The sequence below is a fragment of the Impatiens glandulifera genome, chromosome 3, assembly GCF_907164915.1.
Source record: "Impatiens glandulifera chromosome 3, dImpGla2.1, whole genome shotgun sequence".
Classification (NCBI taxonomy): Eukaryota; Viridiplantae; Streptophyta; class Magnoliopsida; order Ericales; family Balsaminaceae; genus Impatiens; species Impatiens glandulifera.
The window spans coordinates 59314836-59386924 of NC_061864.1; the positions used below are offsets into that span (position 1 = coordinate 59314836).

Here is a 72089-nt window from a genome sequence, read left to right on the forward strand (position 1 = left end):
TTATAAACAAACACACATTGTCAAATTTCCCAACTACTTCATTTATGATATCTCTTTGTTTGACATTGTAAATTATATATATATATATATATATATATATATATATATATATATATATATATTACTTAATTATAATCCTTCCTTTCTCTCATTATTATCCTAAATACCTACTTTGTTTAATATATTGATATATTTTTAATTTATTTATTGATATATATCCCTTTAAACTCATTTTGTTTTAATTTATACTCTTAAAGTCTAAAAAATAAGCAACTAATTAAAATCAACCATATTTATATTTACACATTGAAGTCATGAATAAGTTTGAGGTAATATATTCTAATCAAGGATAATTTAAGGGTATATATCAAGATAATTAAAACTTTTAAGGATTTTCATATATAATAATAAATTATATGAATTTAAGTACATATTTATCTATTATCTTAATAAATAATATATGCACATCAAAGTCACAATAGACATGTGATCCATTTCTAACCACACTTAAAAAAAAATCATTCATTTTCTCTAGTCCAAAATTTATCAACATCATATTCATATGCAAATGAACTAATATATATTTTTGACAGGGTTATTTGAATAATAACTTTGTTGACCTAAATAATTAAAAAAAAATAGTAAAAATATTTCTACTTCAAAATTTTATTAATTACATATTCATATTTATAGAGTTAATTTGGCATACAAAAATGTGACAATTTTGAAAAATATTATTTGTTTTATTTTACTTAATTATCTTCTTTTTAAATAGTTAAGATATTTATAATTGTATTCAATAAATAAAGACACATTTAATTTAGTTATATAAATATAATATTGAGGACTCATTCACATTGAAGAGTGACCTTTGTATATGATTACCCAATAATAAGTATATTATCTTAATAAAAAATTAAAATAATTATAAACCTACGTACACTCATAAATTAACCTATATAAACAACTTAACAACCCTATTTGGTAGGCAATTTTATCACTTCCCCTAAGAAGAAAAGTTTAAAAGGCAAACAAAATTTAATCAAAATACTTTTTTGTAGTGATCTAAATCTTTTAATAAAAACATTTTCTATGTGTATTTTTTTAATCATTTTTCAACTACTAAAATTTTATGAATTGAAATACTCCTACAGTTATGGTGGGTTCGGATTGGAGTTATTGTTATAATCTGGGTTATTTGAAAATAATGATAGGCAGTGATTTTGAAAAAATATAGAATATTTTTGATAAAAAAGAGTTAGAATGTATTAATATATAATGATAAAATAATAATAATTTAAAAATAAAAGATATTTTAGTATTTTATTTAATGAATTGAGTTATGTAATCGAGGAAAATGGAGTGAAAAATATTTTTTTAATTTGGGTTATTTAGTCGAAAATTTTGAGTTTGATAAAAAAATAATTATAAATTTATTTAAAAACATTTAATTTTATTAAGTTGATTTAAATATGATAAATTTCTCTAACTTAATTATTATTATTATTATTATATGTATATATACCAAACAAAGATTATTATTCTATAATGCACAAATAAAATTAATAGAAGAAATAAGAAAGGAATTTATAAAGGCAAAGCAAATCCAAAATGCTTTCATTTTGCCTTTATCAAGAACAGCGCCAAATGTGCGAACAAATAATGAGCCAACTCATTGCGGAAGCAATAATTCAGGGAATATTTGTATTATTTAATTGAAAAAACAAATTTGCTAATTTTGAAAAACTAAATAAATCTCATTTTTTCCTTCAACTATCATTACTTGTGCTCTCTTGACCCTCTTATTTTCTATATAACCGCATCAATGAAAATGGGTTTGTTGATGCTCTTAATTATGTATCTCATAATAATTATTTTTGACATTGAATACCATTAAAAACATTTAAGCTAAAATGAATGAAAAGAAAAATATAAGAAAAAATGAAAATAGAACTTTAAAAAAAAAAACACATTTATAAATCAATTTAAATACAAATATGGTGTGACAAGCACAATTTAAAAGTTTAATTTCAAATATTCCAAGAAAAAGTATCATAGTCAAGAATGTACAAATGGTGATAGTTTGAGGACCAAATAAACTTTATTACTAGAATAAAATATTAAATTAATTAAAATATGGGGACAGGAATTAACTAGTTATAAATAACCACGAAAAATGAGGGGAATAAAGAAACTGGAATGATACGCTTTGATCCTTTGAACCAAAGGTGTCCGTTGGATCGAATCAGGTCCGGTGGATATCCTTACTTTTTAGCTTGTTAAAAAATAAATTATTGTTTATTTATGAATTTAGAATGTATGGAACATATTTTATTTAGGGCACATGAACTTGCCTAAAATATAAGATTTCATAATTTTGAAATAATAAGTCATAAAATATTTTAATATTATGATTTTATTTTAAATTTTAATAATTTTCATATATAATCTGTTTATAATTATTAAAATTAATGATAATTTAGAATAAAATAATTTTACACAAAAGTTTTGTTTTTAAAAGAATATATAATATATTTTATTCAAAATAACTAATAAATAAATAAGATAATTACTTAAGTAACGACTTTAAAATAAAATATTTGTAACTTTTTTAATAAAATTAATATTTTTATTTTTTATATATAATTATATTTATTTAATATATATGAAATTTGTTTTTTCTTATTTAATAACATAAATTCATAAATTAAAAAACTTATTATATATTATAATAATATTTTGAATTTTTTTTAATATAATTAATAATTTTAATTTATTTTTAATAAGATTAATAATTTTAATCTATATATATAATACATTGTTATTTAAAATATATATAATTAGTTTTATTAGAATAAGTTCATAATATTAAAAAAAATTAAAATATAATTATTATCTTCAAATAATTTTTATTATTTAATGGTGTAGTTTAGTATTTATTTAATAAATATTTTAGTAACTATTCTAAATAAATTTGTTATATATATATATATATATATATATATATATATATATATATTAGAATTTTATTTTTTTAAATAAAATCTTTGTTTTGTTCCAAATTAATATTGATTTTAATAATTATAATTAGATTATATATATATATATTATTAACCTTCTTTAAAATGAAATTATAATTTTAAAATATTTTGTTACTTATTATTTTAAATAAAATTATTAAGTGAAAATATAAAATATATATTTTACACAAAAAAAAATTAAAAGATTTTGTGTGCAATGGTTTGTGAGTATTTATTTTGTATATTTATTATTTGGTGTATTCTTAAGTCCCTCTTTTTTATTTAGTAGTTTTTTTTTTTTTAATAAAATTATAATGATAATTAAAGATTTTATTTATAAATTTAATTTATTATGAAATTAATATTTAAATCATACTATTTAACTAAATATTTTATCTGTAGAGTTTTATAAATATTTTTAAATTTCTAAAATCATTTTCTTTCAAAATTCCCAACCAAAAATATAGAATAATAAAATCTTTAAATTGTCAATCTATTTGATTTTGTTGGTATATCGAAATTAAATTATCTTTACGTTATGATACCGAAATTATCGGTATAATATATATACCCAAATATCAAAATAATATTGTTAAATTATAAATATATATATTAATTATAATAAATAATAATGATTAATAAAATTATAAATAATTAAACCCTAATTTATTTATTTTTCTGAAATTAGACTCAAAACTTCCTTCATAGTTAATTTCTTAACAAAATCAAGTAATAGTAAAAAGATCAATCAATCTTAGTAGATTATTTATTGAAAAAAAAAATGTAGACTCAACTATCAAATACTTTTATTCTCTTTTTTTAATATCTTTTATGTTTTTAGTATAAATTTGATATTAATTTAATTATAAAAATTTTTATTTTTTCAAATCAAATGAAAAAATAAAGGATTTTTATTTCTTAAACAAATATGTTTTTTTATATGAACGATATACTGATATTATATTCAAAACTTGGTCAATATTCGTTATGAAATGTATGATATCTGAGATTTCAGTATGATATCTGTATAAGTTTTCTTATACCAATAATTTTGTTACAGTGTAGTTTTAAAAAATCGGTATATCATACTGATTCACGCCTTAGAATAATAATGTGACGATAACTCAACAAATTTAATTCAATTTAGTTATACTATTAAAACATTTCAAGATATATTTAAATAAATTTATAACCTTTAGATCCGATGAATTTATATAAATGTGTCCTAATTTATAATCCAACAATAATAGAGTGAGTCATAAGACTCATAACACATGATATCAACCATAAAACTAATACAAATGTGTTTGAATCAAAATCATTTTTCATTTCTTATATTTCACCCTGATTTTTAGTTATTTATTTAAACATGGTTGTAAGTTGTAACACTTATTTAATTAATAAAGAATGCAATGATAAAGTTAGTGAATATGTCAAATTAGGAATCAATTTGTAAAATTTTGAACTTTTAAAAAGAGAAAAAAAAATCCTTGTAAACTATTAATTTAATTAGAAAATATTTTCTTACTAATTAAGTCAATATTTTCTTACTAATTAAGTCAATTTCGATTTTCATTGAAATAGTTAGATTATAGTTTAGAGATTTTCATAGATAGATGTGATAAAATTGTTATTATAAAAGACAATTACAGAGATTAATGAATAAAAAAATTATGACTTTAGAGTCATACTAAATTACTAATCACCCACCCTACAATAAATTACTCATTTCAAAATAATAATAATAGTATAGTTTTTTTTTAAGAATTCTTGTTTTTATTTTCACAATCTTTGTGAACAAAGTTTTTCTTTCCAAAAATATATTATTTTATTTTAAAATTCTTAACCAAATTATCATAATATTTAAAGAATAGCTCACATTGGATGAATGTATGCTTTATTTTTCTAAACTCAGACTCTAATATAAACACATTAAAATAACCACATATTTTTAATAAAAATAATTGCTAAACAAGTTATCCAATTTTATTTACAAAAAAAGTTTATTTATTCTAAAATTAAATTGACAATAAACATAATATTTACAAATTTATTAAAATGTCAAATTCAAGTAGGGTCAATTTCATTATATGGATGTCTTCTACTTAAATGTTTTTTACAATTTATATCATTTCCCCCCTTAAGAATCAATGTTTAATCTGCACATTATTTGACCCCCAAAAAATCTGCTAATTTAAGTATTGTTTGATAATATTTAATATTAATCAATAAGACATATAAAACACCATCCAAGTTGAATGAATAAGAATAGCAACATTTGTCTACTTTAAGATAACACGTGAATAAAAAGGGAAATATTTTTAATATTTTTAAGTTCTACTATGACTCTTAGGATATTCATACAGGCTTTTTAAATTTAAGAAATATATATCTTACATTGTTAATGCATATGCGAGTGAATGTAGGTTACTCAAAAGAAAAAGAAAATCATTGTAAAATGAGGAAATGATAAAAATTGTTAGTCAAAATATTGAACAATAGAATACAAAAGTTTCATTAGTTGTGATGTTAAATATAGTATAATCCAAATGAAATGTATTTTATTATTTTAATAAATGATGCGATAGATAAGCAAACATAATAATTTGGTATTGAAAATATATAATGTATAAAAAAATTAAAATGAAAAAGATATTTTAGAATTTTAATAAATGATATAATAAATAAATAAAATTATAAAATAAATAATTTTATTTTTGAATATATAAAACTAGCCTAACCACTTCCATTACAACTTGTTTTAAAAATTATCTGAGTTTGATAAAAAAAAAAAAAATTATTAAATTTGTTAATATATAAATAATTAAAATATGTTTCAAAAAAAATATTTCATTTAAATCATTCGAATATTTAAAAAAAAAAATTAAGTAAATTAACTCAAAACCAAATTACAGTTCTGGAGTTTCGGTGTTTCTAAACCAAGGCAATTGTGTGCAATATAATTGAGGTTAGTACTTTATAAATTAAAGTAAAATTAGAAGATAGAGATAATACATCAATAATGGTAATGGAGAGAATTTAAGAGAAATAATATATTTCGAATGGCTGAAAATATAATAATCTTATTTTATTTTAATATTTATTTTACTATCATATCTATTTTATTGTGAAATTTATATAAAGTATTGTTTATACCCTACTCTTTCTAAAAAAAAGTAATAAAATAATTTTTTATATAATATATATAATAAAATATATTAAAATTTTACATTATTAACCTAAATAAATATTTTTTTTTTAAAGGTTCATATTTATTAAAATTGAAAAAATAAGTATAAGTAAAACCAAAATAATGACATAAAAAGAAAAAAAAAAAAAAGTAAAAAAGAAAAAAAATTGATACTCAATAAATTATTGAACTCGTAAATTCTCAAAAAAAAACGATTAACAGTCCTACAGAACTCTACTGACTTTTCTGAACTAATTTAAAAAATCGTCGTAATAATATTATTATGATTGATACGTATAGACGACTACGATCATTAAAAAATTGACGATTTTTCTCCAATCACATAATACACTAAAAATTAATTTGGATGGTAACCTAAATATGTAGCCCTACCATATCAGTTATAACAATCCAAACTTCCCAACAACTATTCAAAAACTCGAGCATCACACTGAATCATAGTAATATTTCATAAAAGACTTCAAATACTAGTCATCCTCAACCGTGTAAAAGTAAGTGAGTTGTCGATTCAGCCTCTTTATGACATATACGACTAGTCATACTATATTTTTTTTTATTCATATATAAAATAAATAAATATATTAGTCATGATATCCATTTAATTTTATTTATCAATGTATGTATGCTTGTACAGGACAATGCTACATTTATTATTCTAGTCACATTCAGGTTAAATATCATTCAAATTGAGTGAAAAACTACTTCAAATATGACAATTAGTATATGAACAGATTATAATTGAATCTTTATAAACATATTAGTTGTTATTTGAGGTTGAATTTAGATAGTTTTTATTAAATCAAGCTTGAATTTTGAATGTTATCATGTCAATTTTTAACTCATTACAACTCCAATTGACAAGAAGATTAGAGAAAATGTGGGAAAGGATAGGACAAATGGGTGAGAGTGATCAAAATAATTCAAAAGCAAACTAGGCCTAAAAATTAATTGGATGAATGTGAAATTGATTAATGATGAAAAAAACTTAATTAATTGAAACAAATGTGCGGATAAGAACAACCCCCTTCTTTCTCTCTCTTTCCATGGTCCCGCCTTCATCTACAAGAACCCTTCTTAATCTTTTCCCCTCACCGCCTCCACTTCAAACTACTTTTTCCTCTTTCTTTCTTTCTCCCCTACTTTGACTCAATTACTAGAACCACTTTCTCGCTCCACTCAAAAAACAACCATTTCTCTTCAAGCTGGCGTTTCCCAACCGTGAAATCAAGCCAAAAAACAGAAGAATCATGGTACTTTAATGGTGTAATTTTGCACTTTTATACCATTTCATTAAAAACAATCTTGTTCAATTGTATAGGGAGCTGGTGGCCCAGATGAAGAAGATCACGGTGGGAATTGGCCGCCGTGGCTAAAACCTCTCCTTCGTGAGAGCTTCTTTGTACAATGCAAACATCATGTCGATTCTCATAAGAGTGAATGTAATATGTATTGCTTAGATTGCACAAACGGACCTCTCTGTTCTCTTTGTCTTGCTTATCATAAGGACCACCGCGCAATTCAGGTTCGTTTTTCTTCTAAAAAGTTTGAAACCTTTTTTGGAATTTCCAACTTCTTTCCTCAAATGGAGATGAGAAAATTTAACAGGGTTTTCTCGTGTTGATATCTTTTAGGCTTTTTCGTTTTCTGGGTTTTGTAAATTTCAGCATTTGGTTGTTTTCAACTTCTTTCCTGAAAAAGTAGATGAGAAATTTGATCTGGGTTTTGTGAATTTCAGCAATTTAACTCTTTTTCAACTTCTTTCCTGAAACGGTGATGAGAAATTTGATCTGGGTTTTATGAATTTCAGCATTTTACCTATTTTCAACTTCTTTCCTGAAACGGAGATGAGAAATTTTTAACTCAATTGATCTCTTCTACATTAAGAATCATCTAGTTTTCTGGGTTTTGAAAAATTTGGCAGATTAGGAGATCATCGTATCATGATGTGATCAGAGTGGCTGAGATTCAGAAACATCTTGACATAACATCAGTTCAAACATATGTTATAAACAGTGCTAAGGTTGTTTTCTTGAACGAAAGGCCACAGCCAAGGCCCGGTAAAGGTGTCACAAATACCTGCCATGTCTGTGACCGCAGTCTTCTCGATTCCTTCCGTTTCTGCTCTCTTGGCTGCAAGGTTTTTTCAATTTCCGATCTGGGTTTTCCTCTTTTCACCAAAAAGATTGTGTTTCTGATCTGGGTTTTCTAATTACAGATTGTTGGTACAAGGAAGAGACATTTCCCAACAGAAGCAATCTCCGATGACTCATGCAGTAGCAGCAGTAGCCATGGGCGGCGGGATAATAAGATCCAGAGTTTTAGCCCGTCAACGCCGCCGCCCACGGCGGTTAACTACCGGACGGCGAAGAGGAGAAAGGGAATTCCCCATCGTGCCCCTATGGGTCTAGTCGTGGAATATTAAACCACTTAAAAAAAAATAAAAAAACAAGTCAAAGTTGGCCTCTTTTCTATAGTCTTCCCCACCACTACTAGCACTTGTGCTTTTACTAAAAGGCCAGTGTTTACTGTATATAGATGCAGATGATAAGGATAAAATAGAGAAATAAGTGGGAAAATGTAAAATGACTGTGTACTTTATCAAATGCTTAAAATAAAAATAATATATATATATATATATATATGGTCTAGGTCTTAGGGTATAATAGGAATAGAATAACAAGCTTTGTTTTTGTTTACGTCTTGTGTTTGTTTCATTTGGGGATAATGTAATGTATATAAATATAACTTCCTTAATGAAGTAATATAATATAATATAATTGTATTATTATTAGTTATTGTGATTTTATTTTCAAGTTTATTCAAAGGATTAAAAACATTAAGATGAAAAAAGAGAGGGTATAAAGATATATCTTTAATTACACTAGTCTTTTTTTATGTACTATTTTTTTAAAATCGTTAATGAATAAATAAATTAAGTATGCATAATTGTTTAGGCGAATAAGTTGAAAACATTTTATTTTGACTTGTATAAAATCAATCAATCTAGCCTAATAGTCAATTAAGTTATTTGAAGAAGATATGAATATATTTTTTATCCTATTTTGTTGGATACTATTCTTTTTGGTTGAATTTTGAAGTATTGTATTTTTATATAATTCTTTTTATTAAACAAGGAAATCATATGTCAAATTATAATAATCTTAATTTATTAATTATATTATATATATTGAAAATAATCCATTAATATTAAATAACTACACAAACATGACATTAAGAAAACAAATAATATAAAAAAGTCATAAAAATATTATAAAAAAAAAGAAAAAAAAACACAAACACATAAATAATACTTTTTTTATTTTTAATACAAAATAATGTATATTTTTTATTTTTAATTAAAAAATTGAGGCAGCCTATATAAATTTATATTGGAAGTTAAGCCGGTCTTCTATATAGGTTAAAAAAAAATGAATGAGGGAATGAGGGAACGAGGGAGAGAATAATGTGGCACAATTTGATTACCTAAAAAAATAACAAAAATTCTCTTTCTTCTCTCTCCTCACCTTTTATGGTTTTAAGACCAGAGATGAAGTGACACATAATTCCCTCCCTCTGTCACTTCTCTTAAAAAAAATCCAAACAAAATCAATTTTTTAATTAAAATTACTTCTCAACCATTATATTACTTATTTTATTAACAAAAATACTAAAATATTTTTTATTTTAAATTATTATTTTTTATTATATATATATATATATAACCTTTAAATTTTTTATCAAAAATAATTATTATATCCTCAAAATCATTAACAATTTTTTTTTCTCTTTATAAATTTTAAAAAAAAAAATCCTAAAACTAGGCCTAAAAGTTTCTTTCAAGACTTATTTTTATTAATTAAAATATTTTTTTATTGTAAATTATTAATTTTATATATTAAAACACTTCAATTTTTTTTATTAATTTATTTAAAATTATCGCAAATCAATATTTTTTTATAATAAAAAAATTTAAAAAAACATTGTTTTCGGTGGAATCGAGAAGGAGCAGATTACTACTCAGCAAGTGTGTCTTCTGGAGCCCACACCACACGAGTGCCAATGCTGTCGTTATTTGGGTGGGTCCTTACGTGTCACTGTATCATTGGATAAGTGATTGAAAAAAAAAATATAACAAAAATTAGGTCAGCCGCCTCTAGGGAATATGGAGAAGGTGGGGGCGGTTTCTCGGTGGAGGGATTCGCTGATGCCACGTAGGTAGAAGTTATTCTAAGCCGTTGGATTATTTTGGACGGCTTTGATGAGTTTGATGAGTCTTAATCTTGATGTAGTTCGTTTTATGTCATTGAATACGACCTTAACTCTTTGTTTTATTTTAAAGCGAATAAAAGTCAATTTGTTAGTATATTAATATTATAATTTTATTTTAAAAAATAGATTATATTACCAATAAGTTAATTCAAACAGACACCATAACAGTTAAATTATGTAATATTTTTAAACTCATTTTATTTTGATTAAAAGGGTAGTCATTTAAGTAGATCATGGTAAAGATATATAATTAAATTTAAAGAAATAATTTTGAAAAAGCCCACTCGATACAAGAGATCAAAAGTAATTATCATATTGATTTACATATTTAATTATCATGAAAAATAACAAGTTTATGCCTAAATCTTCTACTTAATTCTTCAAATAAATGTATTAATTTACAAAAGCTCAAACATTTTTATATTTAATGAAGTTAAATAATTTATTATTATTAATATTATTATTAATATATATATATATTAAAAATAATAAAAACCATTTAAACACAACTACAAAAGCATGAAATGAAAAAAATAATAATAATTTTTTTTATAAAAAAACGTTATTAAATAAGGTATCGAGCTCGTAAGTCAGGTGGATGAAAGCATATTGGGAGCAGAAAAATGATTAACTTATCGACGGACTCTACCGACTTTCCGGAATGAATATAAAAAACGTCATAGTAATAACATTATGAATGATACGCATCAAACGACTATGATCAGTGAAAGTTCGACAATTTCTCTCTAACCAGTTAGTTCACAAAAAAATAATTTGGATGGTAACCCAATTGTGTAGGCCTTCCATATTAGTCGCTTCAATTCAAATTTCCCAACAACTACCCAAAAACTCGGGCATCACCCAATGAATCCCAGTGATACTTCACAAAAGACTTTAGATATAAGTCACCCCTCGACAATGCAAAAGTAAGTGAGTTTCTAATTCAACCTCCTCATGACACATACGACTAACCATAATACAACCTTTTTTCATGCACATATCATCTTTAATAATTTCACCATGAATAACGCTCCATCCAAAGAACGAGATCTTGGATGAAATCTTTGACTTCCAAAGTTTATCCTAACAAAAGTTATATGAACTCATCTTAGCAAACAACTTGTAGCAATGCCACACATGAAAACTATCCATGTCTTGTCAATGCATAACATCTTGTTCAGATGAGGACACTTGTTTGCGTCCTACTAAAAGTAAAATTCTATTATGAGACGAACTCTCCATAATGTTTAATCTCATTCTATATCTAATTCGGCTAGCGAAATCACTAGATCGATGATCAAACATTTCCTTAACAATGGAATTTCTACATATGACAATAGAAGCAAGCTCTATATATGTCGTAGCTATACTTTTGACACTACACCAAATGTCGTCCCCAAAACTAATCGAAGAACCATCCCCACAATGAATATAAATTGCTCACGAAAACTTTTCCACATAAAATAAATTCCCTTCCAAATGCTACACCCCGCTTGATAATTATACATTTTTGTGAACCAACCAGGCCAATCGTAACCATACTTACATTTGATCATCGATGCCCAAAGACCATTCGATTCTGTTGTAAATCTATAACACCGTTTTGATATAAGAGCCTTATTAAAGGAAATAAGATCTCGAATATCCAAACCTCCTTAATATTTAAAACATTTAACTTTATCCCAACTAACTAAATGACAAAACGATGAGTTAGAGAATCCCATAGAAATTTGTACATTATTCTCTCTATTTTCACTATCACACTCTTGGAAAGAATAAATAAAGACATCATATATGTAGACATATATGACAACACACTTTTAATGAGGATTAACCGACCCCTTTCGAGATTATTTTACTTTTCCATCTAGATAGTTTTCATTCCATTTTAGTGATAATTGAGTCCTAAGAGACGATCATAATTTATGACATACTAAGGTATGTTGATGGAAGATCACCAATTCTGAACCCCAACACATTTTTCAACATCATCTTTCTTATATTAGAAACATGATCTGAAAAAAATATGTCTAACTTATTCAGATTCACTCAAAGATTGGAAACATGCACCGCTTACCTATAAAATATCCTTAAGGTGTTTAAAATTCTTATAGGTAGCCTGAACAATGTAGAGCATATCATCAGCGAAAAACAAATGTGATATAGAAAAATGATATCTTCTTGACCCACAAATTATTCCACGGATGAGTCTCAATTTTTTTACGAACAATATCATTTTTTAGAGAGCTTCCATAACAATAACGAACAAGAAATGAGAGAGTGGATCACATTGTCTAATCCCTCAAACTCTCAAAAAACTCTAAGAACTACCATTAACAATGACAAAAACTTAGCCATCAAGAAACAAAATATAATTCACCAAATCCATTTCGCACTCATTCCCATTCTTCCCATTACATCAAACAAAACTCCCAATTGACGTGATAATAAGCTTTTTCGACGTCTAACTTGACAAAAGTACATTTGTCACCTCTTGAATTAGCTAAGTCAATACACTCATTGGCTATTAATACAACATCATATATTTGACGACATTTGATGAGTGTCATCTAATTACTAGATAAGACCGTCTCTAACACCTTTCTTAATTTGTTTCTCAAACATTTTGCAACAATCTTAATAGAAAGATGAAACGAGACTAATAGGCCTAAAATTCTTCACATCAATATTCTCTGAAGCTTTACAAATAAGTTATATCAAAGTAGAGCTCTAACTCTTATCAAATGATGAAAAATGAAAAAAAAAAATGATCAATTGCTTCCATAATTTCCGTCTTAAGAAAAGGCCACGCCTTCTTAAAAAAAGCCAAAGTATACTCGTTGCATTCCGACACTTTATCACTTCCGCATCCCTTAATGGCCTCTTCAACCTCTTCCAACAAAAATCGAGCCTTCAACATATCTTTTTGCGCTAAACTAATTGAATAAAAAATAATACCATTCAATTTAGGTCTAACCTTAAATGGTTCCTTAAACAAATCCTTATAAAATTTGACAATACTCGTAGAAATTTCTGGTTCACTATCATGAACTTCCCCTCGATCGAGATTAAATTAATCACATCATTCCTTGCTTGCGCATTAGAGATCCCATGAAAAAAATTTGGTGTTTCTATCTTCAACTTTTAATCATGTAGCTCTACTTTGCTTGTGTGCCCCAATTTCTTCCTCCTTGCACATATCAAACAACTTACTAACAATGTGAATTCAAGAACTAACCTCCTTAGTGGAGAGTTCACGAATCTCCTTAGTCTCGTCAATGACATTAATTCATTACTAACTCATTGATTTTAGCACAAAATAAAACACGATCTCTCACAAACCAATTTTTGAGAAGCTTGCTTAGATTTTTTAAGTTCACAAAGAGTTTACTCGACAGAGAACCAACTAATGTCTAACTCACCCACCATGATTGCACACACGGTATAAAGTCTTCCTTGATCAACCATTTATTTTCGAATCTAAATGGTCGACATGTTCTCTCCATCATACAACGTTCCAACAAAATCAGTCGGTGATCTGAACAACTTCATGGAAGGACCTTTTGAAATATATTAGAAAATCCTCGAAAAATAGATTCAGTAATTAGAAATCTATAGTTATGAGAATGAACTTGACCCCATTGTTATTACCTCTCATAAAGGTGAATTTACCGCATTCTAAAGGCTAGTCGATAAGATCAAAATCTTCAATTGTCTTTAAGAACTCGTGCATTAGGCTAATAAGCTTATTGGCCCCTTTCCTTTCAGACGGGGATCTAACTTCGTTCATATTGCCCGCAAACACAATTGGTAAGTCCCAAAGACTCGCATGTTCTTCATTTTATTAAAGAATTCTGTTTTAAATTGTGATAGAACTGGTCCATAGACCGCATAAATTACTCATAGAAAATTATCCTCTCGATTTCTTAATTGAACGTTAATCGAGTGTCTACCTAAATTAACATCTATTTTTTCATACATGTCTTCATTCCATGCCACAAAAATTCCTCCCGATACTCCTATAGAATCAAGAGCCTCCCAACCACACAACTGTCAATTACATATATCCTTACTGATCTATTGATCCATCTTCCGAATTTTAGTCTCACTAAAATAATATATGTCACAACTAAGGGTTCCCATTAGTGACTTAATAATACATCTCTTCACACCACCATTTAACCCATAAACGTTCCAAGCAATAATATTTCCAATCATTGATAAAAACTAATCAAAATAACATTTTCTCGGCTTCGAGATACGCTTTCCTATTCTCATATAACCTTGCGATAGGTCATTAAGTTTCTTCAGCTGACAATGTTGATAATTTTTCGACCAAGTATACGGTAGGGGCAAAATCTTGTGTACAATGGGCCACACTTCATCCTCTAATTAAGTAACTCCTTCATGGAATTTTTTTCATCTATCGTATTATATTTTATCATTACTAAATTAGTTAATTAATGGATTGAATATAAAGTTATCATTTAAAAACACTTCATTCAAAAACATATATTTTATATAAAAAGTTTATTAAAATGGTTTCACTCACCCATCCCAATCCAAATGGGATCAAAACCAACTATTCTGATAAAAGCTTTTCACATTGTCCTAAACAAGCAAAAAAAAGCTTTTTACATTGTACTAAACAAGCATGAAAGAGTGGAGTATTTTTCCTTAAATCATTTTTATCGATTAACATCCTTATATAGACCTTGAACCTGCCCATCGGATATTCATGGATATCGAGATTACAGATACCCATTGTCATTCTTATTTGTCACAACAATGCATAAAATGTGAGACATTGATTTAATATTCAATAGACACATCCAACTAACGATACTACATCTTTTTTCCCTATATTTATCCATGGTCAAAATCTCACCACGAAAAGCACACCAATCAATCAAATAATGATTTTTTAAAAAGAATTTTAAACTCTCATGAGAATCTTCTAGGGTCTACAAATCAAGGCCTCGGTCCTAGAATAATTCCAACAACCTTTCTCGGCACCCGTCCTCGGTCCTAGTGTGCACATGGGCCAGATTTTTGTTTTGTTGTATTAATATTTTATTTTGTTTTCCTTTTGGTTGCGGTTCTGAAGATATGACTCGTACCACATTCTTGCTTCGCCAAAAAGTTAATGGGGGCGATATCTAATTTAGTGTCATCCTTTGTCTTGTCCACCCTAAAGAATTGCTCGGCGGATACCAGCCAACCCTCGACATCGGGTCCATCAAACCGAGGGAAGTCGACCTTGGTTAGCCGAGTGGGAGGAACATAATGTTGGTCGCGGTTCTGGCTAGGGTGATGGGGTCGATATGGAAGACCGTGGCAAGAAGGCTCATCATGATCATCGGGGCCGGCGCAGGGCTCTTGGCCCTTACCCGACGCGGCACTTTCGATTGCTACAAGTCTTTCTTCAGCGACATTGAATCTTCCGTCTATATTATTGCTTAGTTCGGCCATCTGCTGTTTAAAGGCAATATGCAAGGCAACCGATTCAGTCATGTGTTGGTGCAAAATGGCTTGCGTAGCGGCTGATTGTTGGGACAATCCTTCGATTAGGAACTTTAGTGCTTCCATTTCTGTTTGCTGGCGGGTTTCTACCATTTGGAGAATCGCCCAGCTCTGATACCAAATGTTATGCTTGAAGCTATAACTTAACTTTCCGAGTTCTTGATTCAAGAAACGTGTTCTTGATTGATGGGCCAAGTATAGAATTCCTTAATCAAGCGCAATGGATATTATGTGATAAGAGAATTCGAGGTTAAAGAGAGAATAAACCGGGGTGAGAAGAGAATACCACTAGAATACACCTAGTAGTCCAAGAAAGAGGGTCAAGACCGATAGAATAACTTAGAGCAACAAATTTGACAAGTTCAATTCATAAGCAAAAAAGTGGAGTGGGCATCAAGATTTAAAGCGACTAAATTATCCAAGAGTAATCGGTTACAAACTTGTTACAACAACTTGTAAGAATAACATAATTCGGTTGGAGAGAAATATAAAAAAAAGATAAACAAAACAGAATTATTAGACAACAAACAGAAAACTGGCCCATGTGCACCATAGGACCGAGACCGGGTGCCGGAAATATTCTAAGACCGAGGCCTTGATGCGTAGGCCTAACAGAATCGCAGTACAAAGATATATAATTTAACAAACATATTATAACATTGTTTCATACGAAAAATCATCAATGTCTTACCGCATCATAAGAATATGCCTATCTAGAGTGTCAACTCCTTACACCTCTGATGATGATCAATACCTTAGTGTGAGATCAATACCCTAATATGAAAATAGTGCTTCGTGGTGTTGAATTTAAATTTGTTATAATGTATTATTTTAAAATATTATCGATCTAAAATCTATTTTTTGTTTTCAATCCAGACCCAATTTCAAATTCAAATCTTTTCAATCAAAGAAAGAAAAAATCTAAAACAAAACCAGGAGGAACTAGCTAGATTTCACTTATTTGTATGAATGCATAAAGTACAAATAACAATTTTAACCAAAAGAATAATCAAAAGCTAGAGTATATATTTTGAGTAAAAGTGAAAAGTAAAAAAAAGGGTTAAAAACCCAAAAGCCAGTAATGACGGTTGAGGATGACAAATCGGTTGAGCGTGACGTGTAATGTGGAAAAGCAACTAGAAAGTAACACGTGGAGATTCCTTCCTTGAAGAGTTTTCCAGTCCAGATGTTAACCATCCCCTCAAAATTAGCCTCTCCATTAATTATTCCATTTTTTTCTTTGTTATCTTAATACGTGTCATGTAAATAACACTTTATGGGACCCATATAAAATTTAAAATTCTCCATAGAAAATTATCATTTCAGCCACGTGGCAATAATATGTGAATTGCCGGTTCGGTAAGAGATTTTTTAAAAGAATTTATTGATTATATAAAAGAATTAATTTGATGAGGATAATTTTGGAAAAGTAGGTTATTTTTATAAAATAATAAATATACTTTAATATTTTAATTACTAGATAAAGTAAATAATTTAAAAAAGAAAGGTAAGATAATATTTAAAAAATTTAATAATAGAAAATGAGTGTGAGAGTTATTTGAAAGTTTTTATGATTTTATCAACAACTTTATTTAGTAAAAAATTAATTTATTTGAGTTTTTAATGATTAAATTATTATAATATATATTTTATAAAATTAAAATAAAATTGTTTTAATTAATTAATTAAGTGATTTAATTATTTATTAAGACTGATAAGAGAGAAATTGAGGGAGAATAATATGTCATTTATTGACTTTTAAATAAAAAAAGTATGGAATAAAGAATAAAGATAAATTATTTTTTTATAACTTTTTAACTAATTAGATTGAATCACGTAATTATTTATTTTTTTCATTTAAATTCTCTCTCAAAATCTCTATTATTTTTATTATTTTTCTAATCTACATAAATACTGAAATTATATATATAGAGAAGTGATAGGGGAGAGATTGAGAGAAGGAATGACTTGACATCACTCATTGGTTAAAAAAATGGTAAAATAGAAGGAGAGAGAAGATAGAGAAATTATTTAATATTTTCAGCCAATCACTTTCCTCATCAAATCCCCTTCTCAATCATTTTATATATTATATATATATATATAGAAATGATTGAGAGAAGAAATTTAAGAGAGACCATTCCCCAAATCATTTCTTTTATATATATATATATATGATTGAGAGAGGGATTTTTTTTAGAGAGAATGGAAAAAGGATGATGTGTCACAATTTGATTAGCTAAAAAAAATAACAAAATTTCTCTCTCTTCTCTCTCCTCACCTTTTATCATTTTTACAACTAGTGATGTAGTGACATATCATTCCTTTCTCAAATTTCCTCTTTCTATCACTCCTATATATATATATATTTTTTAATCCAAAAAATACATACCTCAAACTATTTAGAAATTTATATTTTTTTTAATATAAACAAATATTTGAATTTCTATTTAATTAAATTCTTATAATATTTTTATTTAAATTTTATAAAAATGAAGTTAAAGTATTTTTATATTGTGATGATGAATTAAATGATTTAATATTAAAAAAAATAGACATAATAAATGAGTTTTTAATAAAAAAATATAAAAAAGCTATTAAAACACTTTTGATTATTTTAAACATAAAATGCAGTATTTTAGTTATATTTAAACTATTATATATTGAAATTTAATTTGTGATGGGTGTCTGAAAACGTTTACAATAAATTTGGTATTATCCAATTGAACTAAATAAGTAATCACTCAAAATTCACTTGGAGAAGAATTGTTCTTTCAAGATGATGCATTTATGGTTCCCAATTTGTTCTAAACTTTTTAAATTAACTTATTTTATTTATTTATTTTTCAAATTAAAATAATTTATTATTTAAACTTAATTACTTTTATTTCTTTTACATTTTAACTTTTATTTATTTATTTATTTATATTATAACTTATTATTAAATAAATTATAGATTTAGCTAGTTATATGTATATTTGTATATGTAAATTATTATTTTTATTTAATATAATATAATTATATCTAATTTCTCATTTTTATATTTTTATTAACTTGATATAACATTTGATTTTTAATATTTGTGAAATTTTAAACATATAATTTAAATTTTATATTAAGTTATATATATATTATAAAAATAAAAATAAAAATAGAAATTAAATATAATTATATTTATGATAATAATTATATTTATACTATATATTATTATACAAAAACAATAATTTCAATATATAAAAATACATATAAAATATAAAAATTTATTTGAGTCTAGTTTAAGAGATTACATATCTTAATTTTTTGCAACAAAAATAAAGTATTAATTTTTTTTTAAAGTTAAAAGTTAGCCAAAGTCCTCTACTTTAATTTAAGGTGTTGTTCTAAGTAAAAACAAATTTGTGACATTTAATCTCTTACCAATTATCTCGTTCACTTGACTACTTAGCGATTATATGTTAGATTTCCAAAAATAATAAAAAAATAAATAAAAATAAGATGAGATTCATAAGTGTGCATAAAAGTCCAAGAAGACATGAGTGGGATAAGATTGTCAACATCTATTGCTCAACCTTTATTTATGGGCGCAAATGCAATGCCCATTCCTTTGGAAACATTGAGGCCCATCCTCTTTCTCCCTTAATGCATGCATGGTTTCAGTTTTGGTTTTCTGTTTGTAAGGAAAAATATTATAAATATTCTACAATCTTATCATATTAGGGTTTGTCCGGGTTAACAATTAACTCAAATTATCACTGCCACATTTCATGATCAGATATGGTCAGCACATCTAAATTTAAGAACTCCATGGGTCAGCACTCAGCTCAGCAGCATCATAATTCATATTCGAGTCAACCAACGAAAAGATTATGACCATCTATCATGTTTGTGCTCGATTTGGGTCAACTCGCTCAATTATTACATACCCTTGTGTTAACTTTAAGAACACTATTTGTAAAAATATTTGAAAAGGGAAACATTATACCCGGTTCGGATAGACCCGATCATATAATTTGCCCGAGTTGACCATGTATATTTGGGCAGGTGTATAAAATAGATCGAGCAGTTCATATGGATTCGGGTTGAGGGTTGGAATTTTTGATAGTTTGTTCTCGAGTTTAATGTCCGGGCTCTGGTTGAAGAGTCACCGTGCCAATAAAAAATTGTCATTACAGATGTATAATGTTACATTTACTAAATAATTCATATGATTATAAGACAAGTCATGACATCAATATTAAAATTGTTATATAAAACAACTCATTGCTACCAAATTGAAATCCAAATTGTGCAATTCAAACAAAAACTATCGTCACATGATGATCTTGCTTTTATCAAATTAGGTACTCAAATCGATCCACATTAAGACAAATTTCCTCAACAATGCATGTATTGTCTCACCACTTCTAATCTTCTATCATTGTGTAAGTCAATATAAGTTGCATTTTTTTTGTTAAGACTAACGTTTATTATATGATATCTAATTCCTTATTCTCCCGATTCTAGTAGCACATGAAGAGAATTTTAGAATCTTTTAGATGTAGTCGTCCCTCGGTAAAACACTAAATGCATAAGTTGATTATAAAACCAAATGAGGCTATATCATATTGTGTTGAAGATATCACACATACAATTGGTTGTAGCAATGAAACACATCTTCAAATTTGTGTAAATTACATAATAATCGGGTGGTTGAATAATCAACGAAAATATTTAGTACCAAATATTTGAATTTGTATACAAACATTTATTTATTGACGATATTACGGTCAAATTTGAATCCATGTACAAATATGAAAGTTTAAATAAAATTGTACTGAGCTAGCTAGTAACTTGATAAGGATTTCTAGAAACACTTGTATGAACTTATATATTTTTTTGTTAAACTCTTTTCAAATACAGATTCAACTTAAATAACAAGCATAAGTTGGAAATCAAAGATTAAATATTCAATTAAATTTCACCAGCTCTCAACTCCCTAGCTAGTTTTAATATATAGTTGGGAAGCAATGTGTGCTTATTAAATAAGGAGCCTATATTTGACCTAAATTCAAGGTCAATGTTTCAAAAAAAAAATCAATTTAAAGTCCATTCAATAACTAATTATTGTAAATTAAATTGATGAAAACTATAAAGAATTCATTTCTTACCAGAGTATTTAAAAAAAGTACCATTCTGAATTTATGTTTCTAACTAAAAAAATTAACCACTATAAATTAAAAAATATTGTTATAACATTTATAACAGTGAATTAATTAACTCAATTTTATCAACTTAAATAGGTGATGATTTTTTTATTTAATAAAAGAGTGAATAATTTTATACCCATGTTGAAGATCTATAATGTATAGATGTAGATAATTTGAAAAGTATTTATTAATTAATTAGTTAAGGGTTTAATCGGTTGGGTGGGGAAGATGAACCATGCAACAACTAACAAAGAAAATTCACACTAAAAGCAGTTATGGACTAATTTGCATACTCAATTAATATATAATATAATTAATGTTATTATATATATTACACACACCTTTTTTACAAAGCTGACATTAGGGATGACTATTTTTAGTCAAAATAATAATAATAATAATAATAATAATATATATATATATATATATATATATATATATATATTAATTTGATACTTATAAAATGTATGCATGTCAATTAACAACATTAATATATATATATATATATATACCTAAATAAGTTTTGATTGATTATAAACATAATATATTAATAAAAAGGGCTTGAGAAAGCAGTCACATTTATGAGATTTAAATTTGCAATCATATAAAAAGTAGTTAATGTTGGACCCAATTATCCCAAAAACCACAAGTTGTTATATATAATACACAACTAATTAATATATTTCTCAATTAAGTTGTGACATATATACTTTCTTAACAGTTTTATTGAGGTTTCCACTTAATATCATATACAATAATTTCAACCATTTTTAATACTTCACTCTTATTTGAAGTCAAAACCAACAATTGTGAGCTTCACCACACGACCATTATCATATGCCTAGTCACAATATAAACTTGTATCATCGACATTAACTTGGTGATCATGAGAAATAACGACAATGCTTTGGCGTTCTTGTTTGGGAACTATTGTAACATTCTTGATAAATTTATTGGTGACTTTTACAAGGTGGAGGATCCCTAGGGAGTGATGCTGGAAAATGACATCGCAACAATAAGAAAGTGAATGAAGTTGATACAACTAGAACAATGAGTGTCATTGCCATTATCAACCGTGTGTGTCTTGGAGGATGACGAGGAATATGAGGATCAGTTAGAGAAATAATGATGAAAAGAAGTTCAAAAGGAAAGTGAAACCTAAGTAAGAAATAGAGATGTATAAGTTTCAGAGCGATGTCATCAAATATAACTATCAGGCCAAACCCTAAGGTGTTTGAAAAGGCGTGAGAGTCCAAGTGGACTTGAGTTTGATCGATAAGTTGTTTCTTTGTGATGATTTATCTTTGAGTTGACCGGTTTTGGATTTACTTATGGCAAAAAATTTATTGTGCCCCTATTTGGCACCGATGTCTAATGTAAAAGAGTTTCAATTTTTAAAAATATTTTTTATAATTTGCTATCCATATATACAAGTTGATCTAATTATTTTAATATGTATAGAGGATCCTTGTCTCCTAAAACCTGGATTTGAATGCGGATAACAAGATGCAATTTGGTGAACTATATTTTCAGATTTAGTGGTAGTATTATATTTATATATATAGTGTTGTGTCTGTTTTTGAGGAAAATTTTCAATTTGGTGCAATCTTCTTTAGGAAACATCCCTCAATTAACATATATGAATTTGTTCATTTGGTGATGACACTAGAATTACCTAACCATAAGTTTAATAGATTTGGTTGATATCTTCTTCTTCTTCTTCTATATGACTACTTACCATTGAATAATACCTCCATGGACATATCATCTCTTATTTAAACTAAACACTCACCTTTTTTTTCAAAGTAAATCCATCCATTTCATTCTATCTCTCCCGGAGAGAAAGATGGGGAGATCTCCATGTTGTGGTGAAAGTGATCATGATGTGAAGAAGGGACCCTGGTCAGAAGAAGAGGATACAAAGTTAGTAGATTATATCCGCGAACATGGGCATGGGAATTGGCGAGCGCTCCCCAAACGTGCTGGTCTGAACAGATGTGGAAAGAGTTGTCGGCTTCGATGGAACAATTATCTCCGACCCGAGATCAAGCGAGGGAATTTCTCCGATGAGGAGGAGCAAATTATCGTCAAACTCCACTCCATTCTTGGTAACAAGTAGGGCATGCATTACTTTTTAAGAACTTTCTATTTTAACCTTAATATCTTATCCATACATTAATCAAAATAGTAACATTAATTAATAATTGATTGACTTACAGGTGGTCTAAAATTGCTACAGAACTTTCGGGTCGTACTGATAATGAAATTAAGAATTATTGGAACACACATCTTAAAAAGAAGCTTCTGAAAATGGGCATCGATCCAAATACTCATAGACCTATTTCGGACCTCTACTCGTTAACTAATCTTACTCATCAATTGTTGTGTGCCCAATCATTAATGGGAATTAGTTTAATGAACCCTTGGAACAACAACAATATTCTCCTCCAAGGCATATTGAAGGGTATTGTGGGTAATTATACACATCCATTTATGAACAATAATATCTCCCCACTAGATGATTTAGTCTCATCTTCAAGTATGACTAATCCACATATTTCAACTGAATTTCCTGATTTATCCCCAATTAACCAAGCACAAATGATCAACAATGTGACATGTTCCAACCTATATTCTTGTGTTCATGGATTAATGGAGGATACATCTCTTCCTACATTAGTTATTACTTCCGAAGAGAAGTTTCCCACGGTAAATCATGATAATAACACATCGGAATGTGGGATTAGACGGTTGGAGGAAGTCGGTTACTCGATGGGCTCTAATAGTTTTGAAGACTTGGAAAAGTACTTGCTAAACGATGCCGATGATTTTTCCTGGAAAGATGTGATCAATTAAGAGTTTTTCTTAAGTATTTCTTGGTATTATCTTGTGTCGCTAAAATATGCATACCTGTAAAATGTAATGAATAATAATAGCTTGAAAATAAATATGTTTTATTATTATAAATGTGTGAAAAACTCCAACTCATGACCATTTAAGGAGATAGTTCTTAGTAATGTTAAATATATTTTAGACATTCTTGAATACATTTGTGCATTTTTGCACAAAGTTTTAACCTTTTTAACTTAATAAAAAAAAAATACATTTATGTAAACGTTTATGAATGTGTTATTTATTTATTTTTATTTTTTTTATGTTAAAGCAGTAACTAAATCTTGGATGCTTTTAGATGTTTATTTGTGAAAGTCTATTAATTAGCTGCACATACTTACCTAATACTATCCTTGTAATCCAAGTAATTGACTCCTCATACAATATTTGTTGGATTTTGGATTTAAATATATATGTAGAACATATTATTAGATAATGATTATGAAATGAATAATTGTAGATACCCGTTTAGTATTTGTTTATTTGGTGACGTGTAGATACCCGTTTATTATTTTTTTATTTGGTGACGTGACAAGACAAATATTAATAATATGGTGGGTCTTCTTATATTGTGGGCTTTAACAATATATGAGCTTCAACTAGGGTTAGGCCCCTAAGACAAGTATTATTTAAGAAACAAGAGGGGGAGATTCAAAGAAGAACTCTCACGCCTTCTCTCTCAACTCTCCTCCGTTTTCTTGTCCTTTGATTTCCCCCGTCAATATCAGAGGAGAACGGATAATACTTAGTCTTGGAAGACCTAATCGTTCCTTTCAAAAACAGATCAATTCAGATCTACAATGGAATCATCTTCAGATACGCTTCCGCTGCGTTATAATTATAGTCTATATTCATGATTATGATACTGATTAGTCTTTCTATCAGATGGTATCAGAGCTATTCTATTTATGAATCGATAATTTTTATAATGATCGTATTTGAATCTGGATTAGTTTATTTATTTATTTATTTTTTAATTAATAATAAATAAAATATATTATTTTATTTTTATTATCATTACTATTAAACTACAAGATAAATAAAGAAATAATATTCACTAAGAAAATAAAATAAATAAGAAATTGATAATATAATATTTTTTATTATTATTAAATAAATAAGGAATTGATAATACAATAATTTTTTATTATCATTAAATAATTAAGGAATTGATAATATAATATTTATTTTTTATCATAATTAATAAAGAATTTATATTATATTAAATAATATTAACGGCTAAGAAATGAATGATTAAAATCTGTTTTATTAAATTAGATAATAATATTAATAATCTAATATTTATTCCATTTAAATAAAATAATTTCATTTTCAGATGTCACCAAAGTGACCTCTATTTCGTAATTGTTTTATTTAAATTCTTAAGGATGATTGTATATATTTTTTTTATTTCATTCGTTTATTGATTAACCCAAATGTTGATCAATACTTGACAGAAATATAAACATACTCGTGGTAATAAATCTGTGACAGTTATAAAGTTTTCATGTGGATTATACTTTTATTTAAAGATAAATTTATTAGTTTTACAGAATTTATTGTCAAGATTTTATTATTGCAACAAGAGTACCGCTTACAATTAAAATTATTATCCAAATATTTGGTTTTAATGTTGTGTTTGGTATCTTGCGATGGGTTAACCATAATTTGTTTATTATTTAAATATTTGTAATAATGTGAGTGTTTATATTTTTTTGTTAACTTTAGGATCTGGTTCTTTGATATCTGCTAACTATCCAGTCCCCATTTTATCGGGGGACAACTTTAAGAACAGGAAAGAATCCATTTTGATTCATTTGGGCTATATGGATCTGGACTTAGCATTAAGGATAGACCAACCCGCTCCTCTTACGGATGTAAGCACTACTGATCAAAGGAAAATGTTTGAGAAGTGGGAAAGGTCTAATTGTTTAAGTTTGATGATCATAAAGAAAAGCATTCCAGAAATATTTCGGGGTACGATATCTGATGATATCACTAAGGCTGAAGAATTTCTCATCAAGATAGAAAAACGCTTTACTAAAAGCGATAAGGTAGAAATGAGTACTTTTCTTAAGTCACTCATTACCATGAGGTATCTCGGGAAGGGGAACATAAGGGAGTACATCCCTAATATGTCCAATGTCGCTTCAAAACTAAGAGCACTCAAGTTAGACCTTTCAGAGGACATGTTAGTCCTATTGGTCCTGCTCTCACTTCCTGCTCAATACGATTAGTTCAAAGTTAGTTATAACCGTCAAAAGAAGAAATGGACTCTTAATGAACTCATTTCTCACTGTGTTGAAGAGGAAGAAAGAATGAAGCACAAAAGGACTGAGGAGGTACATATGATTGGAACCTCGAAATATGTCAGCGACATTAAAAGAATGTTTAAGGCCGTGAAGATTGAGACTGCTAAGGCTCCAGTTCTAGCTCCTCAGGCTCGTCCTATGGAGAAATCTTGCTTCTTTTGCAAGAAGACTGGACATGAAAAGAAGGATTGTGCCAGCTATCACAATTGGTGTGTGAAGAAAGGTACTGTTCTTACTTTGGTTTGTTCTGAAGTTAATCTAGCTTCAGTGCCTCGAAACACTTGGTGGTTAGACTCTAGTTCAACTACTAACATCAGTGTTTCAATGCAGTGTTGCCTAAGCCACCGAAGCCCAATTGATGCTGAAAGACGCATTTACTTTGGAAATGGGGAATCGGTCGAAGTGGAAGCAGTTAGAAATTTTAAATTGTTGCTAAGTACTGGACATTTTCTTGAATTAAAAGATACTTTTATTATACCGTCATTTAGACGGAATTTGGTTTATGTTTCTTATTTGGACAAATTCGGTTATTATTGTTCGTTTGGAAACAATGAAGTTGCATTGTCTTTGAATTCAAATTTGGTTGGTTTTGGTACTTTTATGTTGAATGACATTTTATACATGCTTGACACTTTAACTTCATATCATGAAACCCTAAATGTGCAAACGAGAGGTACTAAGCGAAAATTAAATAATTCAAGTTTATTATGGCACAAACGTTTAGGTCATATTTTGAAAAATCGAGTTGAAAGACTCATTAAGGATGGAATCCTTGATTCCATAGTTTTTTCGGATATTGAGGTTTGTGTTAACTGCATTAAAGGTAAACAGACCAAAGTGAAGAGGACATGTGCTTATCGAGCTACATAAGTCTTAGAGTTGATACATACAGACATTTGTGGGCCATTTTCCACACCTTCGTGGAATGGTCAACAATACTTTGTATCATTCACAGATGATTATTCTCGATATAGCTATCTTTACCTCATAAGGGAAAATCTAAGGTATTGGACATGTTCAAAGCATTTAAGGTTGAAGTTGAAAATCAACTCAACAAACGCATTAAGATCATCAGATCTGACTGTGGAGGTGAATATTACGGTAGAAATGACGGATCGGGTGAACAACGTCCATGCCCTTTTGTTGACTTCCTTAAAGAGTGCGGAATAGTCCCTCAATACACCATGCCAGGTTCTCCTAGCATGAATGGTGTTGCAGAGAGACGTAATCGCACATTAAAAGATATGGTTCGAAGTATGATATGTCAAACTACTTTGCCAAAATCTTTTTGGGGGGAAGCATTAAAAACTGCAGTCTACATTCTTAATTGAGTACCGACTAAGGCGACAATCAAAATACCTTATGAACTCTGGACTGGGCGTAAACCCAGCTTACGTCATTTTAGGGTGTGGGGATGTCCAGCTGAGGCAATGCGTTATATGCCAAATGAACCAAAGTTAGCATCTCGTACGGTGAGTAGTCACTTTATTGGTTACTCGAAACGATCAAAGGGGTATAAGTTTTATGATCCCACATCAAGAAACATTTTTTAGACGGGTACTGCCACGTTTTTTGAGAATGTTGAGTTTAGGGGGAGAAATACAGTTTTAGACTTTTCTTTAGAGGATCAAGAAATCACCAAAGTGATTGACCTGACACCTCAAGAAGGATTAGTCATTCCGACTCCCATACAGTTTCAAGATACAATTGAGGAACCCATTCAAATTGAACGGGAACACCAAGTTGTAGCTGAAGAACAAAATCAAGAAACTCAAGAACATATTGTTCAAGAGCCAACGTTATTACGTAGATCCACTAAAGAACGGAGAAATGCCATTTCGAATGATTATGTGACATTTCTTCAAGAAAATGAGGACAATGGTGGCATGACTGAGGATGATCCTATCAACTTTTGTCATGCCATGAAGGGTCCTAATTCAGATAAATGGATCGAAGTAATGCGTGATGAGTATATATCAATGCAAGACAATAAGGTTTGGGAACTTGTCCTATTGCTAGAAGGTGCAAAACCCGTAGGTTGTAAATGGATTTTTAAAACCAAACGGGATGCTAATGGTAATGTGGAGAGGTATAAAGTACGTCTTGTAGCTAAAGGTTATACTCAGAAAAGGGAATTGACTATAAAGAGACTTTCTCTCCGGTTTCTTTGAAAGACTCTTTTAGGACAATCATGACTCTAGTGGCACATTTTGATTTGGAGCTTCATCAGATGGATGTAAAGACAGCGTTTCTGAATGGTGACATTGATGAAACAATCTATATGGTACAACCTGAAAGTTTTGAGGTCGATGACTCGAAACAAATGGTTTGTAAATTAAGAAAATTTATATATGGACTAAAACAAGCGTCTTGCGAGTGGTATCACAAATTTCATCAAATAATTCTTTCATACGGTTTTGAAATGAATGTAGTTGATGATTGTGTTTATCAAAAGTTTAATGGGAGTAAATTTATTTTTTTGGTTTTGTATGTGGATGACATTCTGCTTGCCACAAACGATATGAGCTTCTTGCACGAAACTAAGAAATTTATTTCGAATAACTTTGAAATGAAAGATCTTGGTGAAGCATCTTTTGTATTAGGGATTCAAATATACCGTGAAAGATCTCAGTATATTCTTGGGTTATCTCAAATGAGCTATATCGATAAAGTGCTTGAACGATTTGGCATGTAGAATTGCAAACCAGGAAATACCCCAGTTGCCAAAGGAGACAAATTCAGTTTAAATCAATGTCCAAAATCAAGTTTAGACATCCAGGAAATGTAAAAGATTTCATATGCTTCTGCAGTTGGAAGTCTTATGTATGCACAAGTATGTACGCGTCCGGATATTGCGTTCATAGTTGGTGTGTTAGGCAGATATCTCAATAATCCTGGAATTGATCACTGGAAAGCAGCTAAAAGGGTGATGAGATACCTAAAGAAAACAAAGGATTATATGCTCACATATAGGAGGTCAGACCATTTGGAGATCGTTGGGTATTCTGACTCCGATTTTGCGGGTTGCCTAGACAGTAGGAGATCTACATATGGCTGTGTTTATACATTGGCTGGAGGAGCCATTTCTTGGCGTAGTGCCAAACAGATACTTGTTACCAGCTCTACTATGGAGGCTGAATTTGTGGCATGTTTTGAAGCATCACATCAGGGAATTTGGTTAAAGAATTTTGTCACAAGGCTGCGCATTATTCTGGGGGTCGAAAGACCTATTAAGATTTTTTTGTGACAATAATTCAGCTGTTTTGTATTTCAATAACAATAGAAGCTCGTCGAAGTCAAAGAATATTGACATTAAGTTCCTACATGTGAAAGAAATGGTACAAAGTGGTCAGATTTGTATCAAGCATTTAGGAACAAAATCTATGTTAGCAGACCCCCTAACTAAAGGTGTAACACATATGCTATTTTACGGGCATATTGCACGTATGGGTGTGTTACAATTTAAGGAAGCTTCATTATAGTGGGAGAGTATGCTATAATTAATTTTTTGTCAATTGCGCGATGTTTTCTAAAGCACTTTTCTAATCATAAATAAAGTTTATTTTTAATACTTTTGTACATTATATTCAAAGATAGCGATCTCATTAAGTTTGGACCAGAGAAAATTGACATATTCAGGTCACATTAATGTGATTTTTTCTCTACATGTTTCATAATTGATCTATGTCGTTTGATTGCAGTAGTATTAGTGATTATTGTTAGTTTAACCATAAATATGATGAATGCTTCTTTAGTCCTATATTGCTATGATTGATGGACCAGATTGTTATAAGCCCTTTATTTTTTATTGACTGATAAATTGAGCTTTTGAAGAATAATGTGTTCATTCGGATACATATTAAATCCAGTGGGAGATTGTTGGATTTTGGGTTTAAATATATATGTAGAACATATTATTAGATTAAAGTCATGGGCTTAATGATTATGAAATGAAAAATTGTAGATACCCGTTTAGTATTTATTTATTTGGTGACGTGACAAAACAAGTATTAATAATATGGTGGTCTTCTTATATTGTGGGCTTTAACAATAAATAGGCTTCAACTAGGGTTAGGTCTCTGAGACAAGTATTATTTAAGAAACAGGAGAGGGTGATTCAAAGAAGAACTCTCACGCCTTCTCTCTCTCAACTGTCTTCCGTTTTCTTGTCCTTTGATTTCCCCGTCAATATTAGAGGAGAACGGATAATACTTAGTCTTATCTTCAGGTACGCTTCCACTGCGTTATAATTATAGTCTATATTCATGATTATGATACTGATTAGTCTTTCTATCAATATTATCTAAATTTATTTTCTCCCTTAAAGTTGACGGATTTATATATTGTTAATGAATCAAAATAAGGATGTAATAGTCTATTCAGGTCAATTCGGTAACTAAAACGTATTTTCAAATTGTTGACATCAATTTTTCTAATCTTAAATCTCACAATTCAGTTTCAATTTATTGATCGGATCGATTTATTCGTAGGTGAAAACATTGATCTCCCATCAGTTCATGACATTGAATCTAGACGAAGTCACTTAACATTAATAAATTGATTTAATTTGGTTAAGAGAAAACATTGATCACAAACATTTTAGGCTGTATATATATTAATGTTGTTCATGAAGAACTCAAAATATGGCAGTACATCAAATGGAAAAAATATAAATGGGGAGCATAAATGCTTATTAACTTCAAATTTGTAATTCATGATATGAAATGGTAGAATATCACATCCTTATTCACTTTGAAACTCAAAGTGTTCTTGTTTTCTTCTAGTGACCAAGTCCCGCCTTGAGTTTTTGAATGGTGGAAACATCAGTCTTGAAAGATGTGGCCAAAACCGCATCAGATATGCTAGTGTTGAAAACAGCATTTGGGATTGACACGGTTCCAGCATTTGCACTTCCAAATGCAGATACTGCGAATGCCGGTTTGTTGGCATCAACATTGTATTGGAAGTGAACTAATCCCTTGGGGAAAACAAAAATGTCACCTTCTTGTAGAGTTTGAGTATATAGCTTGTTGGTGGTGTCAACTATCCCTACTTGGAGGCTCCCATCGAGGAGGAACAAGAGCTCGGAAGCACGTGGGTGGGTGTGAGGAGGATTGACCGAGCCACCCGGGTATTGCAACACAGCCATGGACACACTTTGTCCATTAAGGATAGGAAACTCGGCCAAGCTGGCCTTAAGTACCTTGAATTTGTCGGGTGGTGGGGCACCAACTAGTTGTCGCATCCCCGTAAACGTGAAGAGGTTTCCATCGACGACGGGAGGAGAACCTAGTGGAACTATAAAATCCGAGAGGATGTCTGGATCGCCTGCCATGGCCATGTGAAAGATGGCTGCAAATGATAGTGTCATGGAAAATATTATAAACTCGAATCTTGAAGCCATGTTATATACGATGATTTGAGAAATTAGAAAAAATTAAGGGTTTATGTTGCTTTAGGTCTAAGCCAATGTCACACTCTATTTATAGAAGAGCAAATCACAAATGGTCATTTCTTGTGTTTCCTATATATGTAAATTAAGGTATATACTCATTGACTACAATGAGAAAAAAAAACTAATTAAAATATGTTTCATTCATGTATAAAACTCCCTTTTCTGCTTAATTAAGATGGAGCTAGCCATTAGCATAAAGACAATGGATATTAATGACATTGTGGGTTTCACCAACTACAGCTAGCAATTTTTCTTTGTTGAACTTGATTTGACATGGTCTAATTTGTTTTTGTTCATTGCATTATCCACCTAGCTTTGTATTTGCTTGCTATTTTTCAAATAAATAAGTTTTAAGACAAGTTCTAAGTTAAAAAAAAAAGGTTAGATTCATTATTTTTAGTTCACTTATGTGTATAACTCTTAGGTAGTGTTGGTTGGTAAATGTTCATTTATTACATGTATACCAACTATATTTTAAAAATTAAATATGTACTTCTATAATTAGTTCATTTACTCACTTAAAATGTGTTCAATTAAAGCTATGATTATGAGGTCATACTAAATTCCTAATTAATTAATTTTTTTTTTACTTATTTACACCTATAAACTATTAAAAGTGTATCTAGATATACTTCTATTTTAAAATTAGTTCATTTAGTTTAGAGTTATTAACAATGTTAATTGTTTTTCACTTTTTTAAATATATATCATATATGCCCTCTTTTCCTTAGAAGTTATATATATATATAATTAATTAATTAATTTATATATAATTATAATTTTAATAATTTATATAACTCACTAATTATTATAAAATTAATTAATAAAGAATAATTAAAACATTAACTAATAAGAAAATTTAATAAAATAAATTTCAATTTAATAATTTTTGTGTCAATATAATTTTTTATTGAACTGTAATGAGTTGTCAACTAATCAGACGTTATTTATAATTTATTAAAATAGTTTATAATATTAAATGAAATAATATTTCAAATTTAAATAATTTGTAAATATAAGGTTAAACATTTTTTTTTGTATGAATGATTAAACTTTGTTTATATTACAAATAAAATATATTATAAACATATTTTAGTACAAAAAAAAAGTGATCAAAATTTATAGCTTATATGATTATTCGATCACTTAACATCTTACAACAAATTTATAATATAAAAAGGAGAAAAAGAGCAAACAAAAATCGGTTTTGGGAGGATAACGTACCTAGTTTGATTCAATGCGATTTTTTTGACATGAATTGTAAAGATATTTATGATAGAAAAACCCGTTATTGTTATTATCTGATAATGTTATAATATAGGTAAATTTGAAAAACATGTTGAAGATCATATTCCATAACAACGATAACTATGCAACAAAAACAAGCAAGAAAAACACCCAAGAAGAAAATGAAACATAATCTTTAGGCTTTCGGTGTTCTAATCTTCTGAATTAATTACACAAGCGTTGGTTTTTTTTGCCTAAAATATTCTTTTTGGGTGTTTGTCCCACATAGGAAGTGAGCAAGAAAAATGTCTTGACCTAACCCTATAAATAAAGGGTTTGGGTGTTAGTTTTCTCTTAAACTATTTTGAGTATCTGTAATCCGTGTTAACGATTATAGTGGAATATTTTTCAATGGCTCTGCCCGTGGATTAGTCAGCACTTTTGCTGGATACCACGTTAAATCGGGTGTCGCTTTCATTTTGTCTTTTACTATTATTATTATTATCATTGTTCTCGCATCCGTTATAACAAATTGGTATCAGAGTGGGGTTGTTCAGATCTGCTCAGACAAAAACGATGGTTGGAGGTAAAAGTTTGAAAGCCGACAAGTTTACTGGGAGGAATAGTTTCAGTCTGTGGTAGATCAAGGTCCGGGCCTTGTTGAAACAACACGGCCTATGGGCTCCCTTGATGAAGCCTGCACTTGTCCGACCACCTGCTGATATGGAGTCTTTGGAAGAAAAGGCACACTCAACATTGCTCTTGGCTCTGGCAGACGATATCATTACTGAGGTGGCTGAGGAGGAAACCGCTGCTGGTTTGTGATCTAAGTTGGAGACTTTATACATGAAGAAGAGCTTAACCAACAAGTTGCTTTTGAAGCAACGTTTGTTCAGTCTGCGTATGCAGGAAGGTACACCTCTTAGAGACCATCTAGATCAATTAAATGTAATATTATTAGATCTGTGTAATATTGATATTAAGATAGATGATGAGGATGCTGCCTTGATTCTGTTAGTTTCTTTATCAATATCATATGAAAACTTTAGAGAGTCTTTCATTAGTGGTAAAGATTCATTGGCTCTAAAAGAAGTTAGATTTGCCCTTCACAATAGAGAATTGCGACATAGCTGCAGTGGCACTATTTCGGATAGTCAGACTGTTGGGCTAGTTGCAAACAACCATCAGGGATATGGTAAACCGAGGAAAAAGAAGTTCCCTAAGAAACCAGTCAGTAGGGGTTCGAAACCAACAGATGTGTGCAATTACTGTAAAGAAAAGGGACATTGGAAGAATGAATGTCCAAAGAAGAAACAAAGTCAACATGAGAAGGCACAGGTACTGTTGCAGTTGCTGAAGATGGTACAAACTCCGAAGAGGATATTGCCTTAATTGTTGATGGTCACACACATTACATTGATGTGTGAGTTCTGGATTCTGGAGCATCTTACCATATTTGTCCTAGGAGGGAATGGTTTTCAACCTATGAGCAGGTGGATGGTGGAAATATTTCTATGGCCAATAGCTCTACCTGCAAGGTGGTTGGGATGGGCTCGATCAATATTAGAACTCATGATGGAAAATTCCGTACACTGAACGATGTTAGACATGTTCCACACATGACGAAGAATTTGATATCTCTAAGTCCTTTGGACAAGAAGGGGTTTAGTTTCAAAGGTGAAAGTGGAGCCTTACATATTTACAAGGGTTTAAGTGTGATTCTGAAAGGTGTGAAGCGGGGCACTTTGTATTTTCTACAAGGTACTACGATATCTTATTCTGCTGTTGTTGCTTCCTCCGAGATTGACCAAGGAGACATGACGAAGTTGTGGCACATGAGGCTTGGGCATATGAGTGAGAGGGGGATGCAAATTCTAGCTAAAGATAATCTTCTGTGTGGGCATAAGATAAAGGATCTTAGGTTTTGTGAACATTGTGTTTTTGGGAAACTACATCGCATCAAGTTCCCCAAAGCGATTCATAGAACAAAAGGCACACTTGATTACATCCACTCTGATTGTTGGGGGCCGTCACGTGTAGAGTATTTGGGGGGTCACAAATATTTTCTGTCGTTGATTGATGATTATTCAAGGATGACCTGGATATTCATAATGAAGCATAAGAGTGATTCTTTCAAGAACTTCAAGCAGTGGAAGGCATTAGTGGAGAATCAAATTGGGAAGAAGGTCAAGAGGTTACGAACTGATAATGGTTTAGAATTCTGTTGGTCAGAGTTTAATGAGTTTTTCAAGACTGAGGGGATTTCCAGACATCATACGATTAGGAATACACCTCAGCAAAATGGTGTAGCAGAACGTATGAATTAGACACTACTAGAGAGAGCTCGGTGTATGCTCTCAAATGCTGGGTTAACAAGAATGTTTTGGGTTGAAGTAGTTAACACAACATGCTATCTGATTAATCGTGGACCTCACACAGGTATAAATCTGAAAACTCCTTATGAACTGTGGTCTGGAAAGCTTGTTGATTACTCTATTTTGAGAACTTTTGGTTGCACGGTCTACTATCATGTCAATGAGGGGAAGTTGGAGCCAAGAGCAAAGAAGGGAGTATTTGTAGGCTATGGGAATGGTGTGAAAGGAAATATAAGATCTGGTCCCCTTCTGAGAGGAGGGTTATTTTGAGTAGGAATGTTGTCTTTGATGAAAATTTCATGCTTAACCCAACTGTGAAGTTCACCATTCCGGTAGATTGTGGTGTCGAGAAACAGGTGGAGCAGGAAAAGACTGAGGCTAGTTGTGAAGCAGGGGAGAGTTTTTCTCAACCACTTTCAGCGGCAGATTTTTCAGTTGCTCCATCATCATCTATAGAACATCAAAATCTAGATCTTAATCGCCCTAGAAGAGCTAATTTTGGTGTACCTCCTATAATATATGGCTATGAGAACATGGTTGCCTATGCTTTATAGGTTGTAGAGGAAGTGAATCCTCATGAGTCATCCACCTACAAGGAAGCTGTTACGGGTACTGAGTCATTTCCTGCTCCACCTATTTATCGACACCACAATCTACCGGAATGGTGAACTTCACAGTTGGGTTAAGCATGGAATTTTCATCAAAGACAACATTCTTACTCAGAATAACCCTCCTAGGACAAATATGGTAAGATGCTCCAGAATCCAGAACCCACACATCAGTGTAATATGTGTGACCATCAGCAACTAAGGCCATATCCTCTTCGGAATTTGTACCATCTTCAGCAACTGCAACAGAACCTGGTGCCTTCTCATGTTGACTTTGTCTCTTCTTTGGACATTCATTCTTCCAATGTCCCTTTTCCTTATAGTAATTGCACACATCTGTTGGTTTCGAACCCCTACTAACTGGTTTCTTGGGGAACTTCTTTTTCCCCGGTTTACCATATCCTTGATGGTTATTTGCAATTAGCCCAACAGTCTGACTATCCGAAACAGTGCCACTACAGCTATGTCGTAATTCTCTACTGTGAAGGGCAGATCTAACTTCTTCTAAAGCCAATGAATCTTTACCACTAATGAAAGACTCTCTAAAGTTTTCATATGATATTGGTAAAGAAACTAACAGAATCAAGGCAGCATCCTCATCATCTATCTTAATATCAATATTACGCAGATCTAATAATATTGCATTTAATTGATCTAGATGGTCTCTAAGAGGTGTACCTTCTTGCATACGCAGACTGAACAGACGTTGCTTCAAAAGCAACTTGTTGGTTAAGCTCTTCTTCATGTATAAAGTCTCCAGCTTAGACCACAAACCAACAACGGTTTCCTCCTCAGCCACCTCAATAATGATATTGTCTGCCAAAGCCAAGAGCAATGTTGAGTGTGCCTTTTCTTCCAAAGACTTCATATCAGCAGGTGGTGGGACAGGTGCATGCTTCATCAAGGGAGCCCATAGGCCGTGTTGTTTCAACAATGCCCGAACCTTGATCTGCCACAGACTGAAACTATTCCTCCCAGTAAACTTGTCGGCTTTCAAACTTTTACATCCAACCATCGTTCTTGCCTGAGCAGATCTGAACAACCCTGCTCTGATACCAATTTGTTATAACGGATGCAAGAACAATGATAATAATAATAATAAAAGACAGAATGAAAATGACACCCGATTTAACGTGGTATCCAACAAAATTGCTGACTAATCCACGGACAGAGCCACTGAAAAATATTTCACTATAATCGTTAACACGGATTACAGATACTCAGAATAGTTCAAGAGATAACTAACACCCAAGCCCCTTTATTTATAGGGTCAGGTCAATTACATTTTCCTTTTTACTTCCTATGTGGGACAAATACCCAAAAAGAATATTTTAGGCAAAAAAAACCCAACAAAGGGCTATTTGATCTTGAATGGATGTGATATTTCTTTTACCGAATATTAGGTCAAGGATGATAATGTGCGGATAAAGAACACAAATAAGTTTACAAATATTCTCGCTGTTGTAGTTCAGATCGGTTAAGAAATCCTTACAGGCAAACTTAGAATTGTGGAACGCGGTTTATACGATATATTAGAATTTTTATTTATTTATTTTAATTAAAATAATTTAAAGTATAAATGGTCTATTAATTAAATATTTATCTTTATCATTAATATCTTTATTTTAATATATAAAGTATTAAGAAAATATATTTAAAATATACATTATCGGTCTCATTATAAATATAAATTCAAATAATATTTTAACGTGACCAACTAAAAAACGACTCAAATTTGACAATTTGAAATGGAATATTTTATTGTGATAGCAAATTATAGTTATTTGTTAAAATAGGGACCAAGAAAGTGATAATTAGATAAATTGTTCTCAATAAATTCATAATGGGCAATCCAATCATTCGAACAATTAGTTTTTAGATGACTCAATTTAGGCTTAATTATGTTTCGAACTACTTAAACAAAAATGTTATTAATCATAATCGAATTTAGAACATTTATTTATCATTCAATAATGTATACGAAAATAATATAAAATATCAAATATTTATTAGACTTCAAATAAGTAAATGAGGTAAGAACGACAAGATCACTACATCCTTATTCAATTGGAAACACAAAGTGTGTTTGTGTGTGTTGTCCTTTTATAGTATTGAGCCAAATTTAGTGGGCAAGTCCGGCCTTGAGTTTTAAAATGGTTGAAACATCAGTCTTAAAAGATGTGGCCAAAACCGCATCAGATATGCTAGTGTTGAAAACCGCATTTGGGATTGACACGGTCCCAGCATTTGCACTTCCAAATGCAGATACTGCGAATGCCGGTTTGTTGGCATCAGCATTGTATTGGAAGTGAACTAATCCCTTGGGGAAAACAAAAATGTCACCTTCTTGGAGAGTTTGAGTATATAGCTTGTTGGTGGTGTCAACTATCCCTACTTGGAGGCTCCCATCGAGGAGGAACAAGAGCTCGGAAGCTCGTGGGTGGGTGTGAGGAGGATTGACCGAGCCACCCGGGTATTGCAACACAGCCATGGACACACTTTGTCCATTAAGGATAGGAAACTCGGCCAAGCTGGCCTTAAGTACCTTGAATTTGTCGGGTGGTGGGGCACCAACTAGTTGTCGCATCCCCGTAAACGTGAAGAGGTTTCCATCGACGACGGGAGGAGAACCTAGTGGAACTATAAAATCTGAGAGGATGTCTGGATCGCCTGCCATGGCCATGTGAAAGATGGCTGCAAATGATAGTGTCATGGAAAATATTATAAACTCGAATCTTGAAGCCATGATATATATTGGAAATTGAGAAAGAATGAGATTAAGGGCTTAAGTTGATTTAGGTTTAAACTAGTGCACATTCTATTTATAGAAGAACATTTCTAAATAGAGTTTTTCTGTTTCCAATGTAAATTAAGGGGACGATGAAAACAACAATTGTTTTTCATTTATGTGTAAGATACATTAGCATAAAGACAATGGATAATGACCTTGTGGGTTTCATCAACCACAGCCAGCAGATTAGCTACCAATTTGACAATGCTGAGAATTCTTTTCATTTTTATAATAATGTGAATATAGAACTTAATTGATCGAGGACATGGTCTAGTTTGTTGTTTTTATTTACCAGTCTTTTTTTTCGTTAATATATTACACAACTAAATTAACCTAATATTTGAGGAATATATAAATTTATTCCTCATTCATTTAGTAAAATAATATTTAAACAAACATAAACAAGTGTTGATAAGTTCAGATTGATGCATAAATTTTTACGGGATTATTCGAGTCTTCATTTTCACATATTGTTAGTTAGGATAAATTAAAATATTCAAAGTGATGGGGAGTTTGAATTTTTGTGACCCATATATTTTTACTAAGGTCTTATTGTCAAAGTGGTGAGCTCGTTTTTTTTAACAGAGATTTCTATGTGTTAATATGATTAGAAACAAATATGAGTTGGATTGATCTGGTTGGTTCACAAAAATATTCAATCGCTCCGTGAGATGTAGCATATGAAGTGACATATCAATCATGTAGAAAAAAAATATCATTCTTCGTTTACTATGGGCGATGGTTCATCAATTAAAGAGTTTATTAATTTATTAATTTATCGAATATATTTTAAGTATTTTTATAAAATCAAAATTAAGTTTTTTAAATAATTCACACAGTTTTAAAAAAATATTTAAAACAAAGCTTAATTATTGAATGAATTTATGAATTAAATAATAAATAAATTTATATATATATTTCTGGTCCGAATTTATTGTCCTAGTACATGTTCCGATATATGTCCCTCCTTCAAAATATAAGGCCTCGTTCCCTTTGATTTTTTAAAAATTCATTTAAAATCAATTTTCCAATTAATCACTTCTTAATAATAACTTCTTATTAAAATACTTTCTATTTTAAACTTTTTACTAAAAATAATCATCACCTCTTTAAAATCATCACTCATCATTATTTTTTTTTCTCTCTAAGTTTTTTCAAAATACCAATCTGAACCAAGCTTAAGATAAAAGAACTTTGAAGAATTTTGAAGGATATTGAAGAATAGGACATTCAGTACATTGAAACATATCTTTCTATTATTTTTTCAACCATTATATTTTTTTTTTTAATTCGCGTCATTATACACATATTCTTCTATTTTAATTCTAAAAATATATTGGTACCAATGTTTGAACTCAAAACATTAACCAATAAAGACCTCTAACTGAACTATCACAGATAATGATGTCAATTTGAAACCGTCTCACGATAATTGAACCAAATTATCTCGTTTGGACGTTTTTCTTCAAACCGAACGGGAATGAGATTGTGATGGTATTTGTGTCCCCATCCCGACCCAATCTTATCTCGATTCTACCCGAAACACTATAAACACAATCATCAAAGTAATTATTCATCAACCTATTTGTTGGTTAAAATCTTGTAAATAATATATAAAATCACAATTGTAATTTATTTTTTTATAATAATATAAAATTTTAATATATTACAATATATATTATATTAAAAAATACGTTTATATAATTTAATTGTATATTTTTTATTTTTTTTTAAAATATTTTATAAATAATAAATCGCGGAATTCCTCGAAACCAAACCGAGCAGTGATGTTATTAAAAAAAATTCCAAAAACAAAAACAAGGTGAGAATAAAAATGCATTCTCACCTATTGCCATCCATAATCACATGTATCCCATCAATAAACAATAATTAAACACTCACCACCAAGCATATATGGTAATATATTAGAATTTATATTACTTTATATACAAATTTATAACTTATAAAATATAAAAACAAATATATTTGTAATATTATATATTTAATTGTATTTAACACAAATGTCATGCCAAACTCAGAAACCAATCTTATCATTATTGGGCTCAAAAAGCTACAGAAGCCCAATTCATTATAACCAGGCGCCAGCGAACCAGAAAACAAAACGTGGGGACGGCGCTTCATCTACGGATATCATCTTTCCCTTCAGAATTGAGAGGGAAATATTTACTCCCTCTCCCAGTTCTCCATTTTCCTTCACTTCAATTTCTGCAAATTGCAAGCTTTTTCTGTTTGACGTCTATGGGGTTTCTTCTACCTCACTTCATCGGCGGGAGGAAGCAAATGGAAACTCTGGATCAACTAAGAGCAAAAGCACCGTTGAAAAGAGCCTGTTATTTCATCACCGAATCCAGCTTTCAAAGAAAACGAGACTGAAAACTAAGACTGGATGTTGTTAACAAAGAACAGAAGAGTGTGTTTGAGTTCCCATCGTCACTTCACTGATGGTAACGCGAATCGAAGGGTTCATTGTCAAGAATTCATTTTTCAGTTGTTTCCGTCATAGTTATCCAAGACCCACAAATCATCAATCGGTAAATCATTGATTTTTTTCGTAATTTTCTTCATCTTATCATTAGGGCATTAGATTTACTTATGTATATAATCGTTGCAGTTGAGGTGTGCTAGTTCTAATGCTGTCATTTCTCAACCGTTTGAGGAATGGAAAGGAATCAATGGAAATCATCAGACTTACGTTTGGTTGTTGGATGGATGTGTTAAATCAGGAACATTTCTTAATATCAAAAAGCTTCATTCGAAGATTTTGAAGTCTGGTTTTCTTTCAGAACATGTTGTTTATGACCGGCTATTGAATTCCTACATTGCTTTTGACAAATTAGACTATGCATTGCAGCTTCTCCATGAAAATACTGATAGAAGTTTGTTTTCATGGAATGCTTTGATTTCTGCTTTTGTTCATAGGAAGCTCCATAGTCAAGCATTGAGACTTTTCTCACAAATGTTAGAAGAAGAACACTTAAAACCAGATGAAACAACGTTTTCTTGTGTTCTAAAGGCATCCAATGGTGACAAATTTTCTTTGAAGTTTGTGGAGCAGTTGCAGGCTATCATCATTCGCCTCGGTTTCTATTCATGCTCACTGGTATGTAATCCTTTGATCGATTTATATTCCAAAAATGGATTTGTAAACTCTGCTAAACTAGTCTTCCAACAATTACCAACAAAGGATAGTGTTTCATGGCTTGCTATGTTATCTGGATTATCTCAAAATGGACTTGAACGAGATGCAATCGATTTGTACAATGAGATGCAAGAATCCGGATTCATTCCTACTCCATACATTTTTTCTAGCATTATTAGCGCCTGCACGAAAATTGAGTTATATCCACTCGGTGAGCAACTCCATGCCCTTGTTTTCAAATGGGCATTTGCGTCTGAAACTTATGTATGTAACTCATTGGTAACTTTATACGCTCGATCGGAGAATTTTGTATCTGCTGAACAAATTTTTGGCAAAATGAAATGCAGGGATGAAGTTTCGTACAATTCACTAATATCAGGGCTTGCTCAACAAGGGTTTAGTGAGAAAGCCCTCCAACTGTTCGAAGAAATGCAGGTTGGCGGTTTAAAACCTGATTGTGTTACGATCGCGAGTCTCTTGAGTGCGTGTGCATCAACCGGAGATCTTTTAAAGGGAGTACAGCTGCATTCGTATGCGGTTAAGGCAGGGTTACTTTCGGATATCATTATCGAAGGTTCTTTGCTTGATCTTTATGTTAAATGTTCAGATGTTGAAACAGCTAATGAATTTTTCATGGAAACAGAGAAGCGAAATGTTGTTCTTTGGAATGTGATGTTAGTGGCTTACGGGCAAATTGGTAATTTGGTTGAGTCGTCGGTTATTTACTCACGGATGTTGAGTGAAGGACTTAGACCTAACGAATATACGTATCCTAGTATATTGAGGACTTGTACGTTAGTGGGAGCTCTCGATCTCGGGAAGCAAATACATACCCAAGTTGTGAAAACTGGTTTTCAACCGAACGTGTATGTTTGTAGTGTACTTATCGATATGTATGCTAAACTTGGAAAGCTTGATATTGCTCACCAAATGTTGAGACGGATTCCAGAAGATCTTGTTTCTTGGACTGCTTTGATCGCTGGATACACTCAGCATGATAAGTTTTCGGAAGCTCTTAAGCTTTTCGAAGAAATGAATGATCGAGGAATTCGATCGGATAACATTGGGCTTTCAAGTGCCATAAGTGCTTGCGCTGGAATTCCTGCATTCAATCAAGGACGACAAATCCACGCTCAATCCATTGTATCCGGTTATTCTCTCGACCTTTCGATTGGGAACGCTCTTGTTAGTCTCTATTCTAGATGCGGTAAAATGGAAGATGCCTACTTAGCATTTAGTAAAATTGTCGATAAAGATAGTATTTCATGGAACGGACTTTTATCGGGATTCGCACAGAGTGGGCTATACGAGGAAGCACTTGGAGTTTTTCGTCAAATGAATCAATCGGGAGTAGGTTTCAATATGTTCACGTATTGTCCGGCGGTTAGTGCCGCTGCGAATATGGCGAACGTAAAGCAAGGGAAGCAAATTCACGCGAGGATGGTGAAAACCGGATGCGATTACGAGACAGAGGCGTCTAACGTGTTGATCACTCTATACGCTAAATGCGGAAACCTAAACGATTCCAAACGACTCTTTCTCGAGATGTCGGAAAGGAACGAGATTTCATGGAATGCGATGATTACGGGTTATTCTCAACACGGGTGTGGTCTCGAGGCATTGGAGATCTTTCGGGAAATGAATCGGGTCGGTGTGTCTCCTAACCACGTGACGTTTGTGGGTGTTTTGTCCGCGTGTAGCCATGTCGGTATGGTAGATGAGGGGATTCGTTATTTCGAGTCCATGACTGAAGAACACAGACTAATACCGAAGGCAGAGCATTATGTTTGCGTCGTGGATATTCTCGGTCGTGCTGGCTATCTTCAACGAGCGAAGGAATTTGTTGAGTCGATGAAGATCGAACCAGATGCTATGATATGGAGGACACTCTTAAGTGCGTGCACGGTTCATAAGAACTTTGAAATAGGAGAGTTTGCCGCCAACCGTCTTCTAGAATTGGAGCCCAACGACTCGGCCACATACGTTCTCTTGTCGAATATGTACGCGGTTTCGGGAAAGTGGAATTGGAGGGACAAGATAAGGCAAACGATGAAATCGAGAGGTGTGAAGAAAGAAGCCGGTCGAAGTTGGATCGAAGTTAAAAACTCAATCCATGCGTTTTTTGTTGGTGATAGGCTGCATCCAATGGCGGATAAGATTTACGAGTTCTTAGAGGAGCTAAACGAGCGAGCAATTGAGGTTGGGTACATTCGAGAGAGTAATAGCCTTTTAAATGAGATAGACCGGGCTAAGAAAGATCTTTCTATGTATGTACATAGTGAGAAATTGGCTATTGCTTTCGGGCTTATTAGCTTGTCTAGTTCGGATGCATCGGTGCCCTTAATGGTGATGAAGAATCTTCGGGTGTGTAGCGATTGCCATAATTGGATCAAGTGTGTGTCCGAGGTTTCTAAACGAACAATTATAGTACGAGATGCGTATCGGTTTCATCATTTCGAGAAGGGTGCATGTTCGTGTAAGGATTTTTGGTAAATTGAAAATCGAGGCTTTTGCAATCTAAATTGTTAAAACTGGTTATGCCAACAATCGGTTTTCGAGTAACCGAACCGATTATGTCAGTTTCTGGTGATATAAAGAATGAGGATTCGTGTAAAGATCTGTATATATGTTGAAATGTTTATCAATTTGCATAATTGATTTGATTTAATATTGTTTCCTTCCAATTCCATGTATAACCATGAAATAGTATATTTGTTTTTCCTAGTCACACTTAATTAGAATTGAGAGATAAGAGACATATTTACTCCATTTTGAAACACTTTCTTTCTTTCTTTTTTTTTGTCGGAGGCATTCCAATTGTGTTTCATTATTGTAATTCTACTTTAATTGTGATAAATTTGTATTGTATGTGTTATGACATAAGAGTGGGGTTCCTAATTTTAATCGTGTAACTGAACCGGTTATATCTAAGTTATATCTAAATGGGTTGACTGGAAACTTTCATAATCTTGATGGGTCGACAGACTTGTTGATGAATATTATTGGAAATATAAAGTCGGATATCCAAAAAGTTATCAAACGTCTTCATAGAGTATGGCTGAATTTATTCAAAAAACCGACTCAATCCGATCATCCCTAATAATAATAAAAAAACAGTTTGCCTCATGAACCTTAACCGGACCGAGTACCCATTATAATCTCTAGATGCATTCTCAATTTATGTTTTGTGTAAACTTTTCTTAGGCTCAAACCTGAATTTGTTTCTTCAAATCACCTAATTAAACCAGGCTTATGTCTAATACAAATGACTAGTAAGTGTGATAAATATTTAATCGATTACTAATAGAGAAGTAACAACTAACAATACAAGTATATAGTTCTTTTCAATTATCAAACTCCCTGAATTATATCAATATATATGTATATATACACTATTTGTCTGTAAATCAATGGATAGAGGTGAAGTTATACGACCTTACATAATCTGTCTGTCTAGCCGAGGCAATGTTCTGATCAAGCCGCAAGTATAGTGATAGCGATAAGAAGCACAGCTCCGAATATCACCAACGACAAGCATGTCTACATTTCCAACATGAAAAAATCATCACGGGTTAATTCGTTTTCTTTTCTTACTTTTTTGTGATGAAAAAATAAAAGTAAAAGCTGTTTTACCAGAGAAGAGTTTGCTCTTTGAGTTTTGGCCGCTTTAGTGAGCTGAGATGTACCCTCTGCAGTTGAAGCATGAGCATTTTCAACATGGAAGGATATGTCATCTGCCAGAGATGGATTTTTATTTTTAAATTTGGGGCAATGTAAAAGAATCATTAGTAATGTAGCAAATATATTTGATGAATTTACCAATCATAGCTCCTTGCTCATGGACCAGTACAGCAAGATCTTTGAAAATTTCATTAACCTCGCCAATTTGTTGCTGAATTTCTTCTATACCTTGCTCTCTTTCCTCGATTATAGCATCGTTGAACATAATTTCATTCTCCAATACCATCATCTCCTGTCTGTTACACAAGTTAACCGGGGGGAAATCTTCTTCAAATAGGAAACAACAATATATTTGACACGGAAAATCTCATTATTTCTGTTCATTATGTAGAAATTGGAGGTAACCCAAATAATGACTTTTCTGATTTTGAATTTTACGAAAGGCATTTCGAAAGATTCTTTCTATATGTGGTAAAAATATACAATCAAATTAAATAGGATTGATCTTCAAATTAATATTGGTTGTTGGCTTCAAATTTGGGTGAATCGCTTTGGAACAGCTTCTTTCTTTTTCTAACTTTAACAAATATATTCAGCAATATCCAAATAACCCCACATCAAACAAGCCTACTTGAGATGCTTCCCAAACCAACCAAATAGATAAGTCATCAATATTCCCACTTCCAGAAGAACAAAGAAAGAAACATGCCTATCATTCTTCGGGTAATGTCCAATGTACAAAATCCAAATCCACAAAAAAAATTCCGACAATTCCAGAATTAAGAAAAGAAAACCTCTTTTGGCAAAAGAAAAGTCACATTTAAAGCAGGAGGGGAGGATCGTGTTTTAAACTTGCCAGAGCCGAAAATTTTATAAACTGGTCATATAATCATATTTAATGAAGGAACAAAATATAATGATCTGGACTGGATTGGCACACTTATACTCGAACTGATTCATAAGATGAAACTACATTCATAATCCGAAATGACAACTTAATAAGAGATCATGAAGAACAGCAAACCTGAGCTCACCTTCTAGATTCCACAAGAAGAGCACGTTGCTCATGAGTTTTATCCAATTTTAAGTCGATCTCACCTGCCGTATAGCTGTTTGTTTCACAAAATTAAGCATGTTAGAGAACTAAGCTAATAAATTGAAAAGAGTTGGACAAATTATAAGCAACCTTAATCTAGTTAAGTTATAAGTAATAACTCAAAGTTACAACCTTGAAGGAAAAGCTGCTTGAGGAACAAAAGGCGTATACGCTGTCTCCCTTTCAGCTGCAATCCTCTGAGCCTTCTGGAACTCTTGCAGAACTGCTTGGAAATCTCTAGCAAGTTTAGCATCCGAGATTTTTTTAGTTGTCTGCCGAGAAAAATAAAAATAAGAGAACGATTTTCTACTCATTATGAGACAAATGTAATATGAACTTAAATTGATACTTACACTAATTTCAACATGATGATCTATTTCATTAGCTTGTTTAAGTTGAGCTGAAGTATCCTTCACCAATTGACCAATCTGTAGTCTTGTCTTGTGTCTGCAATCAAGATCAAGGATCAAAACTCGCATTTTGTTAGAGTAACTAATAGTCTAATACTACAATCATTTGGAAACACTTTCTGTTTTCGATATGAAACTGAAATCAGATCCAGGTAAGAAACCGATAATAAAATTTTGAATCTGTTTGTCTAACTAAGTTCTCATATGGATCCATATCCAGATGAATGTTCCTAAATTTACTCTTCAATGGCTTCATTTCAAATTGCATAACTCCATCCATCAACAGATTATCAAATATTTCTCAACAACCGTCAATGTTCAATTTCAACAATACATGTTTACACGAGTTACTTTAACAAATGAAATCGGCTGGAACAGATACATAATACAGGAAAATAAAAGGTAGAATTCCATAGATTTAAGCACGGTTAAAGCGAAAAGCGTGAACTTACAGTTTCTGTCGAAGTTGAGTCGTATCTTTGGGAGTCCCTAGGGTATTAACAAGCCTCTGAAAAGTGGAGACGGCAGTATTGATCTGGAAAATTCCTGAAGCAACAAGCTGCGTTGGATCCTGATAGCCATTGACTTGACCTCTTCTTGAAGGAAGCGATCGGCCTGCTTCCAAGTCCTGAAAACTCATCTTCAGGTCTGAGAAGCAGGAATTCGATCTCCTTGATGATGATAAGTAGATGTTGAAGGGAAGAAACCACGGATGAGAATTTCACTTTCAGAGGAAAACTCTGAAACGGCGATTTTGGATTTTGGATTTTGGACGGTGGAAAACTGAATTTAGATTAATGTTCAAAGTAGAGTAAGAAACAAGAATAAGATATGCTAATATTTAATTCAATCATTTTTAAAGAGTTCTTATGAAGTTTAATTTGGCTTATATATCACTATTCACAAATAAGTTATTTTATATAAAGAGATCAAATTCAAAAATAGATCGAAAAATTTAACCCTCGCGATTTCTAAAGTCGACGGATTTTTCTATTACTATAAATTTCATTGTTGTCGGGATCGAATGAGGACTTATCTAGGGAGCAAAGACGTTCAAAACGTTTCTTGAAATCGAAGTCAATGACATTTTAATTTTTTAGATCATCACGACTATTAAAGAATAAAAAAATAAAAGAAAGTCAGGGCGAAAAGTAAAAGCGCAAGACTTTTTTCACTTAGCAAATTGATTCTCTTCTAATTGGTTGGATCGTAAGTGTAATGATTTACTTCACGAATGAGGCCTCTAGTTGAAGTCCAATATAATTGAGTTGCATCAGGAAAGAGAATAAGATAAACATGACTCCTTCATGTGAGGATATAGCTTAGTTGTTAAAGCTTTATTTTACAATTGGTGGTTGTGATTATGCTACGGTCTAAAATTAAGGCCCCGGTCCTAGAATAATTCCAGCAACCTTTCTCGACACCCGTTCTCGGTCCTAGTGTGCACATGAGCCAAATTTTTGTTTTGTTGTATTAATATTTTGTTTTGTTTTCCTTTTCTATTTTACAAACCGAATTCTGTTATTTTCTAGTAGTTATTGTAACTGAATATTATGGGGCAAGACATCACCTATATAAGGATGATCTTTCTTCCCCAATGACCCATGAATGAAATAATAAAGATATGAACTTCGACTCCGTTCGTCTATTATTATTTACTAAGGACTGTTTGGTATAGACCAACAGTATTTTTCTTCGCACCATTGGTTCTTCTATCCCCTCCTCCAAATTCTCTATCGAAAACCTTCCGATGCCCTTTGATTTTAGAATTTCCACCGGTCTTAGAGATTAATAACTTGATTCTTGAACCCAAAACACACCTTACGAAATAAGTCGTAACAGATTACAAGTTGGATGTCAAATTGTCCATTACAATTGGATGTTAAATTGTTCATGCAGTAATAATTGTGTTTGTATTTGAATCAGAGTTTCGTGATCCTTAGTGGTCATTTTATTCAATTTTTATTTAACTCAAATTAACTCAACGTAACAATTATTAACAATTATTAGGAATACAAATTTATAAGCAAGAGTGTTATTTTCATAAAACGATTAGTTTTCTATGGTTTGACTGTTTGAGAGTTTTGGGTTTGGGAATACTTATTTATTTTTGTGATTCAAATTTATGAAATAGAAATGAATCATATAGTGTGATTTGGAAAACTTAAAAGTTAAGTTTGGAAAAAAATATTATTAAATTTATTAATATATCTTATCTATTTAAAGTATATTATAAAATATTATTAATTATAAATTAATATTCAAATAAGATATTTAAAAAAATAATAAATTTAATATATATATATATATATATATATATATATATATATATTTACCTAAATTCTACACGTTTCCAAATTGGGCAATGTGTTTTTAAAATAAACTGGGTTGGACATTTTATTTTCAAAACACAAATAAATAAATAAATAAAACTGAAGCTTGAGGGACATTGGGGCTCTCTTCTCTTGAGTCCAGTCGTCATTCTCAAAATAAAAGCCCACGCAAAATGAAATAAAAATATATTAGGCCTTTAATTATTTTTATCCAATCTCAAAATACTAATAAATAAATAAATTCTTTTGTGAATAAATATTTTATAAATTCTTTTATGGATAAATTTGTCAACAAAATAATTCTCTTAAAAAATTAAAATACATTAAAATAAAGACATGAATAACTCACATATCTATACATGGTTAGATTAATTATTTGCCTGTGTTTGAGGTTCTTCAAAATAATACTTAATTCATAACTATATGATGTAAACACATGTTATGAATGGAAGCCGTTCCTTCACATTGAATGACAAAATAGTTACTTTATTAAGAATTCTCCATGTTCTCTTTACAAGGAGAGGCAAAACAATCATATTTAAAAATTATTTTTTCAATTATTAAAAGTTTATAATAGAGATCATCACTTAACAAAAAAAATATATATATATAAGGTTGAGTTCATTCTCGAGTGTAAACAAACACATAAACATAAAATATAAATTATTTTAATTATATGCGTTCAACTTTTAGATGCAATATTTTTCTTTCTCAATTTCTCATGACAAACTCGAGGAACAACTATTAAAAGTCAAAGCTAGCATCGTGGAACTATATTTTAGTTTCTCGTCTAATTTTTGAGATGTGTCCAATCAGGGTCGGTCCTGAGAATTTGGGGCCCAATGCAAATTCAAATTTTGAGGCTCCTAAAATAGTAAAAAAAAATAATTTTAATAATATAAAATTATATATAAATGACTAATATAATAAGAGATTAAAAAGAAGATAAAAAAGTTATTTATATATATATTGTATAATATATATTTAATATTAAAAAAGAAATAAAAGAAAAAAAATTAATCATACAATACAATAAAATATTAAAAAATAGGGGCCCTATAAAAGTGGGGGCCCTATGCAACTGCATAGGTTGTCTTACCCTAAGGCCGGCCCTGTGTCTAATTTTCGAAAGGAATATAAGTTAAGGGGAGAGATACAATTTTTTAGATGTTATACTTATGAACATCTATTTTCTCTAATTATTTTTTATATCTTTTTTATAACTAATATCTAATGAAATTAAATTTAAAAAATGTGATTGATCTGCAAATAGACGGAACGTTACTGAATGACTAGGGTAGCGCCTTATGAGAGAGGGGTACTCCTAGAGAGCTATCGGTATAACTTGTCTTTTTTATCTTTCTTGTCCCACCATCACTCCCTTCTTTTATTTTAATTTTTTATAACAATATTTTTGTATTACTATCAAATTTTGATATACAATAAAGTTGTTGAGTTTAAACTCTAACTAAAATTAAACTTGTAGACATCCAATTTGTACACCATAGGTATTCAATAAATAACACGGTCTAATATAACGCTAATGCTTGTTTATTGGGCCGAGATAACAAACACAAAAAAATATCTTTTGAAAACTGACTCGGAAAAATCTGAAAACAATGGTCTAAACGTCAAATTTCAAAAATACTCTCAAGTCATGAGTGCCCTCACACCTTCAAAATGACCAGCATGAAAAATTGTGAACATTGAGTATAATATTATTGTTGGAGAAAATATATCGAATGGTCATTTCGAAGCTCGTTTATAGGTCAAAACGTTGTTTTTCATAACAACTCGGTTTCCGTAACTTGTAACCCGTTCATATTCTTCGTTTTGAAAAATTATGAAATTGAGTATAATATTGTTGTTTGCAATTATGTGTAAAAGATGTTGAAAAAGGCGAAAAGACCGAAAAATGAGTGGAACTAGCGAGTCAACTCTAGGGATGGCAATTGGGCGGTTCGGGGCGGGTAATACATTTACCAATCCCGCCCTATTTTTATTACGATGATTTTTTAATACCAACCCCTCCCCGTTCGGTTTCAGAGAATCCCCACGGGATACCGTTTATAAAATATTTTAATAAAAGAAAATTATACAATAAAATTATATAAAAGAATTTTTTAATATAATATATATTGAAATATATTAAAATTTTATATTATAATAAAGAAATAAACTTACAACTCTTATAAAATATAATTAATAAATAAATATATTGGTAATTTTATATATTTAATTATGTTTATAGTGTTCGGGACAGAATTAATGTGAGATCATGGCGGGTCAGGAGACACAAATACCATCTCCGCCCCATCTCCGTTCGGTTTTAGGGAAAAACCGCCCCAAACGGGGTAATTTGGTTTGGTTACAGCCGTAGGGCGGTTTCAAATTACCATCCTTAGTCAACTCACAAATCAACGAGTCAACCCGGGTCGAGGAGAAGTTAGCTATGGGTCAACCAGCTAAGGTGTTTGACCATCCAATATTGGAATTCAAATATTAGTGAAAGATGATGAGACTAAAGAAGTAAGCTTGAATTATTTGAAAAAAGAATTATCCAAAAATGGGTGTGTGAACCTTTGGGGTATCATTAGGCATTCAATAGGATTGAAACTTCAGAAATTCACCCTGGCTTCAATACTTGACAAAATTTGATTATTTTAGATATTTTGGAAAGAATAATAATTCCTCTACAAAAGTTTTTTCAGCTCAAATTTGCGTTGAGGTATTTTAACTAGACAAAGTATCGACATAAAGAAAGTGTGTTTAAGTGAATATTAATCTGAATACTTCTTCACTAAAAAATCCATAACTTGAGCAGTGATTAACAACTCGATTGATTCAAATTGGGTTAGAAAGCTAATTCATTTATCTTTCAAATGGCACCGGTTCCGAGCCACGGTTCGATGTTTATGGCACATTTCAAGTCAATGCAATTGGACCTATGCTCAAGATTTGAGTTTCAGTAGCTAACTAAAGGAAAATTTCTTTTCATAAATGTATATCTTTAAATTTACTCAACCATTTCGAGTGAATGAGCTATAATTGATTCGTCATGTAACTCGCACCAGGTCACCCGTAACAAATGTGGTGCATATGGAGACCATTCACATTACAATCGTTTTCTTGGTGATGCGTGCTCTTTTTGCCAAATCTCAAAACATGTGAGTTGTAGGCAAGTCTCAGGACTTTCCAACGCATACTCACTCATTCCATGAGGATCCTTGAGCCTAAAATTACGAACATTTGAAGTCTGAGATGAAGGAATTGCATGAAGACTGAAAGCCAAATGGAGAGTACACTTCAAAAACACATAACTCGGGATAGGGTGCATCATTTGAGTTGATTCAAAAAGATAATTCAAGATCATTGAGTTAGGGATATACCATAAAAAAATTGGGTTCATTGGTTAAAAATCCGACTAAGTCGACCCGTTGAAAGAGAGATTATTAAGTAGAGTTTTGTTTTTAAGGAATAAATGAAAAGAAGGATTTCATTTTATTTTTTTATTCCCAAATTTGCTCTTCAAACAAAATATAAAATGGATCAATTATTGCATTTGAGGGCATCTGGCTCATTTAGTTAAGAAAAAGATTAGAGGTTGGCGCATTTTGAAAGAGATATCCCATCCATAAGGCCGGTTCTGAGAATTGAGAGTCCAATATAAATTTAAATTTTGTGGCCCCTAAAATAGTAAATAATATATATATATATATATTTAATTTTAATAATATAAAATGAGATATAAATGATTAATATATTATAATACGAAAGGGAGATACAAAAAAGTTATATATATATATATATTTAATATGAAAGGAGAAAAAATGGAAAAAATAAGACTAATAATATAATATATAATTAATAATACCATTAAATATTAAAAAATGGGGCCCTATGCAATTTGTCACGGACTCGGTCTTTCCACCAACGATCCGTGCGGCACTAGTTACGATCTTTGCAAAAACGAGTAACTAGCTAGCCTTACTCGAAACTAGCTAGCCTTACTCGAAACAACACTTGATGCTTAATATAATTGATACAAGAATTCTAGAGAGGGAGTAAACTCTTACAAAGAATAATATTATATCACTTGAATACTATTTGGTACTTTACAAAGTAATACTCTTAAGGTATTTATAGGATTAACTACAACTACTATATTAATGGTACTACCCAAGTACCTCATTAATGGTGTGCTAGTCAACTATCACATTAATGGTTTACTAATCAACCACCACATTTAATGGCTTACTAACTAACCACCACATTTAATGGCTCATTAATGTAAGGAATGCTTTCTTACAATGCTCCTTGGATTGGGCTTTCATAGATGATTAAGCCCTTTAGGTTAGAAAGACAATGACGCTGTGGCATTCTCCCCCCACATTCCGGCGACGTTCTCATCGCATCCTCTTTATAGGTCTGAATGATGTCTCCAAATGCGACAAAAGTTTTGAGCGATATGCTAGCTTTCTAACCCGTTTCTTCTCTAAGAAAGGGCCTTCGTATCACCTCACAAACTCCTTGTGAACTTTGGAAGATTGTCTCCCTTGATGGAGGATAAGTTTTACCATCACTCAGTTTCCTCTAAACTCCAAGTGTCTTCTCTTATTGTCCTCCCATTTCTTCATTCTCTTGGCAGCCTTGGCAATTTATCAATTCTCTTTCTTGAAGAGCAACTCCTCCCGTTGCCTCTTCAATTCCTCCAATTTGGGTGGTTTCATGCGATAAAGGACCGTCGCCAATGGTTCAGTGCATTTGACTAGCTCTTTTATGTGATCCACCTCTCTCTTAGGGTGGAGTTTCTTTGGTAATTCAGTAGGCATTACATACTGAACTTTCTCTAGAATAGTTGTAACTTCCGGGGGTGTCTTCTCTTGGACCTCAGTTTTCTCATCTTTTTTCAAGGTAACAATAAATGATGGGTAGATTTTCTTCACACCTTTTGAGAGTTACATGGCAAAGAGGTGCCTAGTTTCTCTCTTACCCTCTCTTATTAAAGATGTTGTGTAAATATTACCTTGCTCTAGAATGTACATAGTATTGGCAGAAGGGAGTAGGAATGCATTTATCTTGTCAAGAAACTCTACACCGAGAACCATTTTGCAGTCGTCCATGTCAATAATGGAGAAATCCAGAAGGCCAATCCACTCCCCCAAGTTGACCTTTACATTACGAGCAACTCCATAAGTTGCACTTGGTGCAGGGTTGACTGCTTTAAGCCACCCCTTCTCTTTGGTGTACTTTATCCACAGTCTTCCTACTTCTTTTACCTTTAGAAAGTTATTGTTGGCTCCTGTGTCCAACAAAGCTTTAACCATTTAGTTTCTTATTTTTGTTTCCACGAATAATCGTCCTTTCTTCGCGAACTTTGGCTCCTCAAACTTTAATGTAACGACACTAAGGAGGTTTAACGACCCCAATCAAACTTCATCATGAACGCTTTCTTGCTTCTCCATCAATGCAGATAGTTTGTTTTTCATAGGACACTCTCTTGCTTTGTGTTGCCCTTCAAAAAAGAAACACTTTATTTGGGGTCTCTCTCCACGTTTCTCTTCCCGATCTCCTTTACCATTGGGCTTCATAAACTTAATTGGGTCTTTATTGCTGTAGAAATGGTCTCCATCATTTCCCCCCTCGCCATTCCTCTCATAGATCGACTTTAGTTTCTCTTGTCTTCTCATTTCGCCAAGAGATTCAACAACAATAATTGCGGTGTATAAGATATTGGACACCACGCCGTTTTCCATCTTCGCCCTCATTTTAGACCATCAGTGAAGGCAAACAAGGCAAACTATCTCTTGAGTTCCTCGTTGAATTCACCCCAGGTATTGATAGTACATAGACCTATTTCTATATCATTACATTTTCTCCTCCACCACAGCATTGAGGTGTCTTCTAGGTACGTCGTGGCAGTATCTATCTTTCTCGTCTCTTCCACTAGGCCAAGTGCTTTAAAGTACTGATCCAGACCCATAAGAAGTTTTCGATCACTTTTGCGTTCCTCTCTCCTAAATATACTTTAGGCCTTTGAACGTCTATCATTGTCGAATTAGGGACTCATATAGGCGCACGTCCGCACTCTTGCGCAACCGCCTTCTTGAGTAATGTCACATACTCTTTAGTGGCTTGTAACTTAGATGTCATTACCTCGAGTTTCTCCTTCAAGGTACTGATCTCACCAAGGAGGGTCTGCTCTATGATCTGAGCTTGCTCTCGACATTTGAGTAACTCCTCATTCAAGGCACCTTGCATCCCTTCTCGGAGCTCATCTCTCTCCTTCTCGAGTTTGGCGATGCGTTCATCTAGGTCCCCAAATTTATCTTGTCCATAAGACAGTATGAGTTATACTTTCTCCAACCTGGCGATAATGTCAGCGATATCATCTCTTGATCTCCCCCTTTCTTTATTGATTTTGGATCCTCCCTTTTGAACCTAACTTGGGTCTTAAGATCATCTTTGATCTCTTGGGGAAGTTTCTTCACTTCATCAACGTTGTTAGTAGCACTTTTATTCGATCTCTTCGTCATTCTTTTTTGATACTAACTGTCACGGGCTTGATCTCTCCACCAACGATCCGTGCAGCACCAGTTATGATCTTCGCAAAAACGAGTAACTAGTCAGCCTTACTCGAAGGAACACTTGATGCTTAATAGAATTGACATAAGAATTCTAGTGAGAGAGTAAACTCTTACAAAAAATAATATTATATCACTTGAATACTTGGTGCTTTACAAAATAATACCCTTAAAGTATTTATAGGATTAACTACAATTCTCTCTCTCTCTCTCTCTCTCTCTCTCTCTCTCTATATATATATATATATATATATATATATATATAAATATAAAAAATGATGCTTAATTTTTAAAGTGTCCGGATTGTCGGGTCGAGAACTGTGGTTAATTTGAATATATATGTGAGAGTAAATGGATACTTGGGTCGAATTGTGAGTTAACCCGCTCATATATACTTAAAACAGTTAAAAATAAAATTTAAAATGATATATGTATTTTTCGAAATTGCAACCTAACAAAACAAGTATAACTCTTTAACCAACTAGGCTAATAACACTTTATATTTTAAATTCAACACTAAATTTGATGAACGCGGAATATTTTAACAATATAAGTTCAAATTTTTAACTAATTAATGTATAATGTGAATCAAATATTTGATTGATCAAAGTGAAAGTGTAAGGTCATGAGATGAGAAGTTCATTTAGAAAAAATATGTGATAAAATATGTGAGAAGATAAGTTGTTTACCGAAGTAAATAAAATGTGGAATTGGAGCATTCTATTTTTATTCGTGATTTATTAAGAATTTTAAACATTAAATACATATTATTATTATTTTTATTATTAAATATATTTTAATTATATTTTTAAAATTTTCCTAGTTATATTAATGGTATTACCCAACTACCTCAATAATGGTGTGCTACCAATTACCATATTAATGATTTACTAACTAACCACCACATTTAATGGCTCATTAATGTAAGAAATGCTTTCTTACAATACTCCTTGGGTTGGGCCTTCATAGATGATTAAGCCCTTAGGTTAGGAAGAAAAGGGCGCCGTGACAAACTACATAGATTGTCTTACCCTAGAGCCGACCCTACTCCTACACTTGACAAAAACGGAGAAGGCTAATATCGTCGTCTCTGGCGAGAACATTCATTTCTCCGGTGTGGACGTTTGCAATCGGTTAACGCTTCTCTATTTTCTTCCATTGTTGCTTAGGTCTATCTACTTCTTAAGGTAAGTCCTAACTCTATTTATGATATTATTGTATTGATGCAACATCAGTTTGATCAATAGATTATACATTCATTCAAATTCCAAAAAAATCAATTTGTGTTATTATTTGATTGAAATGCTTGGTGAATTTAGTTGATAAATGTTAGGTTAGAGATTAACTCGATTAGATTAGATTAGAAGATGGATTAGGTTAGGTTTGCAACTCTATGTATAGAACGATCTGAAAATCGCGACTAAGCTTAAACTTTCTTGAGTATTCAGAGTGATCAAAGAGGAAAATAATCAATCTATGTTTCTGCCATTGTTATTCTTCGGTAAATGGCTCTACTGATTCATTTTTATAGTAAAAACTTGAAAGTTCAAGCCGAGCCGTAGTAGTCGTTAACTGTCGGTGGTCCAACTGATAATTCACATATTTCTCTCTCCTCTCTAAAACATCTCTATCTTCATTCTTGATCCAATCTCTCATCTCCCTCTTTCGATATTCTTGCTTCATTATCTTCCATCAAGAACCATAATAGGTTCATACTTGTCTTTCTAGTCTTTCACTAGCTCAAATGATGGGAGATATAACACAAATTAAAGAATCAGAAATGAAAGCTTGTTTGCAAGATGAACTATTAAGAAGTACTCTTGAAGAATATTGTCTTCATATAAGAGTGAAAGCTGCTAATGAAACTTAGACTGCTTGTGAGCATAAGCTTTCTACTGCTGAAGCTGACATAGTAGATTTAAGGGATAAATTGGATTCTTCCGACAGGACATCTTGTAACTTAAGGAGACGCTTAAAATTAAAGATGGAGAGGTTGAATCATATATTTCTAAAATTAAGACAATTGGTTAAGCATTTGAAAATATGTAGACTCAGAACAACCATTTGTTGCAATAGGTGATTGAGAGGGATGACTACAATATTAAGTTGGTTTCTGAGAGTGTAAAAACAAAACAAGCACAAAACTTACTACTTTCTGAAAAATAAGTATTAGCAAAAATAACTTCAGTAACTTAATATTACACTAGAACCCTTGAAGATGAGGATTTTTGACTGTGAAGAACAAATGAAAGAATGTTTAATGGAAGCAATAAAATCTACTGAAGAAAATAGATACATTTTAGTTAGTATGAAGTTTACCGAATTGGAACTTGTTGATGTAGAGAAGGAACTCAAGTTGTTGAAGTCTACTTGTACATCTTTTGAGAAAAAGAATGAGTTAATACAAAGAAAGACAAATGAAAATGTTGTTGTAAACTAAAAAGATGAGATTTGAATCAAAAGATAAAGATATTGAATTGCCTTTAATTTCTTAAGGAAAAGATTTACCATGAATTCATAGAAATTTATTAACAACAAAGAAAAGTACCGTGATGGCGAAAGTTTATTTTTGTCTTCTCCAATCTTCCTAGTTTGTTCAAAAAGGCCCTCAAGCCTTTTATTTTTTTATTAATTCGAAATTAATAAACCAGGAAGACTGGAGAAAGGACAGAAAATAACTTCCCTTTTTGTCGTCCACTTCTTCGATGTTAATAAATTCTTCTGAATTCATGGAGAATCTTTTCCTTAGGAAGTCAAGGGTAGATTCGATATATTCATCTTTTGATTCAAATCTCATCTTTAAGTTTCCAACATTATTTGAATTTTATCTGTCTTTATTTGTATTAACTCACTCTCTTTCTCAAAAGATGTATAAGCAGACTTCAACAACTTGAATTCATTCTCTGCATTAGCCAGTTCCAATTTGGTAGACTCCACACTGACTGAAAGGTGCCTATCTTCTTTAGTATATTTTATTATTACTTTCATTAAACAATCTTTCATTTATTCCTCACAGTCATAAATTCTTATCTTCAGGTGTTCTAGTGTAGTATTAAGGTGCTGGAGTTGTTTTGCTAATACTTGTTTTTCAGAGAGTAGTAAATTTTGTGTGCTTGTTTTGTTTTTACACTCTCAGAAACCAACTTAATATTGTAGTCATCCCTCTCAATCACTTGCTAAAATAAACGGTTGTTCTGAGTGTGCGCATCTTCAAATGCTTGACCAATGGTCTCAATTTCAGAATTATATAATTCAGCCTCTCCATCTTTAATTTTAAGTCTCTTTAAGTTACATGATGTCCCTGTTGGAAGCATCCAATTTAGTCCTTAAATCTGATATTTCAGCTTCAGCAGCAAAATTCCTATGCTCATAAGCAATCTCAGTTTTATTAGCAGCTTTCAGCCTTTAATAAAGATCATGCTCTTCAAAAGTGCTTCTTAGTAATTCAGCTTGTAAACAAGATTTCTTTTCTGATTTTTTGATTTCTTCTATATCTCCCATCCTTTGAGTTAGAGCTAGTGAAAGACCAGAAGCACAAGTATGATCCTATTATGATTCTTGATGGAAGATAATGAAACAAGAATATCGAAAGAGAGATGGGAGATCAGATCAAGAATGGAGATGAGATGGTTTAGAGAGGATTGAGAGAAAGATGTGAATTATCAGTTGGACCACCGACAGTTAACAACTACTACGGCTCGACTTGAACTTTCAACTTCTACTATAGAAATGAATCAGTGGAGTCGTTTACCAAAGAATAGCAATGTGATACACAGTTACTAGAAAAAGATGGGAAGAGAAGGTAGTTCTTCACCAGGAAGATGAAGAAATCAGGTTTGTGATAGAGAGGAGGTGAGATAAAAGAAAGAGCTACTGCTCATAACATTCAACATGATCCATACGTGAGAAATCTATCTGAGTATATAGTGCTTAGAAGATTCTCTTAATTTGGTTACAAACTAACTGCTGAGGTGGCCTAACAAACTAGGGACCACTTTGTAAAATGATAAACAGTACAGGGAAATAAATGCAGAAAGGTAAAACAGAATAACCAAATGGTTATTTAAAAAGAAAGAAAAGATAATGTTGCTCTCCAGATCCAACGGCTTCAGCAGCTCCACGTGTAAGATTCTCAGCCCTTTGATATTTTTAATTGTGTCTTGTAACAATACCCTCTTCTTCAACACTTCGTTGACCTCAACGAAGTCTCACCGACCTCTTCCTTGTCTGCCCCCATTCTAGGATTTTCTCAGGGTGTTCCATAGCCAGCGTCTCAGCATCCTCCCAGGAGTTTTCTTCTTCTTCTTTGCCTGACCATTTAACGAGCAACTGACGACGCCGAGTGCCTTCCTTCATCAAGTGTTTTTCAGCTCGAATTTCTTCCGGGATACAGTCTAGAACCACCAAACTAGGTATGTCTTCAATCCTGTTCGGTGTTCCATGATAACTTTTCAGTTGTGATATGTGGAAAACATTATGAATTTTAGCTTCCTGCCCTAGATCCAACCTGTAGGCTACTTCCCCAATTCGTTCTGTTATACGAAATGGGCCAAAGAATTTGGGGGAAAGTTTGTGATATGTTTTCCTTACAGAAAGTTGTCGATATGGCTGAAGTTTAACAAGAACCCAATCTTCCACAGAAAACTTTGCTTCTGTTCGATGTTTATCATGAATCTGTTTCATTCTGTTTTGGGCTCTTTGCAAGTGAAACTTGAGCAATTGGAGGGTGGCTTCCCTATTCAACAAGGTGCGGTTTACTTCCTCAATTCGAGAATCTCCTGCTAGATAGGGTGTATGAATTGGGGGTTTATACCCATATATAGCTTCGAAAGGAGAAACCTGAGTGGCTGAGTGAAAGTTAGTGTTGTACCACCATTCCGCAAGGGGAAGCCATTGATCCCATTGATTCGGGCGTTGTCCTGCCATACAACGCAGATATGTTCCCAGACAGCGATTGACGACTTCCGTTTGACCATCAGATTGTGGGTGATAAGCTGAAGAAAGGGCTTGATGCACACCCTGCATTTTGAGGAACTCTCGCCATAACATGCTAATAAAGATTTTGTCTCGGTCACTTATTATTGATAGCGGCATTCCATGGAGTTTGAAGACGTTGTCCAAGAACACTTCTGCAATCTTTTTAGCTGTGAAAGGATGGTGTAAACCCACGAAGTGTGCCATTTTGGATAAGCGATCAACCACCACAAAAATCACTGTTTTTCCCCCTGCTTTAGGTAAGTGTTCTATGAAATCCATAGATATTGATTCCCAGAATTTATTATGAATAGGCAGTGGTTGTAGAAGACCCTTTGGAGCCTGTGTTTCTCCTTTGTTTCTTTGACAAACATCGCATGATCGAATATATTCCCTAACATCTCGTGTCATTCCTGCCCAATAATATGCCAATTGCAGTTTTTTACAGGTGACAAGAGTACCTAAGTGACCACCAGTCGGGCTAGAATGCATTGCAGCAATGAGTATCGTTCGAAGCTCAGGATCATAGCCCACCACCAACTTACCATTTTTCCTCAACGTACCATCTATGAAGGTAAATTCCTTATGAACTTCTTCATTTTCCTGGATTTCCTGAATGATCTTAATTAGATTAGGATCAGTGGCCCATGTTTCATTAATCCTCTGGATGACTGGTGAATGGTAAACTGAAATACCCGCACATTGCACTTCATTACCCCTTCTAGATAAAGCATCCGCAACTACATTATCTTTGCCACGTTTAAATTGTACTGTAAAGTCAAACCCGATCAGCTTGTAAAGCCACTTTTCTTGGGCGGGTGTTTGTACTATTTGTTCCAGCAGATATTTGAGTGATTCATGATCTGTCTTAACTACGAATGGTTTGTATCGCAGGTAGGGTCTCCACTTCTCGATAGCAAATGTGAGGGCTAACAACTCCCTTTCATACGTTGAAGAAGGACTGTTATCACTCGGAAGGGATCTGCTGATGAATGCAATAGGACGGTTTTCCTGCATTAGTACTGCTCCAATTCCACTTCCGCTAGCGTCTGTTTCAACTACAAAGGGAATAGCAAAATTAGGTAATGCTAGAACAGGAGGAGACATCATCAATTGCTTGAGGTGTTTAAAAGCCAGCCCTGCTTCTTCAGTCCAATTAAAATTCCCCTTTTTTAGCAAATCTGTTAATGGTTTTGCTATCAATCCATATTTTCGAATGAATCGACGATAATATCCCGTAAGACCCAAGAACCCTCTGAGTTGTTTAATCGTCGTAGGAGGTGGCCAGGTTTCCATAGCTTTCAGCTTTTCAGGGTCAGCTGCTACTCCCTCTTCACTTATGATATGTCCCAAATATGCTATCTGGATACATCCAAATTCACATTTTTCTCGGTTGAGAAACAGGGTGTTGGTTCTTAGAATCTCCAGAATTTGAGTAACATGCAGCATGTGATCTTCCCAAGTGCGGCTATATACCAGGATGTCATCAAAGAAGACCAATACGAACTTCCTCAAAAACGGTTTAAGAATAGAGTTCATCAGACTCTGAAAAGTGGATGGAGCATTAGTTAACCCAAAGGGCATTACCAGGAATTCATACAATCCTTCATGTGTGCGGAATGCTGTCTTGTGGCAGTCACTCGTTTTCATACGAATCTGATGATAGCCCGAACGCAAGTCGAGTTTCGAGAAGAATTTAGAACCATGAAGCTCCTCCAGTAACTCTTCGATGATGGGAATAGGAAATTTGTCCTTGACTGTAGCTGCATTTAGTTGGCGATAGTCAATACACAACCTCCAAGATAGATCTTTCTTTCTTACTAAGACAACTGGTGCGGCAAAAGCGCTATGACTATGTTGAATAATTCCTTTTTCCAGCATTTCATCCACCATTGTCTCAATTTCGGTTTTTTGTAATGCAGGGTAACGATATGATCTTAAGCATATTGGTTCTGTACCTGCTTTCAAAAGGATTTGGTGATCATGGTCCCGGCCTGGTGGGAGTTCGGTGGGTTTCTGGAATAGGTCTTCAAACGAAGCCAAAATTCCAGCCAGGCCTTTAAGGGCCTCATGAAAACTCACAGCAGCAATCGCAAAGAATTGTCCTCCTTCATCAAGTGAGTTCCTTACTTGTACTAGTGCTGCCATATTTCCTTTTTGCAGTAGTTTAGGCAGTTTGTTACCCTCCATTATGTTGATCTTTGTTTGATTAATTCCCTGCAGACATTTAATATTCCCTTCTCGTTCATAAGTCAATGTGAGTTTCTCAAAATTCCATGATGATGGCCCTAAGGTTATAAGCCATTCAATGCCCAAAACCACGTCATAACTGGACATAGGTAACACCCGCATGTCAGCTGTATATTCATCACCGTTCATGGTCCACTTCAAGTCTTGACAGCAACGGTCACTTACCAAGTTTGATCCATCAGCTACCTTTACTTGTAGAGCTTTAGTTGTAACAATAGGGTGGTGAATGTTTTTGAGAACCCTACTGCTAATAAACTTATGAGTACTACCAGTGTCTATGAGAATAACAACTGATAGTAGCCCAATCTTTCCCAGAATTCGCAGGGTTTGATAGTTCTTCGATCCAGACAAGGCATGGAGAGATATGGAAGGTTCTTCACAGTTCGGCGTGGACATAAGAGTATTCAGGTTAGCGGTTTCAGTTATTTCAGGTATGTTCTCACTTTCTCCCGTTTCATTCACTAGTATCATAAACAACTTGGCTTTACACTTGTGATTGGAATCGTATTTCTCATCACAAGTATAACAGAGACCTTTCTTCCTTCTATCATCAAGAACTTTAGGATCCATTTGTTGCATATACCTTTGTCTGGGATTTGGGTTAAAAGGGGAAGAGTAAGAGTAAGAGGGGTTAGGGTGATATGGTTTGGGATGATTAGACAAGGTAGGTTTCGGATAAGAGGGTGTGGGTAAGATTGGTGGACTAGGACTGTATAAGTAACCACTACTCATCAATGATTTGTAGGTGGCTTCTTGAACCTTGGCTACTGCCATAGCATCGTTTAGAGACTGAGGTTGCAACAGCCGTACCGAGTTAGCGATCTCTTCTCTAAGACCACTTAGATAGCAGTCTAATATATATTCATCCGGCATGTGTATAAGTTTCTGAGAAATAGTCATGTACCTTAGATTATAATCTTGAACAGTTTTGGTTTGTTTCAGATTCATCAGTTGCCTGATTGGGGTATCACAAATCGATGGGCCAAATTGCTGAAGCAACGACTGCTTGAGATTTAACCAAGTTAATGCTATTGTTTGATTTCTGGTTTGCAGAAACGACCCGTACCAGTTTCGAGCATCCCCCGAGAAGTGAATAGGAGCGATCTCCACCTTAGTTGCATCTGTGGTGCGATCGACTCTAAAGAACTGTTCTGCCGCTATAATCCAGCCTTCAACGTCCACTCCATCAAATTTAGGAAAATCAACTTTCGTGAGTCTTGTAGGCGGAACATACGGCCTATCTCTTGGCGCACCTGTTCGTGAAGACCCTGCACCATCTTCCGAACGATCACCGTTATCCTTAGTTGCCAAGGTATGTAATTGTTCTTCGATGTATCCGACTTTAGTCTCCATCCATTTACGTACTTCCATTATCGTCTGGTTCATTGACTCTACCGATACACGCAGGGAATCGTTATCCGATTGATGCCTTGTTTCGACCATCGTGAAGATCGACTGCTCTGATACCAAATGATACACAGTTACTAGAAAAAGATGGGAAGAGAAGGTAGTTCTTCACCAGGAAGATGAAGAAATCAGGTTTGTGATAGAGAGGAGGTGAGATAAAAGAAAGAGCTACTGCTCATAACATTCAACATGATCCATACGTGATAAATCTATCTGAGTATATAGTGCTCAGAAGATTCTCTTAATTTGGTTACAAACTAACTGCTGAGGTGGCCTAACAAACGAGGGACCACTTTGTAAAATGATAAACAGTACAGGGAAATAAATGCAGAAAGGTAAAACAGAATAACCAAATGGTTATTTAAAAAGAAAGAAAAGATAATGTTGCTCTCCAGATCCAACGGCTTCAGCAGCTCCACGTGTAAGATTCTCAGCCCTTTGATATTTTTAATTGTGTCTTGTAACACAATGGCAGAAACAGAGATTGATTATCGTCCTCTCTAATTCCTCTGAATTCTGAAGAAAGTCTAAGCTTTGTCGCAATTTACAGGTCGTCTGATACGTAGAGCTGGAATCAGCGCAATAACAGAGAAATTAAGGCGGAGCAAAGAAGAAATGACGTTTAGGGAGCTCTGATCTTCTGGATAAGAAAGCCTTAATCCTGGGAGTGACGACAACAATGTCTATCCCTTCAAACACATGAAGAGCACCTTCTACATTCCCTTTTTGATACTCCAGACGTCTTTTGCTTCTCTTAGTTTAGAAATCCACTCTCACGAAGTGAAGGCTCCGCCTCTTTGATGTTGTTAGTGTCTGCCTTAGTATCATCAGCCTTTCCAGCTCGAGATGAGAAACCGCTTGTTGAATAGTCTTGGGTTGCTAGAGACTCCTTCGTCGTTGCTATAGAACGAATACAATCAGAGATTTCTTTCTCATAACATTTTACTCTAATTCACGTCTTCATTGAAGTTTATGAGTTAACTACGACATTTTGAATATAAACTCTCTACTGTTTCTTCTTTCGATGATGAACTAAAAGTTCATACAGACTTAGCAATTACAGATTGGAGATGAGGAATATGATTAACCTAACATAATTCATCTTCTAATCTAATCTAATCTAATCGAGTTAATCTCTAATCCAACATTTATCAGCTAAATTCACCAAGTATTTCAAACATGTAACATTCAATCAAATAATAACATGAATTGATTTCACTAGAATTTGAATTAATGCATAATTTATTGATCAAAATGGTGTTGCATCAATACAATAATATCATTTAAGAGTTATGACTTATCTTAAGGAGAAGATAGACCGAAGCAACAATGCAGGAAAATAAAGATGCTTCGATTGCAAACGTCCACGCCGGAGAAGTGAATGTTCTTGTCGGAGACAACAATATCAGCCTTCTCCATTTTTGTAAATATGAGCATCAATATGAGCATCTGTTGGAGTTTCAGTAAGTTATTAATTATCTTGTAACTATCAATAGTGTCAAGTTCTTTATGAGATCATGTTTAGAGTAATGAGGTTGAGGTAACATGCAGTGGAGTAGCAGTTCTCTAGTTTTTAGTTTGTTTTTAAACTGTTTTCTTTGTGTTTCTGTAAGGCTATATATAGCCATTGTTGTTGCTAAATTAATATACTTTTCAGTTTAACAATTTACATTTGGTATCAGAGCCATTTACAAAATACAGAGAAAGAAAGAGAAGAAAAATGTTTGAAAAGTTTATGCAGCTAGCCATTCCAAAGTTCGACGATCATTATGACTTCTGGTCCACGACGATGTAAAACTTTCTCAGAAGCAGGGAGCTATGGAGTTTGGTGGAAGAAGGAGTTCCGAGGATTCCCATTGGAGCAGATGAGACGTAGAGAAAATATGTGGAAGAAGAGAAACTGAAGGATTTGAAGGTCAATAATTTTCTTTTCTAGTCAATTGACAAAGAGATACTGGAGAATATTCTCGACAAAAGAAACTCTAAGATGATTTGGGAATCCATGAGAAAGAAGTATCAAGGATCCACAAAGGTGAATAGGCACAACTGCAAACATTGGGGAGAGAATTTGAGTTGCTATCCATGAAAGAAGGGGAGAAAGTTGATGTCTTCCTAGGAAGAACTTTGGCAGTGGTAAACAAGATGAAAGTGAATGATGAAACGATGGAGCAGAGCACGATTGTGAGCAAAATTCTCAGATCCTTGACTCCAAAATTTAACTATGTGGTGTGTTCGATTGAGGAGTCAAACGATTTAAGCACGTTGAGCATTGATGAGTTGCACGAGAGCTTACTTGTTCATGAGCATCGATTGAATGGACTTGTGCAAGAAGAGCAGGCTTTAAAAGTGTCTCAAGATGAGAGACCAAGTAGAGGACGAGGTCAAGGATCGTTTAAATGAGGTCGCGGTAGAGGAAGAGGAAGAAAAACCTTTGATCGTGAAACTGTTGAGTGTTATAATTGTCACAAATTGGGGCATTACCAAAATGAATGTCCAGACTGGGAGAAAAAGACAAAATATGCTGAATTAGAAGAGAAAGAAGAATTGCTCTTGATGTCCTATGTGGAGCAACACCAAGAAATTAGAGAAGATGTTTGGTTTCTAGACTCGGGATGCAACAACAATATGACCAGGAGTAAAGAATGGTTTTCTGATCTGGACGAAGTAATCAATCTATCAGTCAAGCTTGGAAACCACAAGAGGTTGTCGGTGGTGGGAAAAGGTAGTGTAAAAGTTCTTGTCAATAGTGTCACTCAAGTCATACACGATGTTTATTATGTTCCGGAGCTGAAGAACAATTTTCTAAGCCTTGGACAGTTACAGGAAAAGGACTTAGCAATTCTGATTCGTGATGGAACATGTAAGGTATATTACCCTAGCAAAGGTGCAATCAGGAGACTAACATGAGTGGAAATAGAATGTTTTTTTCTAATTGCCACCAAAGTACAAAAAAACTCAATGTGTTTGTAGACAGAGGAAGTGATTGAGAAGGAGATGAATCTGTGGCATTGTCGGTTTGGGCATCTAAACCAGGAAGGGTTAAAATTGTTGTCACAAAAGAAGATGGTTATTGGGCTGCCTAATCTGAAGGCCACGAAGGAGATCTGCGATGTTTGCCTGATCGGAAAACAACACAGAGAGACGATGTCGAGAAAATGTTCATGGCGAGCATCGAGGAAGCTTCAACTGGTTCATTTAGATATATGTGGACCTATCACTCCAATTTTGCACAGTGGAAAGAGGTATATACTGAGTTTCATTGACGATTTTTCTCGGAAAACATGGGTGTATTTTCTTCATGAAAAATCTGAAACTTTCACTAATTTTAAGTTCTTCAAAGCATTCGTAGAGAAGGAAACTGATGGATTCATAGCTTGCTTGAGGACAGATCGGGGTGGAGAGTTTACATCTAATGAATTTGGAGAATTCTGTAAATCCCATGGCATCAATCGTCAATTAACTACATCATTCACACCACAGTAGAACGGCATCGCGGAGAGAAAAAACCGGACAATCATGAACGTAGTTCGATCTACATAATTTCTCATGAAAAATTCGAGGGACGACTATTAAAAGTCAAAGCTAGCTTCGTTGAACTATATTTTAGTTCTTTGTCTAATTTTCGAGATGTGTCCAATTTTTGAGAGGAATATAAGTTATGGGGCGAGACGCAATTTTTTAGACGTTATACTTATGGACAACTATTTTTTTAATTATGTTAATTATTTTTTATATCATTTTTATAATTAATATCTTATTAAATTAAATTAAAAAAAATGCAACTTGTCACTTTTTTTTTATCTTCTCCCACTACCCTTTTTATATTCTTATATTATATCAAATTTTGATATACAATAAAGTTGTTACTTCCAACTAAAATTAAAATTAATATAGTTATTGGGTAAAAAAAAAGATGACAACGAAATCCTCAAATTGAAAAGAGTCTAGTTTGGAGTAAACTCTTAAATTAGTTAAATTTTTAAAATTTTATATCAATAAAGGGAATTCATATTTACAAATTAAAAAATGAAATTCAAATAAATGAACATTATAGTTGATAATTAATACCTTTTATTTTGTTTAAGTAAATTTTTATTATCTTAAATAAATTATTGATTTTAACTATTTTTTGTTCTATACTGAATTTAAGACGTTCTAAATAAAAACAAGTTTTATTAGTTAAAATTGAATTCATAACTAACATTATAATGATGACTCAAATGATCACTTATACATCTAATTGAAAAACAAGTTTCACTTTTACATCTAAATGAACCATTTTTTTTTAATAATATATAGGTATATATTAAATTTGATAGTTTATACATTTATGAGAGATAATTGTAACTGATTAGGGTAGCTAAAATGATGAGTGTCGTGTCTAAATGACTAAAAATCACATATTCAATTCGTACGCTAATTTTTTAAATTAAAATAAATAAATAAAATACGACTTCGATAATTTGTTTATTTTCTAAACTAGTTTAAAATATTCACAATTAAATGCATCATGTCATGTGACATGTTGCCACTACTATGCTAACATGGTAATAAAGAACTTAGATGATTATGATAGATATTATGTTGAAGTTTGTAAATTTATTTTATTTTTTAAATATATTAATATGAAGATAAGAAAAATCGGTCCCAAACACTATATTTTAACTAAATCATTTAAATTGAAATTGTATAAAACATTCAAAATAATTTAAACATAACATCAATTAATTTTTTTTTAATAATATAATTTCGTTTTTTATATATAATTATGTAATATTCATGTTATTACATTATTGATTATTGTAATCTTTTGAGTAATATATAAAGAATAATGAAATAAGAAAAAGTTAATGCTAAAGAAAGAGAGAGGTCAAGATAATATGAAAATTTTCGTCCCTTTGATTTCACAGAATCCACGTTATATAGTATATACAGCTTAATATATTAAAAATAAATATTATTATAAAATAAATATATTAAAAATTATGTTAAAATAAATAAATAAATAAATAAATAAATAAATAAATAAACATATAGTGTTTTTAGTAGTGTTGTTGCGATATTTATCCCGATTAACAACCTTTCAAACTGTTACAAATGAAGTTTTTATATAAAAAAAAAAAGGGGTTCAAAGTTAGTCCAAAGTCATGAAATGGACTTTGAAACATACCTTTTTCCTTTAATCAAAATTTTGTAATCTATGTTTGAAATTAATTAATACTCCATTTAAAAATACATTTTATTATTATTTTTTTTGTTTATGCATATGGATCTAGATCTATATAAAACAATTAATATAACTTTTTTTTATATGAGTCTAGTCTTTAAAATAATATTTTTCTTTATTTTCAATCAAATTTCAATAAAAAAAATGTAAACATAAAGGATAAATTAAAATTAATGTAGCTTTATCATAAATTCATAATATTATTTCATTTAAATAAATATTTAATTATTTTTCAATAAATTTATAATATTTTTTTCCAAATTGGATCAATGTCCATTATTATGTTAATTTAAAATAGTCAATTTATTCCTAAATTTTAAAAAAAAGTCATAAATAATAATGGTGCATTAAACATCTCATTAAAAAATTGAATTTGATTTCATTATTAATACAAGTATAATATTTCTTTCTCCAAAAATAAATACTTTCAAATTTATTTAATTTGTTGATAATATATTTTCTTTATTAAATAAAAAGTTGTCATTTAAAAAAGTAATCATAATTAAAAAAAATAAATATAAAGAAGCCATTTGTCTTTGAAATTGTTCTACCTTCATCAGAAAGATACACGCAGGCCGTAGAAAAGTCGACGACGGCAGTTATCGCCGCCGGCAAGAACGATTACAAATCTCTATTTCTCTCTCCTCTTTCTCTCACTATTTTCTCTGATTCAAGTTACAATATAGCAGTTTCTACTTCCAGGTATCAGTTACATAAAGTCCTGTTTGCCGTTTTTTTTTTCTTATTCAGTAGCGAATCATCGTCAACGAAGACGACCTCTGATCACATTGAATTCGATTCTTGCAGTTTTCTGGATCCGTTTCATCAGTATCTTCATCCGTTGATCTCTCGTGAAAGTAGTGACGATGTCGGTTAGTAATGTACTTCTGCTTCCGTTTTACTAGTTTTGTGGTTAGTTTTTCTGTATAGAGTGGATTTATGGATTCATTTGGTGATTTAGTTATCTAATGTATACGTTTGTGACAGTTAATTAAGGTGATACAGATTATAGTTGTTTTTTCATGATTGATTTTGATGATGAATGTTTTGGTTTGTTTTCCATTAATGATTATAGATTATTGTTCTCTGGATTGATTTGATTTGCAATCTTGAGTGAGAGTTTTATAATTGTAACAAGTCTTGTTGATTATCTTGGATGATTGATTCTACATGTAATTGATTTTGAGGATAACAGAAGATTAATGACCTAAAAACTAAGGATCATTGGAGAGTTTCTACTTGTAGAAAAAGTTTTATTTGTACATTTTGGTTCATTCATCATTCGGCGTTTAGATTGAGAAAATGAAAATATGTTTTGATGAAATGAAAGATTGGCGTTTAGATTGTGTTTAGATTGAGAGAAGGAAAATATGTTTTGATGGAATCGAAAGATTGGCGTTTAGATTGAGAGAATGAAAATATGTTTTGATGGAATCGAAAGATTGGCGTTTAGATTGAGAGAATGAAAATATGTTTTGATGGAATCGAAAGATTGGTGTTTAGATTGAAAAATAGTTTTCTTTATCATTCTCACTTCCTATAACAAAGGCTCTTCAACCTTCTCGTAGTGTCTCTTTTCCTTTTTGTTGCGTCGTTCTTTGTTGTCCTTATTAAATTTATTGTTTATTTATGCATACAAATATCGGGTTACTGCAGGTAAAAACTGCCAAAGTGAGCAATGTTTCTTTAGGGGCTACACTGCTAGACATAAAAGAGTTCTTCTCTTTTTCTGGTGATATTGAATATGTTGAATTCAGGAGGTTGTTGTCTCAAAGGGAGTTCACTTTTATTTTTTATCCGTTTTTTCTAGTTATGCTTTTGTGTTTGATCAAAATCTTCTGTCCATTTTTACAGTGATAATGAAATGTCCCAAATAGCATTTGTTACCTTCAAGGATTCACAAGGAGCAGAGACTGCAGTCCTACTTTCGGTGATTTCTCTCGTCAATTTCTTTTGTTTTTACATTACATCCCTATCGTCAATTTCTTTTGTTCCTCTTAACCAATAAAGAATGATTCTTTTTCTCAGGGTGCAACAATTGTTGATCAATCTGTGACGGTTACTCTTGATCCTGAATACGAGCTTCCACCTGCTGCTC

General features: G+C 32.0%; 8 protein-coding genes across 11 annotated transcripts in view; 5 read left to right on the top strand and 3 right to left on the bottom strand.

Moving 5' to 3' along the window:
* Window positions 1-7294: 7294 nt before the first annotated feature.
* LOC124930704 (protein RGF1 INDUCIBLE TRANSCRIPTION FACTOR 1-like) lies at window positions 7295-9028 on the top strand. Its single transcript, XM_047471047.1, has 4 exons — window positions 7295-7481; window positions 7550-7753; window positions 8153-8368; window positions 8447-9028. Exons 1-4 carry the CDS (start codon window positions 7479-7481, stop codon window positions 8651-8653), a joined length of 630 nt encoding a protein of 209 aa, XP_047327003.1. The 5' UTR covers window positions 7295-7478; the 3' UTR covers window positions 8654-9028.
* A 14027-nt stretch (window positions 9029-23055) lies between these two features.
* On the top strand, window positions 23056-26423 carry LOC124930493 (transcription repressor MYB6-like). The gene is made up of 3 exons (XM_047470831.1): window positions 23056-23324; window positions 23429-23557; window positions 26324-26423. The coding sequence occupies exons 1-3, from the start codon at window positions 23056-23058 to the stop codon at window positions 26421-26423; spliced, it is 498 nt and encodes a 165-aa protein (XP_047326787.1).
* A 2181-nt stretch (window positions 26424-28604) lies between these two features.
* Window positions 28605-29660, top strand: LOC124930494 (secreted RxLR effector protein 161-like). The gene is made up of 3 exons (XM_047470833.1): window positions 28605-28739; window positions 29109-29166; window positions 29224-29660. Exons 1-3 carry the CDS (start codon window positions 28605-28607, stop codon window positions 29658-29660), a joined length of 630 nt encoding a protein of 209 aa, XP_047326789.1.
* A 1533-nt stretch (window positions 29661-31193) lies between these two features.
* On the bottom strand, window positions 31194-31820 carry LOC124930495 (germin-like protein 9-3). Its single transcript, XM_047470834.1, has one exon. The coding sequence runs from the start codon at window positions 31815-31817 to the stop codon at window positions 31194-31196; it is 624 nt and encodes a 207-aa protein (XP_047326790.1). The 5' UTR covers window positions 31818-31820.
* A 6380-nt stretch (window positions 31821-38200) lies between these two features.
* On the bottom strand, window positions 38201-38827 carry LOC124930496 (putative germin-like protein 9-2). The gene has a single exon (XM_047470835.1). It carries the CDS (start codon window positions 38822-38824, stop codon window positions 38201-38203), a length of 624 nt encoding a protein of 207 aa, XP_047326791.1. The 5' UTR covers window positions 38825-38827.
* A 2185-nt stretch (window positions 38828-41012) lies between these two features.
* LOC124929194 (pentatricopeptide repeat-containing protein At4g13650) lies at window positions 41013-44706 on the top strand. Of its 3 annotated transcripts, none has more exons than XM_047469491.1 (3): window positions 41013-41421; window positions 41502-42603; window positions 42673-44706. In XM_047469491.1, exons 1-3 carry the CDS (start codon window positions 41332-41334, stop codon window positions 44520-44522), a joined length of 3042 nt encoding a protein of 1013 aa, XP_047325447.1. In that variant the 5' UTR covers window positions 41013-41331; the 3' UTR covers window positions 44523-44706. The 3 variants fall into 3 exon arrangements, with proteins under 3 accessions (XP_047325447.1, XP_047325448.1, XP_047325446.1); XM_047469492.1 differs by having other exon boundaries at window positions 41502-41990; window positions 42075-44706; XM_047469490.1 differs by having other exon boundaries at window positions 41502-44706.
* Window positions 44707-45306: 600 nt separating this feature from the next.
* Window positions 45307-47905, bottom strand: LOC124931077 (syntaxin-22-like). Its single transcript, XM_047471466.1, has 7 exons — window positions 47669-47905; window positions 47160-47253; window positions 46939-47078; window positions 46745-46819; window positions 45849-46006; window positions 45663-45763; window positions 45307-45569 (listed from the first exon to the last, which is right to left on the bottom strand). Exons 1-7 carry the CDS (start codon window positions 47854-47856, stop codon window positions 45504-45506), a joined length of 822 nt encoding a protein of 273 aa, XP_047327422.1. The 5' UTR covers window positions 47857-47905; the 3' UTR covers window positions 45307-45503.
* A 22632-nt stretch (window positions 47906-70537) lies between these two features.
* LOC124932995 (binding partner of ACD11 1-like) overlaps window positions 70538-72089 on the top strand; it is a 2445-nt gene continuing 893 nt past the window's right edge. Inside the window, exons 1-5 of one of the 2 annotated variants that reach the window (XM_047473717.1) lie at window positions 70538-70693; window positions 70799-70872; window positions 71648-71751; window positions 71846-71921; window positions 72020-72089. The exon at window positions 72020-72089 is cut by the window's right edge and continues 17 nt beyond it. In XM_047473717.1, coding sequence (XP_047329673.1) covers window positions 70858-70872; window positions 71648-71751; window positions 71846-71921; window positions 72020-72089 — 265 coding nt within the window. In that variant the 5' untranslated portion in view covers window positions 70538-70693; window positions 70799-70857. The remainder of the gene's footprint in view (window positions 70694-70798; window positions 70873-71647; window positions 71752-71845; window positions 71922-72019) is intronic. The other variant, XM_047473718.1, reaches the window with a different exon arrangement.

Excerpts from the sequence above, each read along its gene's own strand:
- LOC124930494 (XM_047470833.1), top strand. The coding sequence starts at position 28,605 with ATGACTCTAGTGGCACATTTTGATTTGGAGCTTCATCAGATGGATGTA. Across the intron at positions 28,740-29,108 it reads TCGATGACTCGAAACAAATG|AATTGCAAACCAGGAAATAC; the intron begins GTTTGTAAATTA and ends TTTGGCATGTAG. Across the intron at positions 29,167-29,223 it reads CAAATTCAGTTTAAATCAAT|TTGGAAGTCTTATGTATGCA; the intron begins GTCCAAAATCAA and ends ATGCTTCTGCAG.
- LOC124930493 (XM_047470831.1), top strand. The coding sequence starts at position 23,056 with ATGGGGAGATCTCCATGTTGTGGTGAAAGTGATCATGATGTGAAGAAG. Across the intron at positions 23,325-23,428 it reads CACTCCATTCTTGGTAACAA|GTGGTCTAAAATTGCTACAG; the intron begins GTAGGGCATGCA and ends ATTGACTTACAG. Across the intron at positions 23,558-26,323 it reads ACTCATAGACCTATTTCGGA|GCTCAATACGATTAGTTCAA; the intron begins CCTCTACTCGTT and ends CTCTCACTTCCT.
- LOC124930495 (XM_047470834.1), bottom strand. The coding sequence starts at position 31,817 with ATGGCTTCAAGATTCGAGTTTATAATATTTTCCATGACACTATCATTT.
- LOC124930496 (XM_047470835.1), bottom strand. The coding sequence starts at position 38,824 with ATGGCTTCAAGATTCGAGTTTATAATATTTTCCATGACACTATCATTT.
- LOC124931077 (XM_047471466.1), bottom strand. The coding sequence starts at position 47,856 with ATGAGTTTTCAGGACTTGGAAGCAGGCCGATCGCTTCCTTCAAGAAGA. Across the intron at positions 47,254-47,668 it reads ACTCAACTTCGACAGAAACT|ACACAAGACAAGACTACAGA; the intron begins GTAAGTTCACGC and ends TCTTGATTGCAG. Across the intron at positions 45,570-45,662 it reads AAAGAGCAAACTCTTCTCTG|ACATGCTTGTCGTTGGTGAT; the intron begins GTAAAACAGCTT and ends TTGGAAATGTAG.
- LOC124930704 (XM_047471047.1), top strand. Across the intron at positions 7,754-8,152 it reads AGGACCACCGCGCAATTCAG|ATTAGGAGATCATCGTATCA; the intron begins GTTCGTTTTTCT and ends AAAATTTGGCAG. Across the intron at positions 8,369-8,446 it reads TCTGCTCTCTTGGCTGCAAG|ATTGTTGGTACAAGGAAGAG; the intron begins GTTTTTTCAATT and ends TTCTAATTACAG.
- LOC124929194 (XM_047469490.1), top strand. The coding sequence starts at position 41,332 with ATGGTAACGCGAATCGAAGGGTTCATTGTCAAGAATTCATTTTTCAGT. Across the intron at positions 41,422-41,501 it reads GACCCACAAATCATCAATCG|TTGAGGTGTGCTAGTTCTAA; the intron begins GTAAATCATTGA and ends TAATCGTTGCAG.